The sequence below is a fragment of the Suncus etruscus genome, chromosome 5 (assembly GCF_024139225.1).
Source record: "Suncus etruscus isolate mSunEtr1 chromosome 5, mSunEtr1.pri.cur, whole genome shotgun sequence".
NCBI lineage: Eukaryota > Metazoa > Chordata > Mammalia > Eulipotyphla > Soricidae > Suncus > Suncus etruscus.
The window spans coordinates 96,948,753-97,020,841 of record NC_064852.1 but is presented as its reverse complement, the minus strand read 5'-3'; the positions used below and the strand labels follow the sequence as shown (position 1 = coordinate 97,020,841).

General features: G+C 41.5%; 2 protein-coding genes and 1 non-coding gene across 3 annotated transcripts in view; 1 reads left to right on the top strand and 2 right to left on the bottom strand.

Moving 5' to 3' along the window:
- Positions 1–2,492, bottom strand: part of FASTKD1 (FAST kinase domains 1) — a 45,025-nt gene extending 42,533 nt beyond the window's left edge. Inside the window, 1 exon segment of the mRNA XM_049773533.1 lies at positions 2,135–2,492. Coding sequence (XP_049629490.1) covers positions 2,135–2,463 — 329 coding nt within the window. The 5' untranslated portion in view covers positions 2,464–2,492.
- A 14,920-nt stretch (positions 2,493–17,412) lies between these two features.
- On the top strand, positions 17,413–64,625 carry PPIG (peptidylprolyl isomerase G). The gene is made up of 14 exons (XM_049773403.1): positions 17,413–17,462; positions 32,878–32,927; positions 33,797–33,875; positions 34,336–34,410; positions 35,161–35,268; positions 35,921–35,965; positions 40,031–40,118; positions 44,274–44,303; positions 44,393–44,532; positions 51,433–51,643; positions 58,999–59,163; positions 60,318–60,405; positions 62,599–62,735; positions 62,911–64,625. Exons 3-14 carry the CDS (start codon positions 33,815–33,817, stop codon positions 64,010–64,012), a joined length of 2,250 nt encoding a protein of 749 aa, XP_049629360.1. The 5' UTR covers positions 17,413–17,462; positions 32,878–32,927; positions 33,797–33,814; the 3' UTR covers positions 64,013–64,625.
- Positions 20,930–21,036, bottom strand: LOC126010488 (U6 spliceosomal RNA). The gene has a single exon (XR_007496515.1). It is a non-coding gene; the product is annotated as a U6 spliceosomal RNA (small nuclear RNA).
- Positions 64,626–72,089: the final 7,464 nt, after the last annotated feature.

Sequence of the window (72,089 nt, the reverse complement as noted above, 5' to 3'; positions counted from 1 at the left end):
ACAAAATAAAAATATATGTAAAACCAAGAGCTGAAGCCATAAAATTCTCAGAAGAAAACATAAGATAGAGGCTGGAGCAATAGTACAGCGAGTAGAACATTTGCCTTGATGCAGCTTACACAAGTTCAAGCCCCCAAATCCATTTTGGTCCCCTGAGCCTGCCAGGCACAATTTCTGAACACAAAGCCAGGTTACCCCTGGGTGCTGCCAGGTATGGCCCAAAAACAAAACAAATATAAATAGATAGATAGATAGATAGATAGATAGATAGATAGATAGATAGATAGATAGATAGATAGATAGATAGACAGACAGACAGACAGACAGACAGACAGACAGACAGACAGACAGACAGACAGATAGATAGATAGATAGATAGATAGATAGATAGATAGATGATAGATAGATAGATAGATAGATGATAGATAGATAGATGATCGATAGATAGATTAGATGATAGATAGATAGATAGATAGATAGATAGATAAAAAGATAGATAGATAGATAGATAGATAGATAGATAGATAGATAGATAGATAGATAGATAAAAAGATAGATAGATAGATAGATAGATAGATAGATAGATAGATAGATAGATAGATAGATAGATAGATAGATAGATAGATAGATAGATATAAAAATATAAATCTAGAGGCCAGAGCAGTGACACAAGCAGTAGGGCATTTGCCTTGCACACGACTAATCTAGGATGGACCACAGTTCGATCCCCAGCATCAGATATGGTCCTCCAAGCCAGGAGCAATTTCTGAGCACATAGCCAGGAGTAACCCCTGAGAGTCATCAGGTGTGGCCCAAAAATCAAATATATATATAAATATAGAAATAATTATTTTTGGGGCCGGAGAGATAGCATGGAGGTAAGGTGTTTGCCTTTCATGCAGGAGGTCATCAGTTCGAATCCCGGCGTCCCATATGGTCCCCTGTGCCTGCCAGGAGCAATTTCTGAGCGTGAAGCCAGGAATAACCCCTGAGCACTGCCGGGTGTGACCCAAAAACCACAAAAAAAAAAAAAAAAAAGAAATAATTATTTTTGAGGGACCGGAGCAATGGCACAAGCAGTAGGGCATTTGCCTTGCTACGCACTAACCTAGGACAAACTGTGGTTTGATCCCCCAGCATCCCATATGGTCCTCCAAGCCAGGAGTGATTTCTGAGTGTAACCAAGGAGTAACCTCTGAGTGTCATCAGGTGTAGCCCAAAAACCAAAAAAAAAAAAATTTGTTTTAAATCTGATACCAAACTCAACAGCTGTATGCAAGGCAAGTAAGTGCCTTACCCCCTATATTATCTCTCTGGCAATGCCTGGCATGTTAAAAAATGTTTTTTCAAGCCAGTCAAATTGAATCATGTTAAATTTTTAAGTGAGATACAAATGGCTAATTATTGATTATAATCTGAAGTCTAATTTTTTTTGTTTTTTTGTGCCTCACCCGTTTGATGCTCAGGGGTTACTCCTGGCTAAGTGCTCAGAAATGGCTTGGGGGGGACCATATGGGACGCCGAGGGATCAAACTGCAGTCCTTCCTTGGCTAGCCCTTGCAAGGCAGACACCTTACCTCTAGCGCCACCTCTCCAGCCCCTGAAGTCAAATTTTTAACTGATTAATCACATCCTCTGCATCTCTAGCCAATCACATGTCTACCAAATTCTATAATAATCTAGTTATATAAGCCAAAGTTAATCATTTCTACTTTCATAACTGATTGTATTCCAAGTTTTTAATAGCAATACAACTAAATTATCAAACATCTTACAAATATTTTACAAAAATATTAGATTAGCAGGAAATATTTATGGAAGGAAAACCACATTTATGCATTTAAAGAGAATTTTCTAAATCAATATATAAAAATGAAAGACAATCACTTCCATAGATTCTAAAAGTGCGTAAAAGTGCGGGCCCGGAGAGAAAGCACAGCAGCGTTTGCCTTACAAGCAGTCTATCCAGGACCAAAGGTGGTTGGTTCGAAGCCTGGTGTCCCATATGGTCCCCCGTGCCTACCAGGAGCTATTTCTGAGCAGACAGCTAGGAGTAACCCCTGAGCAACGCCGGGTGTGGCCCAAAATCCAAAAAAAAAAAAAAAAAAAAAGATTCTAAAAGTGCATTACTTACTGTTGCATGATGTATAACACATTCACGAGGGTATCATCATTCATGGATTCTATTTTCTTTGTGGTTATATCCTGAAGAGTGAGAAACTGAGGATGGTCTTTGATGAATTCAACATTTTTTAACAAGCCAGTCTTTTGAAATTCCCAAAGCATATTAAATGCACAACCTACGTGCTTTTCTGAAATTGTGGCTTTGTTTTTTCTAATAAAATCAAATATCTGTTCTTCATCTTCACATGTATTCATCTGGCTAATTAATGATTCACAACGAAAGGATCCAAATTGAAACACAGTCCTGGTGACTTGACGAATAGCCTTTAGGCGAAACATATTTGGATGCAGTGAGTTTTTAAAAAGGAATCTTTCCCTTACATCATAAATTTTCTTTGGTTTAAAAAATGTGAAATTTGCAAGTTGTAGCCAGGTGTAATATACTAATATAAAAAAACTTTTCTTCTTTCAGTTATTTTGCTCCCGTTATAATTCTAAATTCCATTTCAATATGCAGTTCTGTAAAAGAATTGGTTTAACAGTAATATTAGTAACATTAAATTAATTCCACATGTTAAGTAGAAGTAACAAGCTGCTGCTTTTTCTGCATTAATTACATACTTTGTTCTTAGTCTGAACCAGATAGTAGGTTTCAAATGTCAGGCTTTAAGTGTCATTGTGTACTCCACTGCAAAAATGCTTGTTAAGGGCTAGAAGATAACTCAGAAGTAATGGTGGTCACGCTCTAGCACATCACACACACATATATACACACACATAAAACACTCACATGGACTACATACTTATATCACAAATACACACACACCATTCACATATATACCACACACACCACTTTCCAAGTGGACCTGGGACAGTAGCTGCCAGATCTCCAGAACAATTTTGGGAGCTTCAGCCTCCCATAAATTTTTTGCTAAATCTACTCTCCAAATAATCTTATTAATTTGACTTTAAAGTATATGGGAAAAAGATCAAATAACTGAAATTCAAAATTCTCTAAGTAAAAGATGAATGCTAAAAAAAAAAAAAAAAAAAAAAGATGAATGCTGCTGTTTGCAACATATATGCTGCTAAAATTTCTACAAAGAATAGCCATTAAATCAGTGCCATATATTTTTTGTTTTGTTGGTTTTGTTTATGGGTCACACTGGGTGGCAGTCAGGAATCATTCCTTCTAGTGCTTGGGGAATGTATAGAATGCTGAGGATTGAAGCTAGGTCAGCTGCATGCAAGGCAAATGCCCTACCGCTGTGCTAGTGCTCCGGCCCACAGACCCAAATATTTGTTTTTTTGTGTGTTAATTTTGTAGCCTGCCACCTTGCTATGAGTCTATTGTTTCTAGAAGCTTTTTGGTAGAGTCTTTAGGGTTTTCTAAGTAGAGTATCATGTCATCTGCAAACAGCGAGAGCTTGACTTCTTCCTTTCCTATCTGGATTTCCTTGATATCTTTTTCCATATATTTGTTTAACTTCATTTATTGATTAATTTATTGACTGACTGATTTTTGGGCCACACCCAGTAGTGTTCAGGAGTTACTCCTGGTTCTGCACTCAGAAATCGTCCCTGGCAGTCTGGGGGACCATATGGGATGCCAGGAGTAGAACCAGATCCTTCTTGGGTTGGTCCCATGCAAGGCAAACGCCCTACCACTGTGCTATCTCTCTGGACCCAGAGCCATTATATTTTTTAAAAACTTTTTTAGGGTGGTCTCTGGTATATTTTCTTCCACCATAATTTGTTACTCCTTTTTCTTTGTATTATTTAGTTTGTTAGTGTTGTAGTGGACACACTTAAGGCGGAGAAGGGGAGGGTGTCACACTATGCTGGTGATCAAACCCAGGGCCTGGAATAGGCAAGACATGAACTACCAGGGCCGGGCGGTGGCGCTAAAGGTAAGGTGCCTGCCTTGCCTGCGCTAGCCTTGGACGGACCGCGGTTCGATCCCCCGGTGTCCCATATGGTCCCCCAAGCCAGGAGCAACTTCTGAGCACATAGCCAGGAGTAACCCCTGAGCGTTACTGGATGTGGCCCAAAAACCAAAAAAAAAAAAAAAAAGACATGAACTACCTCAGGATCTGCAATCTGAGTGGAGTCAGATAACTCAGGTTAGTCACTACTGACCTATAGATTTGAACCAGTAAGAGAAGTGATTAGCACTCAAATCAGTGCCAAGAGATGTGGCCCAGATGATCACTTTAGCCTTGCATGTATGAAATCCCAGCACTGGAAAAAAAAAAATCAAAATCAGAAAACATGTAAAACCAAGTAATGTATCAATTTTTTGACACAATTAAAGAATTAAAAATAATTTTTTGGGGCCGGGTGGTGGCGCTAAAGGTAAGGTGCCTGCCTTGCCTGCGCTAGCCTTGGACGGACCGCGGTTCGATCCCCCGGTGTCCCATATGGTCCCCCAAGCCAGGAGCAACTTCTGAGCGCATAGCCAGGAGTAACCCCTGAGCATTACCGGGTGTGGCCCAAAAACCAAATATAATAATAATAATAATAATAATTTTTTTAAAAATCACTTGAAATACACATACTTAAGAATTTTAATTGAGAAACATTGGTTATTAAAGTTGGGATGGGGCTCAGGAGAATGCCTGATGTGCAAGAGCCCCAAGTTGGATTCCTGATCAATGTGACCCAAAAAAAAAAAAGGAAAGAAAGAAAGAAAGAAAGAAAGAAAGACAGAGAGAGAGAGAGAGAGAAAGAAAGAGAAAGAAAGAAAGAAAGAAAGAAAGAAAGAAAGAAAGAAAGAAAGAAAGAAAGAAAGAAAGAAAGAAAGAAAGAAAGAAAGAAAGAAAGAAAGAAAGAAAGAAAAATAGAAAAAGAAACTGGAACTATATTACTTAATATTTCTGAAATACTCCGCTTAAGTCTTTGAAAATGTATTATCCCATTAAAGTCTTTCAATTAGCCTACGTAGCAGATTGTTGGGGAGGAATTCTGGTAGAGAATAAGGTGTTGGAACATAGTATGCATTAAACCTTATCATTAAAAGCATTGTAAATCACAGTGCTAAAATTTTTAAAGAAAAATTAATTTTAAAAAGTAAAGTCAGGTAGAGGAGGAGAGCTAGCACAGTAGATATGGGAGAGGAGAGATAGAATAGTGGGTAAGGCACTTCCCTTACATACCTAGCAGCCAAGTTTGATCCTTGGACCATCCTTCAAACAGAATATGGTCCCCCAACCTCAGCTAAGAGTGATCCCTGAGCACTAGAGCCGAGAGTTAAGTCCTGAGCACCACTGGGAGTGGCCCAGAGAAGGTATAAAGCAAAGAATTCTTAGAGGGCCAGAAACATGGTGAAGTGAGCAAGGCACTCATTTTGCATGTGACTAACCTGGATTGATCCTGGCATAGCTTAAGGAGTCCCCCAGGCACCCTGGAGGGTTAGTTCCTGCCCGAAAACGTACCAGTTGGGAAAAGAAAGCCTGCAACCCATACCCACGTCTGAATTGCGGGCATCATCTTCCCTCCACGCCTGGAAACTTTTCTGAAGGGCGCTGGAGAAGGTTGGTACGCACGCTCTGCAGTCCAGGCTATTCCTGGTGCCCAACACGGGACACAAGATTCACTCACCCCTACCTCACATCTCGTAGAGCTGTTTTGGTATTTTTTTTTGTTTTTAGCCTTTTCTTGGGCGTGATCACCTTCCCACGGAAATAAAGGTCCCCCAAAATCGGGAGAAAGAAACGCAAGTAGAGAGAGCACAACATGCGGGGCGGAAAGTACGCACTACACACCGGAGGGAATGGATGACGCTCACACACGAGGAGAGTTGTGGGTATTGTAGTTCCTCTTCTCAAGAAGGCTGGGCCGGTCACATTTTTGAAGTGACAGGTCCTCTGTTGTGTATTTTATTTTAGTGAATGATTTAAATCATGAATTTTACAAGATTGTAAACTTTAGGGCCCGGAGAAATAGCACAGCGGCGTTTGCCTTGCAAGCAGCCGATCCAGGACCAAAGGTGGTTGGTTCGAATCCCGGTGTCCCATATGGTCCCCCGTGCCTGCTAGGAGCTATTTCTGAGTAGACAGCCAGGAGGAACCCCAGAGCACCGCCGGGCGTGGCAAAAAAAAAAAAAAAAAAAGATTGTAAACTTTTACAAAGCCAATAAAAGGTTAATAGAGGATGAGTTATAATTACTTTGTAGCAAATGAATGCCAATGAACAAAAACCAGCAGTTGGAGTTTATTATTGATTGCAACTTGGGAAAAATAGCAGTTTTGAGTAGTAGCATAGTTGTAGATAAACCTGAGGGACACTCAGTAAACATATATTCTAATGACCTTATTGTGGATTCGACTTGTTAATTTTAGGAAGGAAGGAATCAAGAGGTTTTCTCTTTCTTAGGGTGTTGTCAGAAAAGTCAAAGAATTGTAAGATGGGTTACAGTAATAAATATAAATGATACAGAAAATATGATAATGGAAAGATAAAGCATAAAGAGTAATAGTCACTCCTTGAGTGAGGATGGAATCTGGTATTTAGTGTTGCACAATTTTATCTTAATATTTTTATAAAACTATGTTTAATAAACAATAGGCTTTAGGTGTGTCAGATGAGTTTGAAAAACAATGAAGGGATAAGGATGTATTTTCACAATAGAGTGAATGCCTCCCATCTGTGAGGTCTGGGTTCTATCACACTCAACATTTTTCAATAACATTGGAACTTGGGGCCAGAGTGATAGCACAGTGTTAGGGTAGGTCGTTTGCCTTGCACGCGGCCAACCTGAGACAACGCAGGTTCGATCCCTGGCATCCCATATCCCCTAACCCTGCCTGGAGTGATTCCTGGAGCCAGGAGTAACCCCTGAGCGATGCCGGGTGTGGCCCAAAACAAAGAAACAAAAAACCAAAAACAATAACATTGGAACTTAGCTAAAGCATTCATTTAGTTTTCCCAACATCAGGAAATCATTTTCTTCCTCTTTATTTTCCTATAAGTTAACATGGAACAATTCTTTTTTTTTTTTTTTTTTTGGTTTTTGGGCCACACCCGGCGGTGCTCAGGGGTCACTCCTGGCTGTCTGCTCAGAAATGGCTCCTGGCAGGCACGGGGGACCATATGGGACACCGGGATTCGAACCAACCACCTTTGGTACTGGATCGGCTGCTTGCAAGGCAAACGCCGCTGTGCTATCTCTCCGGGCCCGGAACAATTCTTTTTTTTTTTTAATTTTTTATTTTTAATTATGAGAACAAAGGTGCAACGAAAGAGGACAAGGTAAACTTACAGTAGAAGGACAATCACCCATAAACAGAATTCTCAGAAGAAATTCCCTTGCTGGTACATTAATTTTTAACTTTCAGCAAAAGGACATTAAGAAAAACAAAACAGAGCCCATGTACAATCACTTTGTCCCTCAAGACTGTAGTACATTAAAACATTAAAACATTTCCTAGCAGTACACAAAGCAATATAAGGCCATAAAACTTATGTAAGTCCTTAAACATTGAAAGCATAGTATTTTTTTACATTTAACATGGAACAATTCTATCAGAAAAATGTGTATTCTATATAAGTAAGATCAGGAGATGTCGCTAGCCTAGGACGGACCGCGGCGCTAGCCTAGGACGGACCGCGGTTCGATCCCCGGCGTCCCATATGGTCCCCCAAGAAGCCAGGAGCAACTTCTGAGCGCATAGCCAGGAGTAACCCCTGAGCGTCAAATGGGTGTGGCCCAAAAACCAAAAAAAAAAAAAAAAAAAAAAAAAAGATCAGGAGATGGTTTAGTGACTATAGAGTGACTATCAAGCCTGCCTTGAAAGTGTGAGTTATCCATTCCTGCTATTCACTAAGCATAGTTGGATAGTTTTTCTGTTTCTAATTCACAGCTCTAAAAACGACTTTCAACTGCTAATGGATATTCTCCAAGCCAGGAGCACTTTCTGAACACATAGCCAGGAGTAACCCTTAGTGTCAATGGATGTGGCCCAAAGAGAAAACTTGATGAAAGCACAGTGATACAGACAGCACTACAACTAGAAACTGGCTGAGCACCACTAGAAAGGACTATAACATCCAAGCAAGCATCATAGTTGAGTATGTAAGCACAACCCATCACTGCGATACCACTAGCAACAGAACTAAGAGGAGACCAGGATAAATCTATTAATTAAATTGTATAATATCAAAAAGAGGGTTAACTTTCATATGTCAATTAGACTAAGTTAAAGCCATCCAGTTCTAACATTAGCACTAAATGAATATTAAAATTACCATCAGGGCACCAGCGTCACTCAAGACCACATCTTCTAGTGCCAGAGGGACTCCTGAAAGTCCTTAAAGGGTTCTGTGAGGCCAAGATCAAGTGAGGTACTGTACAGGCAAAACCAGTGCCCCTGAACCTTGTTCTGTCTCAATCACCCCATACTTTGTGAATTTTTCTAAAGAAAGATAAAATCTAGAGAATCAGAATAGATCTATAAAATATTTGAATATGCAGAAACACCAAGTGCAATCAATCCCCAACACCCCAGAGTACTCAAATACTTAGTTGGAATTTCAAATAAATACTGAATTAGAATTTTTGCCAAGCACCACCAAGTGTGAATTAAAAATACCACCACCTTCAAAAATAACAAGACTAAGACCACATGAACTAGAAATTGCTCCTGGCAGGCTTAGGGGACCATATGGGATGGGATGCTGGGAATCTAACCCAGGTCCATCCCAGGTCAGCCATGTGCATGTACTGCTGAGCTATCTTTCAGGCCCTGGAAGAACATTCTTATTTGAAGAAATCTTTTTTTTTTTGAAGAAATAATTCTTTAAAGCTGTCGAGCTGATAAAGGCACTGGACATCCAGATTCAAAAAGCTTAAAAGAGCTGGGGAAAAAAACTGACAGGTAAACTTCAAGAAACTATAACTAAAATGACCAAGCCCCCGCCCTTAGATATAAAATCATAAAAGCAACAAAAACAAAAAAGGTGTCACATATTAAGTTATTCTGTTCCTCTGCCCAGAAGTCTATTAGATTTCACCAAAAAGACTGACAGACCCTGGGGCTGAAGCGGTAGCATAGTGGTAGTGCGTTTGCCTCGCATGCAGCTGACCCAGAGGACACAGGTTTAATCCCCAAAATCCCATTAGTCCCTCTAACCAGGAGCAATTTCTGAGTGCAAAGCCAGGTGTGGACCAAAAACAAAACAAAACAAAACAAACAAACAAACAAACAAAAAAACTCTGACAGACCACAGGGTGTGGCATGATATATAGAGTGCTAAATGGAAAAGTCCTCAGTCAAGAGTACTAGGTAGGAGGTCAGAGCGACAGCATAGCGGTAAGGCATTTGCCTTGCAGGAAGCCAACACAGGATGGACCCAGTTCAAATCCCGGTATCCCATATGGTTCTCTGAGCCTGCCAAGAACAACTTCTGAGTAACCCCTGACTTCTGAGTAAACCCTGAGCACTAATGGGTGTGACCCCAAAATAAAAACAAACAAACAAAAATAAAGAGTAGGTTATAGTTACAGTTGTAGGAAGAACTATTCAGACAAACAAGTTAAAAAATTAAACTGTTGGGGTCGGCAAGGTGGTGCTAGAGGTAAGGTGTCTGCCTTGCAAGCGCTAGCCAAGGAAGGACCACGGTTCAATCCCCTGGCGTCCCATATGGTCCCCCCAAGCCAGGGGCAATTTCTGAGCACTTAGCCAGGAGTAACCCCTGAGCATCAAACGGGTGTGGCCCGAAAAACCAAAAAAAAAAAATTAAACTGTCATTCCTCTGAAAATCAGTTAAGGAAGAAGTGTCTATAAAATGAAAAGAAGGGGTTGAAAAGGGGACTGGAGAGATAATATACAGAAATATAGAGAGTATGCCACTTGTCTTGAATACAGAGGGTATGTCTTGAATGCAAACAACTCAAAATCAATTTTTAAAACTTCAGATCATCCCACTTAGCTCAGTATTTCTGGGTATAACACACACACACACACACACACACACACACACACACACACACACACACACACAGGAGAGTATTGTGGAAAGAGTTTAAAGGCTGGATTACATATTACATACCCGGCATGAACAGAGGCCCTGTATTTGGTTTTCACGATTCAGACCCACCTGCACTGCTGGGCTGACCCTCGTAACTCTTAAACCAATTGATCTGATTTGCACTGAATCACTGAATTGACCCATGTAGTCCAATCAAGTATCATTAAGAGTGGCTCTTAAGGGGCCGGAGAGATAGCATGGAGGGTAAGGAGTTTGCCTTTCATGCAGAAGGTTATCGGTTCGAATCCCGGCGTCCCATATGGTCCCCCGAGCCTGCCAGGAGCGATTTCTGAGCGTAGAGCCAGGAGTAACCCCTGAGCGGTGCCGGGTGTGACCCAAAAACCAAAAACCTCAAAAAAAAAAAAAAAAAAAAAAAAAGAGTGGCTCTTAAACCCCTTGATACTGCTTGGGTATTCTCCATTGACACACATCAAAACAGGAAAAGAAACTTCACTTGTATATAGTAAGATACTTTAACAAACATGGGGAAAATAGTGTAAAGAGAGACCCAGCCAGGCTGCCAGTGCCTAGTACTTTCATTTGTAGGTAGTCAGTAGATACTTGGGCCTTGTGGGCATGCTTGAGATGCTAGCATCTGATGACCAAGTCATGGGTGTAAGACAGGGGTCCTCAAATATTTTAAATATAATCCAGTTCATTGTACCTCAGATCATTGGAGGGCCAGACTATAGTTTAAAAAAAAATGAACAAATTCCTATGCACACTGCACATATCTTTTGTTGTTGCTTTTGCTGTTATTGTTGTAGTTGTTTTGGGAGGGGGGGTCACACCCGGTGGTGTTCAGAGGTTATTCCTGGCTCTGCGCTCAGAAATCGCTCCTGGCAGGCATGGGGGACCATATGGAATGCCGGGATTCGAACCACCATCTGTCCTGGATCAGCTGTATGCAAGGCAAACGCCCTATAACTGTACTATCTCTCCAGCCCCAGCACATATCTTATTTTGAAGAAAAAACAAAAATATCAGTTCGAATCCCGGCATCCCATATGGTCCACCAAGCCTGCCATGAGTGACTTCTAAGTGCAAAGCCAGGAGTAACTCCTGAGCTCTGCCGGGTGTGACCAGCCCCTTACCCCCCGCCCCCCAAAAAAAGAGTTACTTTGGGGCCGGCGAGGTGGCGCTAGAGGTAAGGTGTCTGCCTTCCAAGCACTAGCCAAGGAAGGACCACAGTTCGATCCCCGGCGACCCATATGGTCCCCCCAAGCCAGGGGCAATTTCTGAGCACTTAGCCAGGAGTAACCCCTGAGCAACAATTGGGTGTGGCCCAAAAAAAATAAATAAAAATAAATAAAAACAAAACAGTTCTCTGTCCCTAAGACAGTTGGAGGGCCAGACTACATATATAAAAACAAAACAAAACAAAACAAAACAAAAAACAAAAACCTATGATCAAATTCCTATGCACATTGCTCATATCTTATTTATTTTTTTTTTTGTGGTTTTTGGGTCACACCCAGCAGTGCTCAGGGGTTATTCCTGGCTCCAGGCTCAGAAATTGCTCCTGGCAGGCACGGGGGACCATATGGGACGCTGGGATTTGAACCGATGACCTCCTGCATGAAAGGCAAACGTCTTACCTCCATGCTATCTCTCCAGCCCCCTCATATCTTATTTTGAAGAAAAAAACATGGTGGGGGCCCGGAGAGATAGCACAGTGGCATTTGCCTTGCGAGCAGCCGATCCAGGACCAAAGGTGGTTTGTTTGAATCCCGGTGTCCCATGTGGTCCCCCTGTGCCTGCCAGGAGCTATTTCTGAGCAGACAGCCAGGAGTAACCCCTGAGCACCACCGGGTGTGGACCAAAAACCAAAAACCAAAAAAAAAAGAAAAAGAAAATGGTGGGCTGGAAATATAGCACATTAGTGGGTGTTTGCCTTGCATGCAGCCAACCCAGGGAGGGATCTGGTTCAATTCTTGGCATTCCATATGGTTACCCAGCCTGCCATGGGCGATTTCTGAGTGCAGAGCCAGGAGTAACCCTTGAGCACCACTGGATATGGCCCAAAAATTAAAAAGAAAAGAAAGTGGAAAGCAAATACAATATTTAAAATGAAGAACAAGTTAAATCAGCAACCTTACCACTATTTCAATCAGAACTATGGGCCTGCTTTTGGTGGCTGTAGTTTGAGGACCCCTACCTGAGACTGAGAGGAGTCAAAGACAGAAAGAAGGAAGGAAGTTGAGAGTGCAGCACACAGTTGGCTGCTAAGCAGGATAGGCAGTGGCAGCAACAACACCTGATGGGTTGGATAAATGCCTTTGGTGGACTATATGTGGTCTGCAAGCCGAAGTTTGAGGACCCCTGGCATAAGAGATCATGTGTGTGACAGAGCAAGAGCTAGAAAAAGAGAGAGAGGAAGGGAGGAAGGAAAGAAGAGTGAGTAGTTTGGATCCTTTAAAATGGATTACAGGGGCCAGAACAGTGGCGCAAGCAGTAGGGCGTCTGCCTTGCATGTGCTAGCCTAGGATAAACTGCGGTTCGATCCCCTAGTGTCCTATATGGTCCCCCAAGCCAGGAGTGATTTCTGAGCTTGTAGCCAGGAGTAACCCCTGAGTGTCACTGGGTGTGGCCCAAAATCCAAAATATAAAATAAAACAAAATAAAATAAAGTAGGTTACAGTTTTTGCTATAGCCACAGTGCTGGAATATATCAGACACCTGAGCTGAAACTAATGGAGATTTTCAAACTTGAATCATTTCTCTCAACTCTATAGAATGGGAAAATGAATGAAGGTTTTGTTCTTCAGTTTTCTTACTCCTCTGCAGTCTGATAGATCTATCTTTTAAGAACAAGGCATCAAATCTAGACTCATATCATAACCTTGATCTAGACCCAAACCCAGACCAGGAAGTATTAAAAAAAACTGCTGTGGTGCCACCATCTAGGAACCCTCAGTTACTTCTCTCAAGGTCTGGGTTTCTCCACTCAAGAGTTCCTCTTGGAGGCTGGAGAGATAGCACAGCGGTAAGGTGTTTGCCTTGCATCCAGAAGGACAGTGGTGGGCCGGGCGGTGGCGCTGGAGGTAAGGTGCCTGCCTTGCCTGCGCTAGCCTAGGACGGACCGCGGTTCGATCCCCCGGCGTCCCATATAGTCCCCCAAGAAGCCAGGAGCAACTTCTGAGCGCATAGCCAGGAGTAACCCCTGAGCGTCACAGGGTGTGGCCCAAAAACCAAAAAAAAAAAAACAAAAACCAAAAAAAAAAACAGAAGGACAGTGGTTTGAATCCCAGCATTCCTATGGTCCCCCGAGCCTGCCAGGGGATGATTTCTGAGTGTAGAGCCAGGAGTAGCCCCTGAGCGCTGCTGGGTGTGACCCAAAAAAAAAAAAAAAAAAAAAAAAGAGTTCCTCTTGTCTTGGAGAAATAAACTCTTTCCTTTGCCCCAACCCTTTGGCCCTGTTGTGTTGGGAACTCATCACCACTGGGAAAGCATCCCTCCCCTTTTGGGGCTTGTGCACAAGAGAATTTATAGGAAGCCTGGCACATACAGTCCAGAGTGAAAATATAGGTAGATGAACCAGAGCAACATGAAGCAATTCAGAAGGGGGCCATGTATACCGATCTTCCTGTGAAGGGCACAGCACTCTCAGTACAACTTGAGGGGGCTGTGACTTGAGGGTCAGATCATTCACCATCTTTGGGGTATTCTCAGGTCCCTGTTCGAGCATCAGATGTGTAACCACCAGACATACCATATTTCCAACCCTGGATGAGCGGTTCTGAAGCAGGAACACCATATGAATTAATAAACCAAGACAGTGATGAAGAAGAAAAGCATGGAATTGGGTGGCTTCTAGCCTCATAGTCTCTAGGCTCATCAAACCAAAACCTTTCTTTATTGACCACCTCATATTCATGTGGGAAGGGTGAGAGACAAAAATATCTATCAAGCTAGTCTAGATGGACTTTTACATGTCAAAGAAATTGGTGAAAAGGAAAGAAGCAGTTGGGGAACACCTTTAGGTTTTGGGTAAAAACAGTGTTTCAACACTGTTGCGTGGTTCTTCTCATACCAATGGTTAAATCATAGGATTTCCTGCTAACAGAAAGTGAATAATAGGACCTATTTTCTCAAGTGTACTGATTCTTTCTTTGTTATATCTGATCTGTTATAGAATTAAAATTTAGATTGTTGTATTTTTCTAGTTCCTTTTTTTTTTTTTTTTTTTTTGGTTTTTGGGCCACACCCGGTAACGCTCAGGGGTTACTCCTGGCTATGCGCTCAGAAGTTGCTCCTGGCTTTGGGGACCATATGGGACGCCGGGGGATCGAACCACGGTCCGTCCAAGGCTAGCGCAGGCAAGGCAGGCACCTTACCTCTTGCGCCACCGCCCGGCCCCGTATTTTTCTAGTTCTATTACTTATTATATTTGGTTCTTTTGAATATATCATTTCTCTGCTGACATTTCATATAATATCTAGTTTTTATTAACATATTCCCATTCCATCATCAATAAATGTAGTTATAAAATAAGTTTGTTATTATTTTGTTAAACATTTGACTCAAAGTTAATCTTTTCTTTTGAAAATGAATTGTGTGGGGCCAGAGAGATAGCATGGAGGTAAGGTGTTTGCCTTTCATGCAGGAGGTCATCGGTTCAAATCCCGAGCAATTTCTGAGCCTGGAGCCAGGAATAACCCCTGAGCACTGCGGGTGTGACCCAAAAACCACAAAAAAAAAAAAAAAAAAAGAAAATGAATTGTGTAGGGCTGGATTGATAGCACAGTGGTAGGGCCTTTGCCTTGCATGCAGAAGACCTGTGATGGACCTGGGTTCAATCCTGAATCCCATATGGTTCCCTGAGACTGCCAGGAGTGATTTCTGAGCACAGTCAAGAGTAACCTGAGTGCAGCTGGGTGTGGCCCCAAAACTAAAAAACAAAAACAATAGTGTTTTTCATTTCCACTCTCCCACATCTGCATTTTTACTTATTTTTGTTTATTTGTTTTTGTTTGATTTTGGGGGGTCACACCCGGTTATATGCAGGACTTACTTTAGGCTCTGCTCTCATCGATTATTCCCGGCAGAGTTTGGGGATCATATGGGATGCCTGAGATTAAACCTGGGTCTGGCCATGTGCAATGCAAACACACTGTGCTTTGTGCGATTGCCTGGACCCATATCAGTTTTTTTCTGTTGTTTATTTTTATTTTTGGGTCACACCCAGTGACGCTCAGGGGTTACTCTGGCTATGTGCTCAGAAATCGCTCCTGGTTTGGGGGAACATATGGGACGCTAGGAGGTCGAACTGTGGTCTGTCCTAGACGCCTGCAAGACAAACGCCTTACCACTTATGCCACCACTCTGGCCCCATATCAGTATTTTAAAGTAATAAAGACTTTGTGAAGGCATAGAGTAATTCTTGGCATTCTGACTATACATGAAAACGATTTTTATCTAACTCTAGAAGTACTTTTCTCTGAGGCAGAAGCCATTTTAGGTATAGGAAATGGAAGTTAAGAGAGGAAAAAATGGTATGAAAAAACTTAGGTTTGCTTAAGTGGATATTTGGCTCTACTGGTACGGTGGTCTGTTCCCTAAGTTGTAATTGTAGCTGAGGCCATAATGTTAATGCCTTGGAAGATCACAGGCTTTTCATAATCTAAAAGGCAAGGCAAGGTATTTAAGTTTCCCATCTATGGAAAGGTAAAAAAAAAAAAAAATTCTGCCATTTTTTTCTCTATGCCCAACTTTAATCCACCACCTTTATCATAGGGTAGTAGTAGCAGCTGTAAGACTACTTGAAAAGACAACACTTCAGAACCTCAAAGTCCTTTCTAATCTTCTTTCCTAGATAGAAATTTATTCACACCTATGGGGGGGGCTGGGGAAGGAACTTGTGTCACACTGTGGTGAACTGAAAAGTCAGTTGGGAACTCCCAGAGGGGTTAATTAAGGGTTTCCTTCGTTCTTAGAATCCTGACAGAGTTTGAGTCCATGTTTATGAAATCGAAGCACTTAATGACTTGAAAGCTCCTGACGGTTCTAACCATTTCCCATCACTCACAGACACACAGACACACACACACCTACCCATTTCCCCATCTAGAGAGACACACACACACACACACACACACACACACACACACACACACACAATGAAGTGTACCGTCCCCCGTCCCCCCCCCCCAAAAAAAAAAAAACAAAAAAACCAACCTGCTGGGACCAAAGTAGTAATTTAGGGGAGCTGCCTTGTATAAGGCCAAACCGTATAAGCTGCCAAACTGGGTTCAATCCCTAGCGCAACATATAATCCCCTAGGCACCCAGGAATGATTCTTGAGTGCAGGGCCTGGAGTAAGTTCTGAACAATACTGGGTATGGCTCCAACACTCATCCCCCCACACACACAACAAAAAAGCAAGCTTGCCAGAAGAAGCTAGGTATAGATAGAAGAGGCAGCCAACTCCTTGATTTTTGTTGTTGTTGCTTTTGGTTTGGGGGCCACCCCGGTGACGCTCAGGGGTTCCTAGCCTATGCGCTCAGAAATCACTTCTGGCTTGGGGAGGGAGAAACCCTACGGAACGCTGGGTGTTGTGGGGAGGTAAGAGGAATCGAACCATAGTCCGTCCCAAGCTAGCACGCGCGCGGTAAGACGCCTTAGGCCCTGCGCCACCGCGCCACCTCCTCGAACTAACAGTAAGGAGGGGGCGGGCAATTAGTCAGCCAGCCCAGGAAGCGAGACCGGAAGTAACCGGCCCTCCGTCCATGACGCACTTCCGGCGCGACGCGTTTTCTGGCCCCTCCACGCCGGGGCTGGCTTGCGGGGGGCGGGAGGCGGTTAGTGGGGCTTGAGCGCCTTTTCTGGCGGCGGTAGATTTGAAGCGCTTCCAAGCCCGGACCCTGGGAAGAAGCGGGGGCCGGGCCGGCCCGGGGAGCAGGTAGGTGCGGGCGAGGTGCGTGTGCTGTGTCGCGGCGTCTCTTTTTGCAGCGGGCCCGGCTGGCGCTGGCGAGCGAGCGAGCGGGCGGGAAGGGCCGGGGCGGAGGGGCGGAGCCGGCGCGGGCGGCCTGGTCGAGCCGAGAGCCGCTTCCCCCGCGGGTCCCGCGAGCCGCTGCTGCCCCGTCCCCGGGGCCGCCGAGGATCGCGCCGCGCGGCTCTGCTCGCCGCGGGAGCCGCCGTCCGGATCGGGGCGGAACGGCTTCTCCCCCGGGCCGGCCACCCCGCCCTCCCTGACGCATTTTGCCGCACAGGCTGCTGTAAGTAACATGGCGGCAGCGTCGCGGCCTGGAGTCTAGGAAGGTGAATTTGGATGCAGCCGAACGGCGAGACTGAGCGTTCTTGAATGCAAGGTCAGGGAGCTCCGATCGGCGAAGGAGGAGTTGGCGTCACCTGGCGTCCCATCGGGTTAGGGGCAGGAGAGGCGGACGAGGCCCCTGGGTCACCCTGGTGCAGATTTTTTTGGGGGGGGGGGGTTCACACCCGGCAGCGCACAGGGGCTCTTCCTGGCTCTGCACTCAGACATCTTGCTCCTGGTAGGCTCGAGGGGGCCATATACGATGCCCGGGATTCGATCCACCGTCCTTCTGTATGCAAGGCAAAGTCCTACCTCCATGTTATCTCTCGGCCCCATAACTTTTTTTATGGCGACTAAATTTATTATTTTGGGGGGGTCACACCCGGCAGTGCTCATGGGTTCCTCCTAGCTCTGCACTCAGAAATCTTGCTCCTGACAGGCTCCGGGGACTATCCGGGATGTGCCCGGGATTCGAACCGCTGTCCTTCCGCATGCAAGGCAAACGCCCTACCTCCATGCTCTCTCTCCGGCCTTCCCGCTGCAGATCTTGACTTTTTCCCCTTAGCCCCTACCCTTGCGACAGACACTGGGCCGCCTCGCTTTACAGTGGCCTCAGGCCCCACTCACTCACTTCACGCTTTTCTCCGGAAACACCCCGGAGTTAATGGATGGTTCAGGCTCTTCTGGGACGCCCCCTGCCAAGCTGTCCCAAGTTTTCTCACGGCTGGGCCTTTGGGGAAGGAAAGGTTAATTCCTGGGTTTGAAAGGTAATGCCCGCCCCCTTCTCCACCCACATGTCGATGGGAAGGAAAGCGTGTGGGTCGGCTCTTTTCGTCCAGGTTGTGTGGATTCGTCCAGGTTGTGTGGAAATGGAGGCTCTCCAGTAGTGTGTGGAAACGCGATCAAAGAAAGCACCATTTTGTGCATTGATTTGGTCCTTTCTCCCCGCCTGCCTCTGTACTTTTTTGTGCAAGCCCCAAGTTTTTTGCGGTCGTGATCACAGATAAAGTGCAAGGCATAAGGATGTGTTCCTGCGGTGGAAGGGCTCGTCAACTTTTGGGTGGCAAAAACCGTGTGTGTATCTTCCTTTTTTCCCCTTTCGGTAGTTGTGGAACTGCCAGTAATTGACCTATTAGTAATGATGGCGGAAAAGGAAGGAACCGTTTTTGACATCATTCATAAACTCAGAAAAGGCTAGACACCGGAATGGCTGTTTCTCCCCATTCATAGTTTTTAATGCACCCGCAAATGTGCCCGTTTTTACCGTATCCCCCTTTATTTTAATTATTTGAAGTAAGGTAATTTCTGTGGTAAATTACATGTTTTAAACATAGTTCATTTTACATTGCTCGACGTTTTATGATTCAGAACTGTTGCTTTCAGATGTGGGGTGTGTGTGTGTCTTTTGACATGGTTGTCTTCACTTGTAGCACTCAGGTGGTGTGTGTGTGTGTGTGTGTGTCTTTTGACATGGTTGTCTTCACTTGTAGCACTAAGGTTTTTGGCCCCAGGCAGCTAACATTTAAAGCAGAGGACAGGAGTTCAGATGACCGAACTCAGTAGAAACTTTGTTTTTGGCCACCCCTGGCTGTTCTCAGGAATTATTAATCTTGTTCTCTGGGATCACTCCTGAGAGTGAGGGTAGGGTGACTATATATAGGGCGACATATATAGTACTCCCAGGTATTCAAGCCATGATGGAGCATAAGCAAGGCAAACACCCTGCCCTAACTTTACTGGTCCCGCAGTAGAAATTTTTTTTTGTTTTTGGGTTTTTGGGCCACACCCGGCAGTGCTCAGGGGTTACTCCTGACTGTCTGCACGGGGACCATATGGGACACCGGGATTCGAACCAACCACCTTTGGTCCTGGATCTGCTGCTTGCAAGGCAAACGCGCCCCGCAGTAGAAATATTTTTGAGGAAAGGAAGGGAAGGTCAAGGCAGTTGGAACATGGGTTTCCTTTAAATAGGTTGCACTTTGCCTTCAGTTTAAGATATGCAAGGTGGTAAAACAAAGGGATTAAGAAAGAGCAGGATGTTGAGTTATCTTCTGCACTTTCTAGTTTATTCATGGCCTGTCAACAGATCTTCTTTAGCTGGTGGGGTGGCCTTCAGTTTTTATAAAATATTACCGGTGAAGAGGTCAGTTGGATACTTCCTCCTGGAAGTGCTTGCAAACATAGATTATAGGTGGAACTCCCTCTATAATAAACTGTCCATGGATTCTGTAGAGATCAGAAGGAATGTTCATCCCGGATTGTACCAACACCTGTAACTTAAAAGATTTTGAATGAGACAAGTTTTATTAAACTGTGTTAAGAGGTCTATGTTAAATATTTGTGTCAGTAAGAAATGGAAAGACTTGAGATCTTGCTAAGAGAAATGAGAAAAATGAGAGAGAGACAGAGAGAGAGAAGTGATCCTTGTTTTTTAAAAGAGGGTCCATTTTAGTGAAGCAATTATAAATAAAAATTTGGACCAATTCTTTAGGTTTTATTGTTTTTTGTTTTTTGGCCACATCCCTTTGATGCTCAGGGGTTACTCCTGGCTAAGCACTCAGAAATTGCCCCTGTCTTGGAGGACCATATGGGACACCGGGGATCCATATGGGACACCGGGATCGAACTGCAGTCCTTCCTTGGCTAGTGCTTGCAAGGCAGACATCTTACCTCTAGCGCCACCTCGTCGGCCTCTGAACCAGTTCTTTTTTTTTGTTTTATTGTTTTTTTTTTGTGTGTTTTTTTTTTTGGGTCACACCCGGCAGTGCTCAGGAGTTATTCCTGGCTTCACGCTCAGAAATTGCTCCTGGCAGGCACGGGGGACCATATGGGACGCAGGGATTCGAACCGATGACCTCATGCATGAAAGGCAAACGCCTTACCTCAATGCTATTTCTCCGGCCCCTCTGGACCAATTCTTGACCAAACCCATTGCCTGTATCAAAAAGATACAGCTGACTTCTAATTTGGATTTTTACTAATATTCTGGAAACAGAATTTGTTTTCGTTTGTTTGGTTGGTTTTTGGGTCACACTCGGCTGCGCTCAGGGGTTACTCCTGGCTCTATGCTCAGAAATTGCTCCTGGCAGGCTTGGGGGGCCAGGATTTGAACCACTGTCCTTCTGCATGCAAGGCAAATGCTCTACCTACATGCTATCTCTCTGGCCCCAGAATTTGGTTTTTATAGAGAGTTGTGTTCCTGAAATGAAGTGTGGTTTTTCTCTCTGACCCTTACCATTACTGTAGATTAAGTTTGTTTCTAGTAAAATGGCAGTTATTTTGCAGTAAGAATTGAGGTAATAACTTGTAATTTTAGATAGGATTAAATTAAATTGAGCAAGATGGCTAATGTGGTTTAGTTTCCCTGCCACCAAGAGACTCCTTCTAGGTCTTAGGAAAGGCATTAGGGCCATTTTCTTCTGGGTAGAGACCTTTTTGAGCCATTGGTTGCCCTTTCACCATTTACCTATTGAATCCTCAAGCTCTCTCTCACTGTCAGAGCTGGAATGGCATTTTTTTTTTTTAAATATGGAATGCTTCACGAATTTGCGTGTCATCCTTGCGCAGGGGCCATGCTAATCTTCTCTGTATCGTTCCAATTTTAGTATATATGCTGCCGAAGTGAGCACTGGAGTGGCATTTTTGCCTGCCTCTTTTCGATATGTGTAAATAAGATACTGCCATGAACTATTATGAAAATGGGTATCAAAGAAAGACGAAATAGAAAATGCTGTGGGTCATAGTGGATAGATTATTAAAAATCTGTAAAAGTAAAAATACAGGGTTTTGTTGTTGGTTTTTTTTTTTTTTTTTTTTTTTTTTGGTTTTTGGGCCACACCCGGCGGTGCTCAGGGGTTACTCCTGGCTGTCTGCTCAGAAATAGCTCCTGGCAGGCACGGGGGACCATATGGGACACCGGGATTCGAACCAACTACCTTTGGTCCTGGATCGGCTGCTTGCAAGGCAAACGCCGCTGTGCCATCTCTCCGGGCCCTTGTTGTTGGTTTTTTTTGGTGACTGTACTCAGCAGTTCTCAGGGCTTACTCCTTGCTCTTTGCTAGAATCACTCATGTGGATTGAGGGGGGTCTTGCACCAGGGATCAAACCTCGCAAGTGTTGTACCCAGTGTACTATCACTATGTTCCCCAACACATACATACAGTTTAAGCTGTAGAAACAGTATCCTTGCAGGTGGAACAATACCTCATCACTTTATTCCTGGCTCCTCTTAGAGATGTTTCGTAGTCTATTGAGGAAAATTTGAGAAACAAAAACTGAAAAATTGCTTATAATTATACTTTTCTCAGAGGCTTTTACTATGCAAGTCAGCATTTGGGTAAGAAATACCCAAGTATAAGTATATTTTTGCAGAAATTCAAACCATACAACTGAAATTAAAGATCCTCCATTGACATCTACCCTAAATTCCGGGTACTCCTGGTAAGAGAATGTTAATATCTTTTCTTTTTACTTTTTGTTTTTACACCATCATAGCTGGTGATGCTCAGTGGTTGCTTTCAGTGGCACTTAGGGGACTTGGGGGGGTGTAACGCTCAGGGGCTGTGCAGTTCTTTTATTTGTTTTGTCTTGGTAGCAAGACATGCTACATGGTAGCATTTTGGGGCTTACTCGTGGCTGTGCTCATTGTATGCTTGGGGACCATATGGGTATAGGGGATTGAAACCAGGTCTGCAGTGTGCAAGGAAACCATCCTTTCTGCTGTACATCCTTCCTACTCTCCACAAGAGTATTTTTGTTGCTGTAAGAAAAATACTGTGGGGCCAGCGAGGTGGCGCTAGAGGTAAGGTGTCTGCCTTGCAAGAGCTAGCCAAGGAAGGACAGCGGTTAGATCCAGCGTCCCATATGGTCCCCCCAAGCCAGGGGCAATTTCTGAGCACTTAGCCAGGAGTAACACCTAAGCATCAAACGGGTGTGGCCTGAAAAACCAAAAAAAAAAAAAAAGAGAGAGAAAAAAAATACTGAGGTTAAAGTTGCAATTTTTTTCTTTTCAACTAGTTTTTTTGTTTGTTTTGTTTTTTTCTTTGTATTTTGGGCCACACCCGATGATACTCAGGGCTTACTTCTGGTTGTGCTCAGATAGCTCCTGGCTGGGGGACCATATAGAATGCCAGGGATTGAACCCAGATCCGTCCTGGGTCAGCCACGTGCAAGGCAAATGCCCTACCACTGTGCTATATATTGCTCTGGCCCTGAGTTAGTAGGTTTTTTGTTTGTTTTAAGAAGTTATGTTTAGTTTTGTTTTGTTTTAGTTTTTGGGTCACACCCGGCAGCGCTCAGGGGTTACTCCTGACTCTAGGCTCAGAAATCGATTGCTCCTGGCAGGCTTGGGGGAACCATATGAGTTGCCGGGATTCGAACCACTGTCCTTCTGCATGCAAGGCAAACGCCTTACCTCCATACTAGCTTTCCAGCCCCAAGTGTTTAGTTGTTTTATAGTATTACATAGCATAATTTTTTAGTTGTTCTTATTATGAGACATTTTCAAGATTACCTTTATATTGTATTATAGAAATTGTTCTTATGTTTATTTTTTCATATATATTCATTTATATATTAATTTTCTGCCATGCCAAATTGCTGTTTGAGACCCTATGAATTAAGAGGTGACAAATCTGAAAGGATTTATCATATCAGAGCTTATATTCTAGTAGAGGAATGAATTTTTAAAAATACATACCTCTGGGCCCGGAGAGATAGCACAGCGGCATTTGCCTTGCAAGCAGCCAATCCAGGACCAAAGGTGGTTGGTTGGAATCCCGGTGTCCCATATGGTCCCCCGTGCCTGCCAAGAGCTATTTCTGAGCAGACAGCCAGGAGTAACCCCTGAGCACCGCCCGGTGTGGCCCAACCCCCCCCCCCCCAAAAAAAATACCTCTGAGGGGCCAGCTAGTGTAGAAATTCAGATGTTTGCCTTCCCTGCTATCAACCCTGTTGAATTCCTGGTACCGCATGGATCCCAAGCATTGTTGGGTGCAGCCCTGTTAACCCTCAAACACTGCTGAAATGGCCTCAGTAATCTCTGGCACCACAGAGTCTGGGTAGCTGCACTTTATTCTCAGCTTTGGTATTCAACCACCTGACCAAGAATTTTTTTGTATTTAGCCCCTAGGCCACCCTTACCATGCTCACTTGGTTTTGTTGTTGTTTTAGGGAAGGTCACACATATCTAGTCTCAGGGTTTACTCCTGACTCTTATTCCTGCTTATATTGATATTTTGACCTTGTCTCATGGTCATACGTTTTCTGAATGGCAGTACTCAGGAATTAACCATATGGTTTGTGGGAATTGAACCTGGGTCGGCTGCTGCATGCTTGCTGCATGCAGTACTGCCTGCTGTACTTTCACTCTTTTCCTCAAAACAACTTTATTACCAAAAAATGCTATAATCTTGGGGCAGGAGAGGTAGCATGGAAATAGGGCATTTGCCTTGCATGCAGAAAGATGGTGGTTCAAATTCCGGCATCCCATATGGTCCCCCGCGCCTGCCAGGAGCAATTTCTGAGCATAGAGCCAAGAGTAACCCCTGAGTGCTGCCGGGTGTGACCCAAAAACCAAAACAAACAAACTAAAAAGTCATACTCTTTTTACTGATGTGGGTAGGCCTTGCTTGGATATTGATGAATACTGACTAATCAATTTGATAATTTGTTGAGTCACATTGAAATCACTCACAATTTGTTTTGTTTTGGGACCACTCCTGTCTATTACACAGTGCTGGATCTGTGCTCAGGAATCACTCCTGGCTTTGAAATCACTTGGGCTTGTTTATGAACTTGGCCATGTGCAGAGCAAGTAAGCACCCTACTTGTACCATTTCTCTGGCTCCATTTTAAAATTTCTTAAAATAAAAATAAAGTTTGCTACATCCTCTGACTTTCACAGAAGAACTCTGCATCATTTGATGCTACTTGGTAGACTTTGACCCACAATATAACTTCTTTCCACATTGTAGACAATCTTCTCAAACCCTGCTTTTATCAAGTACAGTTATGTCACATACTATATTCTTTTTTTTGGGGGGGGGCCACACCTGTTTGATGCTCAGGGGTTACTCCTGGCTAAGCGCTCAGAAATTGCCCCTGGCTTGGGGGAACATATGGAACACTGGGGGATCGAACCGCGGTCCTTCCTTGGCTAGTGCTTTCAAGGCAGACACCTTAACTCTAGCACCACCTCACCGGCCCCACATACTATATTCTTAGTTGTCATTTTAGCAGTGTTTATAGCATCTCACAAAAATATTCTATCTTGAAAAAAATTTACTTTGAGGGGTGATAGTATAGTGGGTAAGGTGCTTGCTTACCTTGTACTCATCAGGCCCCTCATTGGATCTCTTGAATAGTCTCACAAACATTGCCAAGAGGAATTCTTAAGTCCAAAGCCTGGAGGAAAAAAAAAAACTGAGCATCACCAGGTATGACATGCATCCCTCCCCCATTTACTTTGATTGGTTTTCCAAAATAAGTAGTTCCTCATCTTTTTTTTTTTTTTTTTTTTTGGTTTTTGGGTCACACCCAGCAGCGCTCAGGGGCTACTCCTGGCTCTACTCTCAGAAATCGCTTCTGGCTGGATCAGGGGACCATATGGGATGGCGGGATTTGAACCACCTTCTTCATCTAAGGCAAACGCCCTAGCCCTACCGTTGTGCTGTCTCTCCAGCTCCCTCCTCATCCTTTTTATTATGAGATTTTTTTTTGTTTTTTTTTTTGTTTTTCTTTCCGGCCACACCCATTTGATGCTCAGGGGTTACTCCTGGCTAAATGCTCAGAAATTGCCCCTGGCCTGGGGGGACCATATGGAACACTGGGAACTGCGGTCCTTCCTTGGCTAGCACTTGCAAGGCAGACAACCTTACCTCTAGCGCCACCTCACCAGCCCCACTATGAGATTTTTTTTTACTTCAGTCACTTCAGACCCCACTGTTCCTCACAGTTAATCATAATGGATAAAATCCTTTCTTTTCAAATTCCTGCTTATATTGATATTTTGACCTTGTCTCATGGTGATAAGTGTTCTGAATGGCATCCAAAATGGCGACTTTTTTCTACGATATTTCCCCCCTATTTTTTCTTTTTCTTTCCTGTCAACCTAGAACCTCACATGTAAGGCATTAACTTTATCATTGAACTATATCCTCAGGCCCCCAGGTTTTCAGTTAAGTTTGTCCAGATTTAAACTGTGAAGGTTATCTGTGGTAGCTATACATTTATGAAATGTAGGGTTCTCTCTTTTTTCTGTTTTTTTGTTTTTTTGGTTTTTGGGTCACACCTGGCAGCACTCGGGGGTTACTCCTGGCTCTATGCTCAGAAATCGCTCCTGGCAGGCTCAGGGACCATATGGGATGCCGGGATTCGAACCAATGGCCTTCTGCATGAAAGGCAAACAAATGCCTTACCTCCATGCTATCTCTCCGCCCCGAGATGTCGTTTTAAAGGCTAAGGCAGGGGTCTCAAACTCAATTTACCTGGGGGCCACAGGAGGCAAAGTCGGGGTGATTCTTGAGTGCAAATTCAGTAGTAAGCCTTGAACATTGGGGGGTGTGAACCAAACAACTAAAACAAAACAAAACAAAAAAGATTCCTCTAGCGCAGGGCCACAAAATGTTGTAGGGAGGGCCATTTGAGACCCCTGGGCTAAGGCTTTCAGAGTTGATACGATTCCTGAATCTCTGGGCAGCAGAATGGATGTTCCAATTAGCAGGCATAAAATTAGTATTCATGACTTTGTATATCTTTATCAGAACTTGTGAGTGAGTGAATCTCAGGTGCATTGTCAACAAGGGATTAATTTCTGAGTGGTAATCAGCAAAGCATGTTGAAAACTCAAGTACTGTTATCCAGATTTTGTGATTTCACTTGAAGAGTACAGAATAGATTTAGCATCTTTTTTTTTTTTGTTTTGTTTTGGTTTTGGTTTTTGGATCACACCAAGCTGTGCTCAGGGGTTACTCCTGCCTCTGCTCAGAAATGGCTCCTGGCAGGCACAGGATGCTGGGATTTGAAGTACCATCCATCCTGAACTGGCTGCGTGCAAGGCACACGCCTTACTGCTGTGCTATCTCTCTAGCTCCAGATTAACATATTTTTTTATTTTTATATTTTGGAATTTTGGGGCCACACCCAGTGACACTCCAGGGGTTACTCCTGGATATGTGCTCAGAAATTGCTCCTGGTGTGGGGGACCATAGGGGTCACTGGGGGTCGAACTACGCCTGGGTCAGCTTTGTGCAAGGCAGATGCCATACCGCCGTTCCGGCCTCTAACATCTTTTTTTAAAAAAAGTTATAACACCGTGTTTTACAAGTTGTTCATAATATAGTTGTTTCAGTCATACGTTCCAACACCATTCTCACTACCAGTGTGACTTTCCCTCATGCATCCCTAGTTCCCTACAGTACTTCCTCTGACTCTGCAGATACATTTACTTCATACTGTTTTTTTTTTTTACAAATTAACGGCAAATGTAATTATCAAAATGTAGATTTGATCATTTTAATAAGTTAATTTGTGATGATTATTATTCACTGGGCTGGTTAGTGCCAGATGAATCTTCTGTGTTGTTTTTGTTTGATTGAGCGGAGTGCTTATATATGTAACTTTTCCATCAGATTTGCTGTGATCTTACTGGAATGCCAGTTCTGTGTAATTTGGAGTTGTCCCACTGCTGCCTACTTCAGGTGTGGTGGATCTGGAGTGATTTGGTGGTTTGGCAACTTGATGAATAAACTGGGTTGTTTCTGTCTCAAGGTGTTGGGTATGGCTGTAGGCTGTTGTGTCTTCAGGCAGAAAGGGGAATCTGCCTGCTCACCAATTCCAAGAATGCCCAAAGCTGTCAGCCTGCACCCATTCTTTTTTTTTTTTTTTTTTTTTTTTTTTGGTTTTTGGGCCACACCCTGTGACGCTCAGGGGTTTCTCCTGGCTATGCGCTCAGAAGTTGCTCCTGGCTTGGGGGACCTTATGGGACACCGGGGGATCGAACCGCGGTCCGTCCTAGGCTAGCGCAGGCAAGGCAGGCACCTTACCTCCAGCGCCACCGCCCGGCCCCCTGCACCCATTCTTTTTTCTAGCTATTCTTTGAAGATTAGTTGTGTAGCTTGACTATTTCTGTGCCAGAAAGGTTTTGGGTGTGGACTGTTTTGTTTTTGTATGCTGTTGAAAAAGTGGAAAAATTTAGACTTGCTAAAACAATGTTGCCACACATTGTTACTTTGTAAAAAGTAAAATATGTGATGCCAGAGGCAGTACAGCAGGATGCATTTGCCTTTCATTCAGCCAACCTGGGTTCAATCCCCAGCTCCTATAATGAGCCATTTTTCAGCCTGTCAGGCATAATTACTGAGTGCAGAGCCAAGAGTAACCCGTAAGCAACTCCAGATATGTCCCAAAAAGCTGGAGGGAAATTATGAATAGTATAGCCAAAAAATAGTACAATAAAAAGCATATACCTGGGGTTGGAGCGATAGTGCAACTATAGTGTTTGCCTTGCATGCGGCTGATCCAGGATGGACCTCGGTTTGATCCCTGGTGTCCCATATGATCCCCCAGCCAGGAGCGATTTCTGAGTGCATAGCCAGGAATAACCTCCCGAGTGTCACCAGATGTGTCCCCTTCCCCCAAAAAAGGCATATACCTATATATTAAATAAGATTTTTGTCTTACATACTGCAGTTTTGCTAAATTTATAATTAAATTAGAATCTTATTGTGTACACAGTTTAGTGAAATGGTTCTAACTTTCATTCAGGATGTTTATTTTATCCTTGCTCTATTTCACTGGTTAGGAATTTTAGTACAGTGTTGAAGTAAATTGGTGAGGATGGGACTGGAGTGATAGCACAGCGATAAGGCGTTTGCCTTCCATGAAGAAGGATGGTGGTTTGAATCCTGGCATCCCATATGGTCCCCTGACCCTGTCAGTAGCAATTTCTGAGCGTAGAGCCAGGAGTAACCCCTGAGTGCTGCCGGGTGTGACCCCCCCCCCCAAAAAAAAAGAGAGAGAGAGAGAATGGTGAGGCTATTAAAGACTTAAAATTATCATAAACCTTCATTTTATTAAGAGAAATATCTTGTAGAACAACAAAATAATGACATGATGTGACAAACATGGCAGGGTTATAAAAATTGCTAGGGCTTTCTTATTTTAAGGAAACAAGCCCATATTCCGGAGGATTGATACTTTCCTTTTTTTCTTTCTTTTTTTTTTTGGTTTTTGGGTCACACCAGGCGGCGCTCAGGGGTTACTCCTGGCTCTATGCTCAGGCTCAGGGGACCATATGGGATGCCGAGATTAGAACTACCTTCCTTCTGCAAGCAAGGCAAATGCCTTATCTCCATGCTATCTCTCCGGCCCCAGTATTGATACTTTCTTTTATGGGAATATAGGTGTCTCATGGCCATCGCATTGTTTATATTGGTTAGAAATGTGAAATAGGGCCCGGAGAGATAGCACAGCGGCGTTTGCCTTGCAAGCAGCCGATCCAGGACCAAAGGTGGTTGGTTCAAATCCCGGTGTCCCATATGGTCCCCCATGCCTGCCAGGAGCTATTTCTGAGCAGACAGCCAGGAGTAACCCCTGAGCACCGCCGGGTGTGGCCCAAAAACCAAAAAAAAAAAAAAAAAAAAAAAAAAAAGTGAAATAGAGAAGTTATGAGAAAATTATGAGAGAAATTTGAAAAAAAACTGTCTCTCCTTATCCCCCTTCTCATGCAACTATACCAAAAGTGAGCAATAACAACATTTTGGGCTAAATTTGAAGGCAACAAAATATATATATATATATATATATATAATGTCGTTCTCAATTCACATTATGTATAGGCATTAAAGTTGATTGACATCAGATAGTGAAGGAATACATCAAATTATTGGCAATTTGGGCAAAGTTTTGTGTGTTCTGGCTTATGGTCTGTGGGGTATGTGAAAATCAATAAGGTATGGTAGACACATGAACTTATAGATGATACAACTGTAGATTTTAGAACTAAATAGACACAGATGAGTACATTTAAAACTGGGCATGTGAATAGGATAAGACTCTGGGGTCTTAAACTCGAGGCCCTCGGGTTGTTTCAGCCCTCCCTACGACATTTTGTGGCCCTGCCCTAGAGGAATCTTTTTTTGTTTTGTTTTGTTTTAGTTGTTTGGGTCACACCCCCCAATGTTCAAGGCTTACTACTGAATTTGCACTCAAGGATCACCCCGACTTTGCCTCCTGCGGACCCCAGGTAAATTGAATTTGAGACCCCTGGAAGTGAATTGCACCACCCTTGTTATACTTGTATGCACCAGGTGTGTTGTTAAACTATGGTTTGGGGGCTGGAGTGATAGCACAACAAGTAGGGCCTTTGCCATGCTCGTGGCCAAACTATGACTGATCTGGGTTTGATTCTTGCATCCCATTTGATCCCCTGAACCTGCCAGGAGCGATTCCTGAGCACAGCACCAGGAATAACCCCTGAGCACTGCAGGGTGTGGCCAAAAACAAACAAAAAAACCTACTGTTTTGTATAGAGTGTATTGGGTACTGGGCATGGGTACAGACTTATTTTTAGTATTATCTATAACTTTTCTAGTAAAAAATTGACAAGGGAAGGAATCTTTATGGTCCATATATGGCAAAGATCCTTTTTGTATTGTTTTCTTTTTTGGGGGGGGCCTCAACCGGCAGTGCTCAGGGGTTACTCCTGGCTGTCTGCTCAGAAATAGCTCCTGGCAGGCACGGGAGACCATATGGGACACCTGGATTCGAACGAACCACCTTTGGTCCTGGATTGGCTGCTTGCAAGGCAAACACCGCTGTGCTATCTCTCCAGGCCCGCAAAGATCTTTTTGAGTCTGGTACAGCCTAACACATGCACTTCTTGAACTATGAGATGTGACAATTTTTTTTTTTTTTGTGGTTTTTGGGTCACACCCAGCAGTGCTCAGGGGTTATTCCTGGCTCCGCACTCAGAAATTGCTCCTGGCATGCACGGGGGACCATATGGGACGCCGGGATTGGAACCAATGACCTTCTGCATGAAAGGTAAATGACTTACCTCCATGCTATCTCTCGGGCCCCGAGATGTGACAATTTAAGAAAAACATTTACATTTTAATCTCTGTTCTAAATAGACGGGACTTTCATTTTTTTTTTTTTTTTTTTGCTTTGGATGCTTTTTATATTGTGTCCTTCATACTCTATTTATTTGTTTTTAAAAACCACACTTGTCAATGGTTGTACATACACGCGTAGGGAACTAAACTCAGGGTACATGTAAGGTGTGTGCTGACCACCAGAGACACATTCTTAGCTCTGTATTTAGTCTTCTTTTTACTATTCCTTATTCTCTACTATTAAAATTTAGACATTCTAAAGCAGGGGTCCTCAAACTTTTTAAACAGGGGGCCAGTTCACTGTCCCTCAGACCATTGGAGGGTCTGACTATAGTAAAAACAAAACTTATGAACGAATTCTTATGCACACTGCATATATCTTATTTTGCAATGAAGAAACAAAACAGATGCAAATACAATATGTGGCCCGCGGGCCATAGTTTGAGGACCACTGTTCTAAAGTCTGCAAATGAATGCCTTATTAAAAGATTTAAATAAAAAAATAAAAGATTTAAATATTAGCTATCTGCTATGTAGATAAAATTGTTAACAGTATCTAAGAAATGATGTGTGTGTGTGTGTGTGTGTGTGTATCTACACAAACATATCAATTAAGTCATTTGGGAAACAGCCCAAAGAACTGGAGTTTTTGATTTTCAATCACCAACCTTCTGCATGCAAGGCAAACACCCTTCCTCCATGCCATCTCTCTGGCTCCTGGTTTTGAAGGATTTTAACCTTTGTGATTTAGCTTGATTACCTGTTAAGCTACAGTTTTTTGCACTTTAAAGTTTTATAGCTATTGTTGATAGAGTACAGTTTTTCTTTAGCATTAAATATTGAAAAACATTTAACCTACTGATTCCTCAGTTATTGTAATTGTTTTGGGTATATATATTTTTTGAGGGGGTCACATCCACTAGGATTATTCCTGTCTCTGTGCTCCTAGCAGGCATGGGGGATTATATGGGATGCCTGTCAAGCCACTGTCCATCCTGTATTGGCTGTGTGCAAGGCAAATGCCCTACTGCTGTGCTACTGCTCTGGTCCCAGATTGCTCTTACCATTTTTTTTTTTTTTTTGGTTTTTGGTTTTTGGGTCAGACTCGGCAGTGCTCAGGTGTTACTCCTGGCTCTGCTCAGAAATCGCTCCTGGCAGGCTTGGGGGACCATATGGGATGCCGGGTTTCAAACCACTGTCCTTCTACGCCCTACCTCCATGCTATCTCTCTGGCCCCTGGAGTTCATGTTTTGATGCAGGAGGTCCAGGTTTGACTCTTGGAAAAGCCTCATATGTAAAACTTAATGTGCTTTTTAATTTACCGTATATACTCGAGTATAACCCGAGTTTTTCCGACAAAAATTCTGTGCCAAAAACCCGAACTTGGCTTATACTCGGGTCATACAGGTTATTTGATTTGGTGCACACGCACTGAATCAAATGCACTCAGTCTCGTCTTCAGCCTTCTGCTGGAGGGGGCAATGCTTCAGCTCAGTCCACAAGTTGCGGCTGAACTGAGGAGGTAGGCGGCTGAACTGACCTGGATTCCACTGAACTATTTAACCCATAATATTCTACACTTTGTATGAGACCGATAGCAGTGATAGTGATATATACGAACTCAGTGATGATGACAATGTCAATGCTGATACCCTCACATCAGATACAGCTGAAGCTGTTTGGACATACAGAGGAAGAGGAGGAATCCAGTTTTGAAGGATTTTTTTTTTTTTTTTTTGGTTTTGGTTTTTGGGTCACACCTGGCAATGCTCAGGGGTTACTCCTGGCTCTACGCTCAGAAATCGCTCCTGGCAAGCTCAGGGGATCATATGGGATGCCGGGATTCGATCCACCGTCCTTCTGAATGAAAGGCAAACACCCTACCTCCATGCCATATCTCCGGCTCCTGGTTTTGAAAGATTTTAACCTTTGTGATTTAGCTTGATTACCTGTTAAGCTACAGTTTTTTGCACTTTAAAATTTTATAATTATTGTTGCTAGTTTACAGTTTTTCTTTAGCAATAAATATTGAAAAACATTTAACCTAATGATTCCTCAGTTATTGTAATTGTTTTGGGTATATATTTTTATTTTTGAAGTTTACCAGTGGTGGCTGCATTTTCCACCTCAGCTTATACTCGAGTCACTAAGTTTTCCAGTTTTTAGGGTAAAATCGGGGGGGGGGGATTGGCTTATATTCGGGTCGACTTATACTTGAGTGTATATATGGTAAATGTAATTCTACTATATTGCTGTTAGTTAAATAGTCCCACTTTTATTGATTGATACTTTTAGAAATGTGAATCTTTTTGTTTTGAAACTTTATTTTAATTAAATTTAATTTTTATTTTCTAGGAAGGAGACAATTGGATCTGTTTGCCTAGATTTTTTTTCTCTATTGAAAGGTAATCTGCCTGTTGATTTCACTAATCATAAAGTTTCATATATTTCATCTGTTTGGTATGGTAATCTAAATTTGATTTGCAAATTTTTGGGGTTTTTATTTCTCCCCCAGTACCATATGGGTGTTAACCATCTTAAGATGCACAAAGGTTGCTGTAAGTGCTGTTCAAGGGGACCATTAGAAAGAAAGCGGGGTGGGCCAGAGAGATAGGACAGCAGTAAGGTGTTTGCCTTAGACGCAGAAGGATGGTGGTTCGAATCCCGGCATCCCATATGGTCCTCCGAGCCTGCCAGGAGCGATTTCTGAGCATAGAGCCAGGAGTGACCCCTGAGCGCTGCCGGGTGTGACCCCAAAACCAAAAAAAGAGAAAAAGCAGGGAAACATTTGGTGCTAGGGATTGAAACCCAGGCTTCCCTGATGCAAACCATGTATATGAGCCATCTCCCTGGCCTTAAGTCCTTTTGTATTTTGTATTTTACTCAAAAAATATAAAGTGATCTCTAAAAAGAATAGACTGGAAATAAAGCTCAATTTTTAGCACATAATGCCTTACATATATTAGCCCCTGGCTCCACCTGTGACATCGCAGTAAAACAAGTGAAAGCTCTATGTGATTTATGTCCTGAATGATTATATAAGCATAAGCGCAAACTAAATTTCTAGTTTGTGCTTTACAGAAATGTGTAAAACATTGGGGCCAGAGTAATAGTAATAGTACAAATAGCATGCTCCTGAGTTTGGTCTATCATCCCCTATGGTCCCCAAAGCTCACCAGGAGTGACCCCTGAGCACCAGAGTGTGGCCAAAAAAAATTTATAACACATCTTTGCTATTTTACTCTGTTTACCTGAGACTGTATTTTACTCATAGACTGGAAATTCTGGAGTCATGGGAATAAAGGTGCAGCGTCCTCGCTGTTTTTTTGACATCGCCATTAATAATCAACCAGGTAAGAAAATTAGTGTTCCTACTTAACATTTATTTTTAAAATATTTAATATTGACTCCAGAGTATAGCAGGAGAAGGAAAAAAACTTGATTGGAGGAGGAGAAACACAAATATTAAAGGATGGGGTCCAGGGGCCAAGTGGACTCAGGTGCATCAGTGGAGATAAAAGTAAAGGACAGAACTAAATATCCAAGCCAAAGTCAACAACAATGGAATCAGGAGACCCAAACTTTTAACAATCTAAATTTTAAATGAGGCTGGGGAGCAAAGGATGGTAGTTGAGATACACTCTGGGAAAATGGTGGAGGGAGGTTGACACTGGTGGTGGGATTGGTCCTGACTCATGGTGTATCTGAAACCCAACTATAAAGGACTTTGTAAATCACAATGGTTTTAATAAAATTAAAATTATTTAATATTTTAAATTAGTAAAGAAGTTTAATCCAACTTATCTTTTTCAGCTGGAAGAGTTGTCTTTGAATTATTTTCTGATGTGTGTCCCAAAACATGCGAGAACTTTCGTTGTCTTTGTACAGGTTTGTTGACATTTTCAATTGCTCATTTGACTATGGATTGCTCTTTTTGAGGCGGTGGTCACATCAGCTAGGATTATTCCTGTTTTTGTGCTCAGAAATTGCTCCTAGCAGGCATGGGGGATCATATGGGATGCCTGTTGAGCCACTGTCCATCCTGTATTGGCCGCGTGCAAGGCAAACGCCCTACTGCTGTGCTACTGCTCTGGTCCCAGATTGTTCTTACCTTTTTTTTTTTTTTTTTTGGTTTTTGGATCAGACCTGGCAGCGCTCAGGGGTTACTCCTGGCTCTGCTCATAAATCGCTCCTGGCAGGCTCGAGGGACCATATGAGATGCTGGAATTCAAACCACCGTCCTTCTGCATGCAAGGCAAACACCCTATCCCCATGCTATCTCTCCAGCCCTGCTGTTAATTTTGTTATAACATTTGTTAGATTTCTTCATGCATACTACTTCCTTCTCTTAACATGCAGCTTATGCAGCATTAGCTACCATACGAAAAATAATTCTTAAAAGTGTAAATTGTGATGGGATTTTTATTATTGACTTATACATTCTCAGGAAAACATGGGTGATTTTTAAAATGAATTAAAGACAAAAATTTGACAATGAAAATTCTTAGTTTAAAGTGTGTGTGTGTATTTTAAGAGAAGTATATTTTACAAGGCAGTAGCTCTCACTATTTATTTTGCTTAATCTACTACCTTAATTTCCTTTCTGATAAATGGCCTACTAATTTTTCTTCTATATAGGTGAAAAAGGGACAGGAAAATCAACTCAGAAGCCATTACATTATAAAAGTTGTCTCTTTCACAGAGTTGTTAAGGATTTTATGGTTCAAGGTGGTGACTTCAGTGAAGGTAAGACTGAGAAAACTATATTATTAAATACCTTAGATGACAGAAGTCTCTGAATGTGTACCTATTCAGTTTTCTTCTCATCTTGTTTAATCTTTGGGCAAACTCTAGAATATCATAGTTGTTCATAATCTTTCAATATATGTGCTTGATTTGATCGTATCTGTTAATCCTTAATACTATGATAGTGTTTACTTATGATTGTTGTAAAAATCCTTAAAGTATTAAAAACACCTTGTTTGTTTGTTTCTGGGTCACACCTGGTGGTGCTCAGGATTTACTCCTGACTGCACTCAGGACTCCCAGCAGTGCACTGGGTACCATATGTGATGCTGGGAATTGAACCCAGGTTTGTTGCATACAAGGCAAGCACTTTATCCACCATACTACCACTCCAACCTCTTAAAACACCTTAACTATATTCTAATAGGCTTTGAAACTTACTTATGACCCTAGCATACAGGAAAGTAAGTTATTGGGATCTTATCAGTATTGCCTTTAATATCTCTTTGATTTAATATCTCTTGTGATTTCCTGTGAACCTTTGAATACTGTTTCTTTAGTTATTTGTGTACCTACTTTTTTTAGAATAATTTTGTGTAGATGTCATTTTCTAGGAAATTACTATGTTAACAGTCCACATGTTTCACTTTAGGAAATGGACGAGGAGGGGAATCTATTTACGGAGGCTTTTTTGAAGGTAAGATGTTTACATTTAAATTGTTTTTAATGTCTTATTAATTAGACTTTTCTTTATTGATTCTGTAGAATTATTTATGGAACAGTATACTAATACCCAATTACATACAATGAATCTAGAGGTTAAGTTTTTTTTTTTTTTTTTTTTTTTTGGTTTTTGGTTTTTGGGCCACACCCGGTGGTGCTCAGGGGTTACTCCTGGCTGTCTGCTCAGAAATAGCTCCTGGCAGGCACGGGGGACCATATGGGACACCGGGATTTGAACCAACCACCTTTTGGTCCTGGATCGGCTGCTCGCAAGGCAAACGCCACTGTGCTATCTCTCCGGGCCTGAGGTTAATTTTCTTGTGAAATATTTATGGAGGTAGGATTTTTCTGCCTTTAGGGCATTTGTATGTGTTATTTGAAAGGTTTCAGTTATATTTAGCTGTGATTTTTCAAGCTAATGTATAGAAATTTTTTTGCAGTTTAATTATTTGGTACATTTGGATCATGTAGCAGAGTAGAGCAAGACAGCTCTACCCAGCAGGAAGTATAAGAATTGGTGTATATACATATACCATTTAGTACATATATGTCAGTTCACTTGTAGACATGTCTTTTTTTTTTTTTTTTGGTTTTTGGGCCACACCCGTTTGACGCTCAGGGGATACTCCTGGCTAAGCGCTCAGAAATTGCCCCTGGCTTGGGGGAACCATATGGGACACCGGGGGATCGAACCGCGGTCCGTTCCTTGGCTAGAGCTTACAAGGCAGACACCTTATCTCTAGCTCCACCTTCCCGGCCCCTTGTAGACATGTCTTAACTGGCATTTTAGGTATCCTGCTGACCTAGAAAGCTGTTAAACTCGGGCCCGAGTGCAGCGTCGTTCGCCTTGCAAGCAGCCAATCCAGGACCAAAGGTGGTTGGTTTGAATCCCGGTGTCCCATATGGTCCCCCGTGCCTGCCAGGAGCTATTTCTGAGCAGACAGCCAGGAGTAACCCCTGAGCACTGCTGGGTGTGGCCCAAAAACCAAAAAAAAAAAAGTAAGCTGTTAAACTCATTGCACCTGTGCATATTGTTTGGCCTATTGGGAAGTAAATTATTCTGTCACTATACTATAAAAATTTAAACCTTACCAATGTGCACCCTCCCCCCACCTAGGGTGGAGTCAAATTGTAGAACCTTTTAACCTTTATTTTTGTTGTTTTTTGTTGTTGTTGTTTTTGGGTCACACCTGGCTGCACTTAGGGATTACTCCTGACTCTGTGCTCAGAAATCGCTCCTGGCAAGCAGGGGGGACCATATGGGATGCCAGGATTCAAACCACCATTTGTCCTGGAACAGCTGCGTGCAAGGCAAACGCCCTACCACTGTGCTATCTCTCTGGTCCCACCCTTTAACCTTTAAAAGTAAAAACAAGGACTGGAGGGCCAGAGTGAGTACAAAGGCAGGTTGATTGCCTTGCATGTAGCCAACCCAGGATCAATCCCTGGCAGCCATTTTGGTCCCCCAAGCAGAGCTAGGAGTATTTCCCGAGTGCAGAGCTAAGAGTAAACTGTGAGCATTGCCAGGTATGCATGTCCACCCACCTAAAGGAAAAAAAAAAATTAAAGAAAAGTGGAGATGACACTGAGAGTAAGGTGCATACAGTGCTTCAAGTTTTCAAGACAAAAAAATAAAAGAAATATATTGATAGTTGAGAATATATACATGACAGAAACAGAAAAATTGGGGGCAGGGGGACAGACTTTGTTAGGCACTAACAGTGAGTACCATAAACTTGGTTTCATTGTAACTGTAGTGAATGGTGCCATTTCCTGTGTGTAATATCTCCAGAAATTCTATTAAGTGATATTTTGAAGCCTTCCAAATTTGATTTATTGTTTGTGTTCAAAGCATAATGATCTAATTAATAGGCCACTCAATTTGGGGGAATATGTAACCAGAAGTCAGGAAAGTCTAAGATATAACAATTAGTAGTAAGTCACTGCTTCAAGTGTCTTATTTAGTTACTTTTTGAATATCTAAAATAAAAACTAATAGTTAATTATTGATGAAGAATAAAGGCCTTGCATCTTAAATGTACTCAGGAACACACACCTCTCCAGACTTAAATGTGAAGTGTGGCCCTGGCAACTGAGTTTTATTATGAGTTGCTCCTGGGCCCCCTGATAATACCTTGGGAAACCCGCTTGAGGTAAGGTTTCTGCCTTGCAAGCGCTAGCCAAGGAAGGACACGGGTTGGATCCCCCAGCATCCCATATAGTTCTCCCAAGCCAGGGGCAATTTCTGAGTGCTTAGCCAGGAGTAACCCCCTGAGCATCAAACGGGTGTGGCCCAAAAAAACAACCAAAAAAAAAACCCCACCACATTTATTATTATTAATATTTTGTTTACCTTAGTTCATGAAATAATCTTATTTTCACTGGTTCACAGGTATGAAAAGATTGAAAACCACAGATCTTAAATAAACTCTTAGCATGTGTACTAGAGTAAAAACATATAGCCTTATATTTATTATAGGAATTTGAGATTTTTTTAGTAAATTCACATTTTTAATAGGATCTTTATTTTCTATGAGGATTGTTTTGGATGAGTAGGGTGGCAGGGATTAAGTTTAGGACCTCATACATAAGTGGAAGAGATGTACCACTGACTTTCCTCTAAATATTTAAATTTTTCTTTGATATTCGAAAAGGGGCTGTTTCTATGATTAAGATTTTTCTCAAGGAACAGAGTGATAGTCCAGTGGCTAGGGGCTTGCCTGTGCATCCAGGTTCAATCCTCAGCATCCCATCCCTCAAGACTACCTGGAGTAATTTCTGAGTACCACTGGGTGTGGTCCCCAAACAAAAAAGATTATCTCTCAGGACTGGAGAGATAATATAAAGGCTAAGGTGCTTGTCTTAGCTGTCCTAGTCCAAACACTTATGGTCCCTCTGAGCAGTGAACCAGAAATAGTTTCTTCACACTTCCAAATTTGGCCCTAATATTCCTCCTCCCATTTTTTTCTCTAGAAATTTTTTGGTTGTCATTTGAAAGATAAACAATGTCAAAATAATAGCTTTCATCTTTCACTTTTGAGATATGCTAAAGTTTTGTTTCCCATTCCATTTGCTTAAGTTTTCTTTTTTCTTTTTTGTTTTTGTTTTTGTTTTTTTTGGGCCATACCCGTTTGATGCTCAGGGGTTACTCCTGGCTAAGCACTCAGAAATCACCCCTGGCTTGGGGGGACCATATGGGATGCTGGGGGATCGAACCGCAGTCCTTCCTTGGCTAGCGTTTGCAAGGCAGACACCTTACCTCTAGCGCCACCTCACCGGCCCCATTAAGTTTTCATTCTAGAAAAAAAGTGGTTGGTAAGTTGCTCTCTTTGTAGTAAATGACACTGTGGCACAGGGTAAGTTAATGACTGTCTATTTTCAGGATAATGTATGAACCTTTTGTGCTCAGAGACAAAGTGTATAATATTTAAAACAATCCTATTTGGATATTTTTCTGTTTTTTTTTTTTTTTTCATTTGGATCATTCTAGATGGTATTTGGAGACTTGGGGGCCACTTGGTGGTTCTTGGAGATGGAGCAGCAATACCTGGAACCAAACCCAGGACCTGGCACATACAGGACATGATTTACCACTTGAGTCACATTCTGGCTTTGCTCTTTTTTAAATTTATTTATATTTTATATATATATCCATGTTAATTAGTATAACTTTCCCAGCACCAATGCCACCCATCTCCCTTCTTCCCCATAGAATGCCTGCCTTGACTGCTTGTCTGTTTGTTTTTTATAAAGGAAAATTTGATTTTTTGGTTAAATAAGTAAAATTGTGTGAGGTTTTTTTCTCTTCCAAAACCTGTAAGGAGAAACCAGGGGAGTGTTAAAGTATTAGGGCTTCATATAAAGGAAGCTAAAATGATAGAGTATATTGGTTAATATTTGATTTTTATCATCACCTGATTTTTATCTAAATTTTGTCTGGCACTAAACAGAATATGAACACAAGATATGAAGAGGAATGAAAATGGCATATTTTTCGGGCGTGATAGCTAATGTAGCTTAAAACTTTGCTTCTCTGTAGATGAGAGTTTTGCTGTTAAACACAACAAAGAATTTCTCTTGTCAATGGCCAACAGAGGGAAGGATACAAATGGCTCACAGTTCTTCATGTAAGTATTTATGATACGATGATTTAGAATGTTTTTCTGTATGTTTTTTCTCAAATTAATGCCCACCATTAATAATTAACAACTAGATGAATATATAAAAATATTTGAAGAAGGGAAAGCAGAATTGTGGAAGTAGGGTAATTCGTTAAAGGGGTACTGGACTGCACTGCTAATAAAGCTTTTAGACATAGGTAATTCGGGGTTTCAGACTATAAAGCAGGATATCTTGTGCATCAAAATAAATATAGTAATAAATTATCAAAACCAACATCAGGGGCTAGCAAGTTAGCTCAAAGGTTTGAGATCGTGCTTTGCATGCGAGAGGCCCAGGTTCAATCCCTGACATTATACAGTCTTCCAAGTACAGAGCCAATAATAGCCTAAAGCACCACTTGGTGTGACCCCCCCCAAAAAAAATCACCAGAGGGGGAAACAAGGGAAAAAAAAGTTATTTTTGATGTTTTTGTTTTTGGGATGGGGCATACCTGGCAGTATTAAGAGGTTACTGCTGGGGCCAGGAAGGTGGCGCTAGCCAAGGAAGGACCGTGGTTTGATCCCCCAGTGTCCCATATGGTCCCCCCAAGCCAGGAGCGATTTCTGAGCGCATAGCCAGGAGTAACTCCTGAGCATCAAATGTGTGTGGCACAAAAAACAAAAAAACAAAAAAAAAAAAAGAGGTTACTGCTGACTCTGCACTCAGGAATTTCTTTTTTTTGTTTTTTTTTGTTTTTTTTTTGGTTTTTGGGTCACACCCGGTGGTGCTCAGAGGTTACTCCTGGCTGTCTGCTCAGAAATAGCTCCTGGCAGGCACGGGGGACCATATGGGACACCGGGATTCCAACCAACCACCTTTGCTCCTGGATCGACTGCTTGCAAGGCAAACACCGCTGTGCTATCTCTCTGGGCCCTCAGGAATTTCTTGTGGTGATGTTTTGGGGACCAAGTAGGCTGCCAGGAATCAAACCCAAATCAGCCAAACCCATGCAATAGGTAAAAACTCTACTCCAGTTCTGAAAAACTTTATTTTTTTTTAAAGAAATTGATTCATATAGAAATAATTGAATGGATAAGTACCAAGAAGTAAAGCTATTCTTATTAGAATGCCAACTAATCTACATGAAATTAGAGTCACCATTTTGTAGTCATTACAGTAATCATCGATTCAGGGAGACATAATCTGTGGGTATATCTTCGGGGTCACATTCTAGCTTGCTCAGAAACTACTGGCTCTGCTCTGGAGTAATTTTCAGTGATGTTCAGGATACCATATGTGGTGCTAGGGATTAAATCAAGGTTAGCTGCATGCAAGCATTTTCCTTAACCCCTTTGCTATCTCTCCAATTCTGTAGGACAAGTTTATTAAGGTACCAGGATTTTTTACTTAGATCATCTCCAAAAATATTTAAATAGAGTACAGTGAAATTCACAGACTGAATTGATAAATTTACTTATTCACTAAAATTTAGTTGAAACACCCAAGTTAAACAATGTCAGTATTTTCTTTTCTTTTTTTTTCTTTTTCTTTTTTTTTTTTGTTTGTGGTTTTTGGGTCATACCCGGCAGTGCTCAGGGGAAACTCCTGGCTCCATGCTCAGAAATTGTTCCTGGCAGGCACGGGGGACCATATGGGAAGCCGGATTCGAACTGATGACCTTCTGCATGAAAGGCAAACGCCTTACCTCCATGCTATCTCTCCGGCCCCAATGTCAGTATTTTCTAATTCTGATTATAAAAGATGCTGTTCTTGACTCTACACTCAGGGATCACTTATGGGGATCTCTGGCTTAGGGGAGCGTATGCTGGGGATTGAACCTGGTCCATCTGTACATAAGCAAACACCCTACTTGTTGTACTTCAATCCTAGGACTTTTTTTTTAAAATAGCGACATGATTTCTCAAGAAAAGAAAAAAGATTGCACTGTACTCTTGAAGTGTCACTGCCATCTGACTCTTGATTCCATTCTTGTACTTGTTTCACCCATACCTATCCATCCATATAAGTAACTTATTTCATGGTTTGTCTTCTTGTGTTTGGTTTTACAAACATAATCACAAACTACTTTCATTTTGAATAGCATTTAAATCATGTTCTTTTTAGTTACCATTACATCCTGGAAATTATACCATGTTGGTTCTTCCTTGCAGCTGTATAGTTCTCTATTGTACGCACAATTGCACATGTACGCACACATATTTACTCCACCAATGGCCATTAAATGGGTCTTTGTAAGTTTTGTGTTTTATTGTAGAAAAACTAGAATACAGAAATTCTGCCCGATTTTTCTGTGCAATAGAAATATAATTAGAATGTTGTATATATTTCATAGTCATCTTTGCATGCCACTAAATCTCATCATTAATAACTACCCATGCATCCATTGTCTGAATATACCGTGCTTCAGCGCCAACTATCTACATGCAAGTGAAAAAGGTTTTGTGTGTGTGTGCATGTGCTCACGCATGATTTTACAAAGTTCTCATGAGTATGACTAAGGCAGCAGTATTAGGATGATTAAAGTTAGGTGAGCTTTTAAAAACATGCAGATGTGAAAAAATAGACTTAAATAGAAAAAGTGTTCCACTTTTTTCATATTGTGTGTTCTTTAACTTAAATGAACTTTCTGTTATCTAAAGTTTAGTACAGATCTTTTTCTTTGATATAAGGTTTATTTTAGCTACACAAACTCAAAAAATCATCACCACCTCGTAAGCAAATAAGCCTGCTAAGACAAAATAAAGAAGATAGAGATAATTAACCTGATCTTTCATTGACATGTACCACATCTTTCTAAAACAGTTAACACAATTTAAGTGTTGGCAATCTTAAAAATTTACAAACACTAGGGTGCAGAAACATCGTGTAGCAGGTAGGGCATTTGCCTTGCCTGTGGCTGACCCAGATTGATGTCTTATATCCCATATGGTCCCACAGGCACTGCCAAGAATATTTTCTGAGGGCAGAGTTAGGAGCAACCAGAGCACCACAGTGTTGCCCCAAAACAAACAAAAAACAACAAATTTTAAATACTATATAGAATATTTCTGTTCAGGTTCTAGAAAATACATTTCAGGGTCATCAGAAAACATACTTAAGCTGTTAAAATTGATTAATTGAAAATCCCTATTGTTGGGGCCAAAGTGATGTACAGTGGATAGGGCACTTGCCATGCACGATGCCAATCCAGGTTCGACCACATCATTCTTTATGATCCCCAGTGCACCAGCAGGAATGATCCCTGTGCAGAGATAGGAGTAAGCTTTGAGTACCACCACTGGTTGTACATCATCACCCCCTTTACATACTCCCAATTAAAGTCCTGTTTTTCCGTTTAACTGGTGGGTTGGTCAGATAAGTTAAAATTTGTCCATGTAGCTTATATTGCAACCATTAACAGAATAAGTACAGATGAATAGAAATAACACCAAAATGTCACCTTTCATTTTATGCAAGTCTTCAGTTACAAGTTGGTGTTATATTTATAATTAGAGCAGGCTTCTTTCTTTAGGGAGACGGGAAAGTTGTGTTTTTGTGCCACATGAGATTATATTCTGGGTTTACTCTTGCTTCTCTGCTAAGGGATAATTTATGGCAGTGGGACCATACAAAATGTCAGGGCTTGATTGAATCCTGGTTAACCAAGTTCAACCTTGTTGTATCTCCCCAACTCTAAAATTGGTATTTCAAAACATATTATACGAGGAAAAAATTTTAATTCTGTTCTATTTAAAATTAATACATGGGGCCAAGAGATAACACAGTGAGCAGAGTGGTTTGCCTTGCACAGCACAGCCAATTGGGTTCAATCCCAGCATCCCAAAACAAAAACAAACCAAAACACCAAATCAAGAGGCTGGAGAGATAGCATGGAGGTAGGGCGTTTGCTTGCATGCAGAAGGACGGTGGTTCGAATCCCTGCATCCCATATGGTCCCCCGAGGCTGGAGTGATTTTTGAGGGCAGAGCCAAGAGTAACTCCTGCGCACTGCTGGGTGTGGCCCCAAATAAACAACAACAAAATTAAGATATGTTAAGATAGCCTATGATTTGTTTACAACTTTGTTTCTCCAATACAGTTATTTTTTTTTCTTTTTAGAGATGCTAACTTTGTTTTTCTCTGACTTTGTTTTTATTCTTCTATCTGATGACTTTTGAAAGAACAACGAAACCAACTCCTCATTTAGATGGGTAAAGATTATTTTCTTTATTTTATTCCCCACTTTAAATTAATGTTTATACAAGAAGCTTGTGTCTAATCTTTTTCACTTGATTTCTAGGCATCATGTTGTTTTTGGACAAGTGATTTCTGGTCAAGAAGTTGTAAGAGAGATTGAAAACCAGAAAACAGATGCAGCTAGCAAACCATTTGCTGAAGTGCGGATACTCAGTTGTGGAGAGCTAATTCCCAAATCTAAAGGTAAGGACAAGTATATATTTCTGTAAATTCTTATCTTTAGAAGACAAGCAGACATGGGGCCGGAGAGATAGCATGGAGGTAAGGTGTTTGCCTTTCATGCAGGAGGTCATCAGTTCGAATCTCGGCGTCCCATATGGTCCCCCGTGCCTGCCAGGAGCAATTTCTGAGCGTGAAGCCAGGAATAACCCCTGAGCACTGCCGGGTGTGACCCATAAAACCACAAAAAAAAGAAGACAAGCAGACACATAATAGTTGATAATGAAATTTACAGAAATGAAAATCTAGATAATTTGTTTGGCAGGGGACTTCTTTTTGGGAGTTTTGTTTGTTTTTTGTTTTGTTTTTTTTTGGGTCACACCCGGCAGTGCCCAGGGGTTACTTTTGACTCTACACTCAGAAATTGCTCCTAGCAGGCTCGGGGGACCATATGGGATGCTGGGATTTGAACCACTGTCCCTCTGCACGCAAGGCAAACATCCTACCTACATGCTATCTCTCTGGCCTCTTGATTTAGCTTTTGGTTTGTTTTTGTTTTGGGGATACACAAGTTGGCGCTTGGGTTACTCCTGATATTGCACTTAGAAATTACTCCGGGCAGGCTCGGGGGACCATATAGGTTGCCTGAGATCAAATTGGTCCTTCCTGAGTTGGCTGCTTGCAAGGCAAATGCCCTACAGTTGTGCTACAGCCCTCACTTTGTAGTCTTCATGGCTGTTCCTGATTTCTCACAAGTGACCCCTGGCAGTGCTTGGGAACCATATATTGTACCAGGGATAGAACAGGTTGATCCCATGCAAGGCAGTTGATTTACCTCCTACACTATCTCCTTTAACCTGTATAACTAGTGGCGTTTATTGCATATTGGACCTGATAATTTAAAAGTAATGGGTAAGATTATCTTTAAACCTGATTTAAAAAACAGTAAAAAACTTTTTTCGGGCCCGGAGAGATAGCACAGCGGCATTTGCCTTGCAAGCAGCCGATCCAGGACCAAAGGTGGTTGGTTCGAATCCCGGTGTCCCATATGGTCCCCTGTGCCTGCCAGGAGCTATTTCTGAGCAGACAGCCAGGAGTAACTCCTGAGCACCGCTGGGTGTGACCCAAAAACCAAAAAAACAAAACAAAACAAAAAAAAAACAACAAAAAAACTTTTTTCTATTTTTATTATTTTGAGGGTGGAGACTAGGCCACCACCTACTAGTGCCCATGGCTTAGTTCTGGCTCTGAGCTCAGGGTTCACTCCTAGTGGTTTTTGGGGGATCATATGAAATACCTGGGACCAGACCGGGTTGGATTGTGTGCAAGACAATCACCATATGTTTTCATTTCTATTTTTATTAATCTTGAGGTAATAAACTTAAAGCTTAGTTTATAAGTTATATGTGAGATATCTGTAATTTTTGGTATTCAGAATAGTCATAGAGAAGAATCGTTTTTAATTTTCTGTGTTCTACTTGAGCTTGTTGAGTTCACTTTCTCTGTCATATCAGATACATGTTTGTAAACCTTTTCAGGATTATGCTATAGCTCTAATAGAGTTAAGAGTTATTTTATAACAGTGGTCCTCAAACTATGGCCCACGGGCCACATATTGTATCTGTATCTGTTTTGTTTCTTCATTGCAAAATAAGATATATGCAGTGTGCATAAGAATTCGTTCATAAGTTTTGTTTTTACTATAGTCTTTTTTTTTTGGCCCACAACCAACAGCTCTGGGGGTTATTCCAAGCTCTATGCTCAGAAATTACTCCTGGCCCCTAGGGGTTACTTCTGACTCTGCAATGAGAATTACTCCTATAAGACTCAGAGGACCATATGGGATACAAGGAATTGAACCTGGGTCATTTGGTTTTTCGGGCCACACCCATTTGATGCTCAGAGGTTACTCCTGGCTAAGCGCTCAGAAATTGCCCCAGGCTTGGGGGGACCATATGGGACGCCGGGGGATTGAACCGAGGTCTCGATCTTTCCTTGGCTAGCTCTTGCAAGGCAGACACCTTACCTCTAGCGCCACTTCACCAGCCTCGAACCTGGGTCATTTGAACTTGGGTCAGCTGCATGCAAGGCAAATGCCCTAGTTGCTGTGCTATCGTTCCATCCAAAGTTAAAATTTTTTTTTTAAACTTAATGATTGATTGTTTGGTTTATGAGCCACACCAAGCAGTGCTTAGGGTTTACTCCTGGCTCTGCACTCAGAAATTGCCCTGGCAGGCTGGGGGACCGACTTTATGGGATGCTGGGAATTGAACCGGTTCCCTCCCAGGTTGGCCAAATGCAAGGCAAATGCCCTACTGCTTTGCTATCTCTCTGGCCCCAAAGTTAAAGGGACCATATGGGATGCCAGGATTCGAACCACTGACCTACTGCATGCAAGGCAAACATTTTACCTTCATGCTATCTCTTTGGCCCTTTGTAGTCTCTTAAATATGGATCACTTTTTCCCTTTCTCGACAGTTCTAAATTTCTTTCACTAACAGCTATTTTGCTTCACTAAAAGAATGAAATTCTTTTTTTTTTTTTCTTTTTGGTTTTTGGGTCACACCCATCGGTGCTCAGGGGTTACTCCTAGCTGTCTGCTCAGAAATAGCTCCAGGCAGGCACGGGGGACCATATGGGACACCGGGATTCAAACCAACCACCTTTGGTCCTGGATCGGCTGCTTTCAAGGCAAAAGCCGCTGTGCTATCTCTCCAGGCCCAGAATGAAATTCTTGTTCAGAATCATTGTATTTTTCAAGCTTTACTTCCCTCTTTTTTTTTTTTTTTTTTTTTTTTGAGTGGGAGAGTGTGGGACGCTTCCAGGTGATACTCAGAAGACTCAGGGCTCCCCCAGATTTCTGGCCAACTGAGCTGAGTGTTTCAGTGAGAAGATCTGAGGATGCTTTGCTGCTACAGTCCTGTCTTACCAATGTGGCTAGGGATTACCTGTACAGAGATCAAGCAAGGCATGGCGGGGGGATACAGGGACTACCTGCATTGCTAGGGAATGAACCAGATTTGATATCATGCTAGGCTAGTCTTTTTACCCATATTGTCTCTCTGGTCTTTAAAGATAGCAGATACAATCATGTGTACACAGAAATATACTCATGTATTCCTAAATATTAGAAAGTATTAATAACTATGTTCAATTTTTGATTCTCAGCATTTTTTCTGTTTGTTTTTGCTTTGGGGCCATATCTGCTCAGGAGTCATTTTTGCTTCTGCACTCAGAAATTATTCATGAAAGTTCTCAGTGGGGGTGCCGGGGATCAAACCTGGCTCTGCTACTTGCAAGGCAAATGCTCTATCTGCTGTACTATCACTCCAGCTCCATTTTATTTTTAAAGCTGTTTCCCTTCATTATTGTATTGACTGGAGTGAGCTAACTTGTGCAAACATGCTGAGCTATGTACTCTTTTATTTATGGTTCATTCACTTGAGAAGGGAAGGAGTTAGCTGTATCTGGTGGGACTGTGGTGCAGACATTAGGTGCTGGAGACCATATTTAAGGTCTTGTTTTAACATGTTGAAAGCATGTGTTCTATAACTCAAGCTACCTTCCTGCCCTAGAAAATCCTTAGATAGTATTTTTCTAGTTGTCATATTTTCTCCCACTTCTTACTTCATTGTACCTAATGAACTTATTTTAGTTAATGTTCCCTGAGATCCCTGTTATTTTATTTGAATTTTTAAAAATTTAAACACCATGGTTTCAAGGTTGTTGATACTAGTCCCCCCCACACACACAGGTAAAGTTGTTCATGACTGACTTACAGTCACACAGTTTACAACAGCCTTCACCAGTGTGCATTTCCTGTCAATGGTGTCAGCTTTTCCCTCTTCCCTCCCACTCATCTTCCCCATCCCCTTTTAAATACTTTATTTATTTGTTTGTTTGTTTGTTTGTTTATGGTTTTTGGGTCACACCTGGCATCGCTCAGGGGTTACTCCTGGCTCTATGCTCAGAAATCGTTCCTGGCAGGCTGGGGGACCATATGGGATGCCGGTATTTGAATCACCATCCTTCTGCATGCAAGGCAAATGCCCTACCTCCATGTTATCTCTCTGGCCCCTGAAATTTTTTTTGTTTTTTGTTTTTGGTTTTTGGGTCACACCCGACAGTGCTCAGGGGTTACTCCTGGCTGTCTGCTCAGAAATAGCTCCTGGCAGGCACGGGGGACCATATGGGACACCGGGATTCGAACCAACCACCTTTGGTCCAGGATCGGCTGCTTGCAAGGGATTAGTTATGGTTTGGACCATATACAGCAGTGCTCAGGGTCTACTCTTAACTCTGTGTTTCAGGAGTTCATCCTGGTGGTGCTCAAGGTACCATGTGGTGTTGAATCACCCCAGGGTTGATTGTGTGCATGGTGAGCACCTCAACTCCTATATATCTGGCTTCCTCAATTTGAAATTACTTTTTCAGAGAAACCTTAAATCATAGTCAGTCATTGTTCTCTGATTGCCTTCTGTTATAAGTATACTTTTTAGTTAAGCCAGGGGCTTAACATACACAGCAAGTGTTCTAGCCCTTTGTGCTAATTTTTTTTAGCTAACTTTGTTTCTGGAACTCTGGACTGTGTTCAGGGATCATGCCTAGTATGATTAGGGGACTATATGCGATTAGGGGACTAGAATTGAATTCAAATTGGCTATGTATAAGTCAAGTTCCCTACCAATTGTACTTATCTCTCCAACTTCACAAACTAAATTTTTTGCTTCTTTTTTTTTTTAATTTTTTTATTTTTTGGCTCTTAGGGGTTACTCCTGGCTCTGTGCTTAGCAATTACTCCTGGCAGGCTCGGGGGACCATATGGAATGCCATATGGGTTGGCTGTGTGCAAAGCAAATGTCCTACGTGCTGTTTTATCGCTCTGGCCCCTATATTGTTCTTTAATTTTTTACATCTAGTTGTCATACAGAAGAAAAAAGTAGAAAACTGTAAAATTAGAATCTGGAACTCATAAATGTTATTACTAAAAGTATTTTTACAAATTATGGCAGCCAGATGTTTTTTTTTTTGTTTGTTTTTTGTTTTTTTTTTTTGGTTTTTGGGCCACACCCAGTAACGCTCAGGGGTTACTCCTGGCTATGTGCTCAGAAGTTGCTCCTGGCTTGGGGGACCATATGGGACACCGGGGGATCGAACCGCGGTCCGTCCAAGGTTAGCGCAGGCAAGGCAGGCACCTTACCTTTAGCGCCACCGCCCGGCCCCAGCCAGATGTTTTTTTAATGAGCTTAGTATTGTTTAGACTTAGCTATTACTTACTTAACTTTTATTTGTATTTGTGATATACCTCTGACCTACATATCCAGGGATCTGGCAATTATTTTTTTATTTTTTATTTTTTGTCATATCTGGCAGTGCTCAGGGATTATTCCTGGCTCTGCACTTAGAAATCACTCCTGGCAGGCTGGGATGCCAGGATCAAGACTCATGTCTCCTTTTTTGTATCTTTCAGTTGAAATAGCTGAATGAATTGTTAAATATTAGGTTTAATGAGCATCTACAGAAATTCTAAATGTCTACTTAGAAATTTGTTTTGTTGGGGCCGGAGAGGTGGCACTAGAGGTAAGGTGTCTGCCTTGCAAGCGCTAGCCAAGGAAGGACCGCGGTTCGATCCCCCAGCATCCCATATGGTCCCCTGGCATCCCATATGGTCCCCCAAGCCAGGGACAGTTTCTGAGCGCTTAGCCAAGAGTAAACCCTGAGCATCAAACGGGTGTGGCCCAAAAAACCAAAAAGAAAAAAAAAATTTGTTCTGTTTTTGCTTTTTGAGCCCTACCCCGAGACACTCAGGGATTGCTCCTGGCTTTGCATTTACTCGCTCCTGGCAAGAGGACCATAAGGGACGCAGGGGACCAAACCGAGGTCCATTCTAGGTCAGCCGCATGCATGGCAAGCATCCTATCGCTGTGCTATTGCTGCAGCCCCAAGAAAGTTTTTCTAAAAGTATTAATCAAATCAGAATCTAGAGTAGTGGCTGTAATGGTGGCACAAGCTGCCTAGGATGAACCCCAGTTCGATTCCCCACCGCCACCCCCGCGCATCCCCGATTGTTCCCCAAGCCAGGAGTGATTTCTGAGCATAGAGCCAGGTGTAACTAACCCCTGGGCATCATGGGTATGGCTCCCCCTCAAAACAAACAAACAAACAAACAAAGAATATAGAGTATTAGGAAAGGACTTAAAATATGCTTAATTAACCTCAAGTGTGGAAGGAAAAGATAATGGTGGTAGAACTGATGTTGGAATATGGTATGCCTAAAACCCAATCATGATTAATTTTGTAAATTATGATGCTTTAATAAAGTTAAAAACAGTAAAAGTTGGGGCCGGAGAGATAGGATGGAGGTAGGGCATTTGCCTGGCATGCAGAAGGGCAGTGGTTCAAATCCCAGCATCGCATATGGTCCCCCGAGCCCGCCAAGAGCGATTTCTGAGCGTAGAGCCAGGAGTAACCTCTGAGCACTGCCCAGTGTGACCCAAAAAAACAAAAACAAAAGGGGGGACCTGGAGAGATAGCTTGGAGGTAAGCGTCTTCCTTGCATGCAGAAGGACGGTGGTTCAAATCCCGGCATCCTATATGGTCTCCCGAGCCTGCCAGGAGCAATTTCTGAGCATAGAGCCAGGAGGAACCCCTGAGTGCTGCCGGGTGTGACCAAAAACCAAAACAGACAGACAAAATAAACAGTAAAAGTTCAAAAATTTTTGTTTGTTTTTTTTGGGGGGGCCACACCCTTTCTATGCTCAGGGATTACTCCTGGCTAAGCGCTCAGAAATTGCCCCTGGCTTGTGGGGGACCATATGGGACGCCGGGGGTATCGAACCGCTATCCTTCCTTGGCTAGCACTTGCAAGGCAGACACCTTACCTCTAGTGCCACCTCACCGGCCCCAATTTTTTTTTTATTAAAGCAAAGAAAGAGGAAAAGAAAAGGCACAAGTCCTCCTCTTCATCCTCATCATCATCCAGTGACTCAGATAGTTCAAGCGATTCTCAGTCTTCAGATTCGTCTGATTCTGAAAGTGCTTCCGAAGAAAAATCAAAAAAGAGGAAAAAGAAACACAGGAAAAATTCCCGAAAACACAAGAAAGAAAAGAAGAAGCGAAAGAAAAGCAAGAAAAGGTATTTTTCTTACTTATACAATACAAACCTTATGTTCTGTTTATAAATCTATTGAGTGTTTTAATTAGGTATATGAAAATATTAAGATAATGAAAATACGGGCCGGGCGGTGGCGCTAAAGGTAAGGCGCCTGCCTTGCCTGTGCTAGCCTTGGACGGACCTTGGTTCGATCCCCCCGTGTCCCATATGGTCCCCCAAGCCAGGAGCAACTTCTGAGCACATAGCCAGGAGTAACCCCTGAGCATTACCAGGTGTGGTCCAAAAACCAAAAAAAAAAAGATAATGAAAATACAGGGCCGGTGAGGTGGCACTAGAGGTAAGGTGTCTGCCTTGCAAGCTCTAGCCAAGGAAGGACCGCGGTTCGATCCCCCAGCGTCCCATATGGCCCCCCTAAGCCAGAGGCAATTTCTGATCACTTAACCAGGAGTAACCCCTGAGCATCAAATGGGTGTGGCCCAATAAAAAAAAAGATAATGAAAATACTTCATAGCATATAACCCCATTATTAATAGTCTACAGTTTATAGGTGAAGTTTCAGTACTTCCATTTTTTTTTCTTCTTCTTTTCTTACTATTTTTTTCTTCAGTACTTCCATTTTTGACAAAACCATTTTATTTTGCTTATACTCAAAAGCGGAATAGATATTTTCTATAGTTATGCCAGGTTTTCTCTTTTTATGTATTTATTTTTTACTTTTTGGTTTTTGAGTCACCCCAATGTTACTCAGGGCTTATTCCTGGCTCATTACTAAGGAACTATTCCTGGCAGTGCTTGAGGGCTCAGATAGGATTCTGGGAGTCAAATCCAAGTTGGCTATATGCCAGGCAAATCTCCCCCCCCCCACTGTACTATTAATTTGACCCTATAATGTTACAGATTTGACACCTATTTTTGTTTCTTGGGCCACCCCTTGCTCAGGGTAAGTTGTGCTCAGGGCTTACTCCTGGCAGTGCTTGAGAAACCAGTGCGATGTTTGGGATTAAACTCAGATTAGCCACTTGTAAGGTAAACTGCCTACCCACTGTACTATTGCTCCCATCTTTTAAATTTTTTTTCTAAGATCTATGTTTGTCCTAAAAAAACTTTGTCTGCTTATTACCTGTAAAAAAAATTGTTTACCTGTATTTTTCTTTTTTCTTTTTTTTTTTTTTTTTTTTTGCTTTTTTTCGGGCCACACCTGTTTGATACTCAGGGATTACTCCTGACAAAAAGCTCAGAAATTGACCCTGGCTTGGGGAGACCATATGGAACGTGGGATTGAACTGCGGTCCTTCCTTGGCTAGCCCTTGCAAGGCAGGCACCTTACCTCTAGAGCCACCTCGCCGGCCCTTACCTGTATCTTTCGTATTAGAAAATTTCTAGTTTATTGCCATAGTTTCAAGTTTACAGTCCCTCTTTCTTCACTTTTTCTGCTTCCCTTTCTTCTTTTTTTTTTTAATTATCTTTATTTAAACACCGTGATTACAAATATAATTGTACTTGTATGATTACAGTCATGTAAAGAACACCCCCCTTCACCAGTGCAGGATTCCCACCACCAATTTCCCAGATCTACCTACTCTCCACCCCACCCACACCTGTACTCGAGATAGGCTTTCTTTTTCCCTCATTCATTCACATTGTTATGATAGTTTTCGGTGTAGTTATTTCTCTAACTGCACTTATCATTCTATGTGGTGAGCTTCATGTCATGAGCTGCACCTACATGGGAGGATGGGGGGGAAGTAAGGGTTGGGACTGAGGCAGTTTAATATTAGAAATGAGCTTTGTAGGGCAGTATCAAGGTCCCAATACAAGATGGATATTATGGATATATAGAATATATGCACACAATAATATCAATATGAAAAAAAGAGAAAAAATTTCCACTGACTGTCCCAATATAAACCAGTGCTAGAACAGCCTGCCCTCCTCCCAGAGTGCATTCCCATTAGTGTAGGGAGAGATAGGGGGAAAGCCTGTTGACCCCTATGGAGTCCACCTAGACCTGTGCCCAGGGAAAGACTGAAGTCTAGGGGAGAAAAACCCTATACCTGGCAAGAGCTGGTCTCCAGAATCAAGGACGAAATCGGAAGCCAGATGTCTGCCCGCCCTCCTCCCCATGGACCTCCCCCCTGGAGTACGGAGGGAGGGGGGAACCTGAGGACCACTTCTGGCCATCTGAGCTGTCACTCAGGGAAGGCCTGGAGTCAGGGGAAAAAGACAAGGACGGCTAGGGGCCTGCCACGCCTCCCAGCACTCCCCAGGCTAGGGAGAAAAGCTTTGGTATGGGGCTTCCCCAAACCCTATACCTGGCAAGAGCTGGTCTCCAGAATTAAAGAGGAAACTGGAAGCCAGATGTCTGCCTGCCATCCTCCCCATGCACCTCCCCCCCTGGAGTATGGAGGGAGGGGGAAACCTGAGGACCACTAAGAGTCCACCTGAACCCACTTCTGGCCATCTGGGCTGGCACCCAGGGAAGGCCTGGAGTCAGGGGAAAAAGACAAGGACGGCTAGGGGCCTGCCAAGCCTCCCAGCACTCCCCAGGCTAGGGAGAAAGGTTCTGATATGGGGTCTCCCCCAGTCCCATACCTGGCAAGAGCTGGTCTCCAGAATCAAAGAGGAAACCGGAAGCCAGATGTCTGCCTGCCCTCCTCCCCATGCACCTCCCCCCTGGAGTATGGAGGGAGGGGGGAACCTGAGGACCACTTAAGAGTCCACCTGAACCCACTTCTGGCCATCTGAGCTGGCACCCAGGGTTGGCCTGGAGTCAGGGGAAAAAGACAAGGACGGCTGGGGGCCTCCCAGCACTCCCCAGGCTAGGAAGAAAAGCTCTGGTATGGGGCCTCCCCAAACCCCATACCTGGCAAGAGCTGAAATCCAGAATCAAAGAGGAAACCGGAAGCCAGATGTCTGCCTGCCCTCCTCCCCATGCACCTCACCCCTGGATTACGGAGGGAGGGGGAACCTGAGGACCACTAAGAGTCCACCTGAACCCACTTCTGGCCATCTGAGCTGGCACCCAGGGAAGGCCTGGAGTCAGGGAAAAAAGACAAGGATGGCTGGGGGCCTGCCAAGCCTCCCAGCACTCCTCAGGCTAGGAATAAGGGTCCCGGTAAACTCAGTTTTTCTGATCTGTTAGTTCAGTGTGAAAATTTCTAATTTCAGTTGATAAAACTTCTTGATGCTTAATTTTGCTCAAGTTTATCAATGCTTTTTTTTTTTTTCCTTTGAGCTCCCTGAACATTTTCCATAATTCTACTCTAAACTTCTTGAGAGGATACCTATTTGTTTCCTACTTTTTAGATTATTAGAGGAGTCATCTTGATTTCTGTAAATATGGGGGTGTACTGCAGAATTACTCCATTGGCAAGGCTGTAGATTGCTTCTTAAAATGTACAGAAAAGGAATTCAGGGGTTACAAGATAGGCCGCGTTTCTGGTGTGGGTCCTGAAGAGGCTATAGTTCTTGGATGTAGGCAGGCTCAGCAGAGAAAAGGTAAGAGAGCAAGGCCGCTGTGGTTTATAAGTCTCTGGGTACCCAATCACGGCAGGAATTGACCCCACGTGCGTTGGGTGGGGACATCTTACTGGGATGGGTCCTGAAGAGGCTATAGTCCTTGGATGTAGGCAGGCTCAGCAGAGAAAAGTCCCTTTCTTCTTCTACACATGTTTATATTAAGAACTTATTTCTGACTTGTTTGTTTGTTTGTTTGTTTGTTTTTTGCTTGCTTTGTTTTGTTTTGGAGTCACACCCTGTGGTGCTCAGGGGTTACTCCTGGTTCTCGCTCAGAAGTCACTCCTGGCAGGCTTGGGGGACAATATGGAATGCCGGGATTTGAACCAGGGTCTATCCTGTATTATTAGCCTTGTGCAAGGCAAACCTCTTAAGGTGTGCTATTGCTCTAGCCCCTCCTGACTCGTTCTGGCCTTCCCCAGCAGTGCTAGGGATGAACATGAGCTCCAGCCTAGATGAGCATGGATTCTAGCTTCATAACAGAAAATACCTCGCACTCATGTAGCAAATGTTGGGTCAGCACAGAATAATCAGGCGTTTGCTTATAAACCTAGAGAAATTTATGGACAGAAATGTGATATAAGTGGAAGATTGCAACATAACACTTTCACTACTGGGTAGATCCACTAGGCAGAACATCAGGAAGCGCATAAAAGTCTTGAAACTAAATGAGAAACTAGAAGAGCTGGGACTAATGGATTTATGCAGGGCCTTCTAATCTTCAAAAAGCTAAATATACATTCTTCTAAAGTACACATGAAACATTATCTAGGATAGATCATATTTTAGGACATAAAAAGTTAACTTACAAAAATTCACAAACATAAGAATCATATCTAACATTCCTATCAGACCACAATACCACAGAGATAGACATTGATTGTAAGAAAAGAGGTTGTAGAGAAACTTAATACCTGGAGGCTGCTATGCCATGCAGATTTTAACAGCTGGATCAAAGAGAAAAATCAATGAAGAAATAAAGAGATTGCTTGAGACTAATGGTAATGAAAAACAAGTACCAAAATTTAAGGGACACCACAAAAGCAGTTATTAGGGGGAACTAATAGTAGTACAGGTCTACATAAGGAAAGAAGAAAAGGATAAAATCAAAAACCTAAAGAGACACCTTAAATATATGGAAAACCAACAACAAAAGAGCCCAAATTCAAAGAAAAAAAAAAGAAATAATAACAGAGCAGAAACCAGGAAAGCAGTACAAGGAATTAATGAAAACAAGATGTGCTTTCTTTTTTTTCTTTTCTTTTTTTTTTTTTTTTTTTTGTGGTTTTTTGGGTCACACCCGGCAGTGCTCAGGGGTTATTCCTGGCTTCACGCTCAGAAATTGCTCCTGGCAGGCACGGGGGGACCATATGGGACGCCGGGATTCAAACTGATGACCTCCTGCATGAAAGGCAAACGCCTTACCTCCATGCCATCTCTCCGGCCCCAAGATGTGCTTTCTTATGTTATTGTTTGTTTTGTTGTTTTTTGGTTTTGGGGCCACCTGTTAGTGCTCAGGGACTACTCCTAGATCTGTACTTAGAAATCACTCCTGGCAGGCTTGAAGGACCATATGGGATACCAGGGGTCAAACCCTGGTTCATCCTGGGTTGGCCACTTCCAAGGCAAACATCCTAGTGCTGTGCTGTTATTATCACTCCAGCCCCAAGATCTAATTTTTTGAAAGAATAAATAAGATAGATAATCCATTGGCAAGACTTACAACGAAAAGAGAGTGATTAAATCAGATCAGAAATGAAAGGGGAGAAATTACAACAGAACCTCCAGAAATCCAAGATATCATCAGAGGTTGCTATGGACAATTGTATTATGTTAAGCTAGAAAACAGAAGATATGGACAGATTTCTGGAAACAAAATATTTCCCAAAACTAAATGAAGAGGAAGTTGCTAGCCTAAAGAGAGACAATCACAGCAAGGAAATTGAAGCAGTAAGAATCTCCCAAGAGTGGGCCGGAGGGATAGCATGGAGGTAAGGCGTTTGCCTTTCATGCAGATCATTGGTTCGAATCCCGGCATCCCAGATGATCCCCTGAGCCCGCCAGGAGTAATTTCTGAGCATAGAGCCAGGAGTAACCCCTGAGCACTGCCAGATGTGACCGGAAAAAAAAACAAAAAAAAAAAAACAGAATCTCCCTAGAAGGGCCAGAGCGGTGGTGCAAGCGCTAAGGTGTCTGCCTTGCATGCTCTAGCCTAGGATAGACCATGGTTCAATCCTCCGGCGTCCCATATGGTCCCCCAAGCCAGGAGCGATTTCTGAGCACGTAGCCAGGAGTAATCCGTGAGCATCACTGGGTATGGCCCAAAAACAAAAACCAGAAACTATTGGAACAGTTTGTGTTGGTGGGATGTGGTGAAACAGGAACTCTCATCCACTGTGGGAATGCTGTCTGGTCTCGTACCCTGTGGGAAATAGTATGCAGGGTTTTCAGTAAATTTCGAATTTAGTTGCCACATGACCCAGCAATAGATACCCAGTGGGATAGTTACTCAAAAGCAGTATCTATTCCCAGAACAAAAAAAAAAAAACCCTACTCATTCAAAAGGGTGTGTGTACACCATACTTCATAAATCAAACTAGATGTTCCACAATATAATTTTGTGTTTTGGTTTGTTAATCATTTAGTCAAAGGAAAGAATGATTTTTTTTTTGTTTGTTTAGTTTTGTTTTTGGGCCACCCCCGGTGACACTCAGGGGTTACTCCTGGCTATGTGCTCAGAAATCTCTCCTGGCTTGGTGAACCATATGGGATGCCAGGAGATCAAACTGAGGCCTGTCCTAGGTTAGTGCATGCAAGGCAAGCGCCCTACTGCCTGCGCCACTGTTCTGGCCCCAGGAAATAATGTTTCATGTAAACATCTTTAAGAGGGACAGAATGATATATATGGGTTTGGGGGGGGGGTTCACACTCGGCAGCACTCAGAATTACTCCTGGCTCTATGCTCAGAAATCGCTCCTGGCAGGCTCGGGGGACCATATGGGATGCCGGGATTCGAACCACCATCCTTTTGCATGTAAGGCAAAAGCCTTTCCTCCATGCTATCTCTCCGGCCCAGGATGATATATATGTTCCGGCATTTTTTAAAAATTTATTTTAAAAACATGCACGACATAGTTGACTGTAATAATTTGTTTCCAGAGAAGTGAGAGCAAAGTTATGAAAGAAAACAATTAAGAAGGGAAGAGAAAAAAGAACATTTAAAATAATAAATTGTTTTTTTACAGTGACAAGAAAATTTGTGAAAATTATTTTTTCTCCAGGGAGGTCATTAAGACATTGGCAGTAGGTTTAGGTAGCTCTTTTTGCTAGCTATCTATTCTCTTATTTCATTTGTTTCCATACATTAAGTGATCTCAGTTACACATCAGCATCTAAGTTGATATGTACTTATGGGAATGACAGCATTAAACAAATAAAGTTGTCCAAAATTTAATGCACTGTTACTCATACTTTTGTGAGATGTGTTCTCCACTTCCAGGTCTCCCAGAAGTAGTAGGATGTGGGGGTGGGTTGGCAGGTAAGGGTGCCTGCACTCCAAAAAAAGCCCTAATGATATTAGCCCAAATACCAGCATCCCTGGAGTTTGGTCAGATTGAATTTTCTTTAGAGCATCATAGAGGAGTGGTGTAGCAGAGCCATAGGCAAAGCAGCAATTATGGGTGATGGATGCAGCAGGTGTGGCTTCAGCAAGGCTAGGATTTGCCCCACCCTCTCCCAAGATTGCTGGCTTTCAGCTACATGATTATTTATAGCTTGGTTTACATCTGTTTTGAGATCAGAATGGGGAAATTTGGTGTAGATACATAAAAACTACATGAATTTTGTTTTACTTTTATTAGTGCATCTAGTGAAAGTGAGGCTGAAAATCTTGAAGCACAGCCCCAGTCTACTGTTCGTCCAGAAGAGATTCCCCCTATACCTGAAAATAGATTCCTAATGAGAAAAAGTCCTAAAGCTGATGAAAAAGAAAGAAAAAACAGAGAGAGAGAGAGAGACAGAGAGTGGTAAGTGAATATGCATATCTTGTAGACACCCAACACTTCACTATAAGGACCATCTTTAAAAGGTTTTTGGGTGAGAGCAATTACTATAGCAGATTAGGATCCTTGCCTTGCATGCGTATGACCCAGGTTCAGTATTTCGCACTACCTATAGTTCCTTAGGCCTGCTAGGACTGATCCCTGTGTGCAAAGCCTGGAGTGTGCCCTGAGTACAGCTTGCTGTGACCCAAAAGCCAAAAACAGTTTTATTTTAAACAAAGCTTAACTGGCAACTTTGTCCCAATATTAAAACTTTATTATATAGGCTTGTAAGTTAACAAAGCTAACATTTTTTCTGTTAACTTTTTGTTAGAAGAAAGTGCTTTCCCATCTGCTGGACAGCAGATCTGCAGGAACAAGCTGTGATAAGTGTCACAGCACTGAGGATCAAGCTCTTACCTTCATATCTGTACAACAAGCACTTAATACTACTACTGAATCATGCATAGTTCCTTGTGTGCTTTTCAACAGGATCCAATGACATGATGGTGTAGTAAATAGTTTTTCATTCTCACACATTTCAAGATTATAGCGTTCTTTTTTTTTTTTTTTTTTTTTTTTTTGGTTTTTGGGCCACACCCTGTGACGCTCAGGGGTTACTCCTGGCTATGCGCTCAGAAGTTGCTCCTGGCTTCTTGGGGGACCATATGGGACGCCGGGGGATCGAACCGTGGTCCGTCCTAGGCTAGCGAAGGCAAGGCAGGCACCTTACCTCCAGCACCACCGCCCGGCCCCCCGCGTTCTTTTTTTTAAATAGGGTTGCTTTTGTTTGGTTGGTCTTTTTTTTTTTTTTTTTGGCCACACCCAGTGACACTCGAGTTACTCCTGGCAATGCGCTCAGAAATTGCTCCTGGTTTCGGGGACCAAAAGGGATGCCGGGGACCGGCTGTGTCAGCTGAATGCAAGGCAAATGCCCTACCGCTTTGCTCTCTCTTTGGCCCCTATTGTAGCATTCTTGACTGGTGAGTTGTAAATACCAGAAGCCCATCTAGTCAGTGAAAGTTTAACAATGATTTTGTATACTTGGAAAATGAATTAGGCAAGATCAGTAAAACTAGAATTTTCAGATGTATTTTACTAAAATAATTTGTTTTGATTTAACCTTTGCTTCCTTCTAGTAATCCACCTAACTCCCAGCCTGCTTTATACCAGAGGCGACTTTTAGTTACAAGGTCTGGCAGGAAAATTAAAGGAAGAGGACCAAGGGTAGGTGTTTTTTTTCTCAGAGTATCTTAAGAAATTTGTATTTATGTGAAATAATTTTTTAATACTTTTTAGTTATAACTCAACTTAGCTATAAAATAAAACTCAATTTTAGGATAAATATGGACATTGAATTACATGTTCTTTATGGTATCTTTTCTATTGGTACTTTGAAATGTATAGTTTATTAATTGATTTTAATTGAATGTAATATAAAATGAGAGTAAGATCTTTTGTGTGTGTTAAAATTTATGGTTCATAGGTTTTAAGTGAACATCATGTAAAATGAGATCAAGGGGCATGTGTGTGATTGAGATCTTTTGTGTTTGTTAAAAATCTATGGTTTGGGGCAGGAGAGATAGCACAGTGGTACGGTGTTTGTGTTAGACGCAGAAGGATGGTGGTTCGAATCCCAGTATCCCATATGGTCCCCCAAGCTTGCCAGGATCAATTTCTGAGCGTAGAGCCAGGAGTAGCCCCTGAGCGCTGCCGAGTGTGACCCCCAAAAAGTGTGTGTGTGTGTGTGATTTTAAGTGAACATCATGTAAAATGAGATCAAGAGTGTATGTGTGTGTGTGTGTGTGTGTGTGTGTGTGTGTGTGTGTGTGTCTTTTCAGTCACATCCTGTAGTGCTCAGCTCAGTGGCTCCTACTTTGCTCCTGGTGCTGTTTAGAGGAACATAGAGTGCTGGAAATGATCCTACTACATGCAAAGTATAGCCCAAGGGGCTACTAACATTTAACCATATCCTGATATTTTATAAAGATGTGAGCAGAGGGGCGGGAGAGATAGAGATTGAGGTAGGGCGTGCGTTTGCCATTCATGCAGAAGGTCGTTGGTTCAAATCCTGGCATCCCATATGGTCCCCTGAGCCTGCCAGGAGTGATTTCTGAGCATAGAGCCAGGAGTAACCCGAGCGCTGCCAGGTGTGACCCAAAAAACAAAAACAAAAACAAAAAATTATGTGAGCAGAGAGAAGTTCATGTTCGAGAGAGAATACAAGCTTTTCAAGTAGAAATAAGCAAGCAAACACATAGAAACAAGCAAGAGATACATATTCAAGGGAGATACAGGCTTATTATATTCTCCACAGCAGATTTTAAATATGTTTTTAAACCTAAAACAGTATATTTGGCCATACTCTGCATATATTAATTCTTCTCTTCTTACTCATTCTCTGTCTAATGTGGCTATTATGTGAAATTTTTGTTGTGTGTGCAGAGATTACAATGTGTAAACTACAGTGTTTGCCAGTTATTTAATTGCCTAATAGGCAGTTCAAAGTCTTCATATAGTTTTGATCAAGAGTTGCCTTGTCAGACCTGATTCTCCTTCAGATTTCTGGTCTCAGTGACAGATGACACCTGAAGTCCAAGAATCATCTTGTTTTCCCCCTTTTAACTTACTTTATTCATTACCATATTACCCTTATTCTTTTTTTTTTTTTTTTTTTTTTTTTTTTTTTTTTTTTTTTGGTTTTTGGGCCACACCCGGCAGTGCTCAGGGGTTACTCCTGGCTGTCTGCTCAGAAATAGCTCCTGGCAGGCACGGGGGACCATATGGGACACTGGGATTCAAACCAACCACCTTTGTCCTGGATCGGCTACTTGCAAGGCAAACGCCGCTGTGCTATCTCTCCGTTACCCTTATTCTTTTCCTTTCTCTTCCACACCATTCATAGGTAGTTCATAGACATTCTTTGTTTTCTTTTATTTCTTTTATATTAGATCTGTTTTATAGTCTCTGAACATCTTTTACTTCTCATTCTGATTATAGACACACTTACATTTAATCTCTGTAATTATATGTCCATCTCTCTGTTCTCTTAGCCCTGTGGATATAAATCCAAAGAGAAAAATTAGGTAGGTTTTAGCTTCCTAATGTTTCTTCAGTATATTGTAAATTTTTGTTTGTTTTTTGTTTTGGGGCCTCACCTGACAGTGCTCAGGCTCTAATTCTGACTCTACACTAAGGAATCACTTGGTGGAGTAGGAGGACCATATAGGATTCTGGGGGTCGAACCTGGGTCCTCTGAGTGCAAGGCAAGCACTTTGCCTGTATACTATCTCTGGCTCCTTATAGGGGTTACTACATTGCTATGTTAGAGGACATAAATATTTTATTTGAACCTATATATTTTTTCTAGCTATTATAATAGTTTTATATGTTAATTTTTTCCTTTTATATTTTCTCAAGCGTTATCGAACTCCTTCCAGATCCAGGTCAAGGGATCGTTTCAGACGTAGTGAAACTCCTCCACATTGGAGGCAAGAAATGCAAAGAGCTCAAAGGATGAGGGTATCAAGTGGTGAAAGATGGATCAAAGGGGATAAGTAAGATTTAATTCTATTATTCCAGATTAGTGAAAAGTATTTTGCTTGAAACATTTTTCTATATTTATTTAAATTGTTTTTATTATGTAAATAAAAGTAAAATATTATTTTTTTTTATGAGTGAATATTTTCCCAAGTAAATTTTTCAAAACTTTTTCTAACCTTCTCTTTTTAGGAGTGAGTTAAATGAAATAAAAGAAAATCAAAGAAGCCCAATTCGGGTTAAAGACAAAAAAATAACTGATCACAGGCATGTGTCTGAGAGTCCAAACCGAAAAAGTGAAAAGGAAAAGAAAGTCAAAGACCATAAGTCTGATAGCAAAGAGAGAGACATCAGAAGAAATTCAGAAAAAGATGATAAATATAAAAACAAGGTGAAAAAAAGAGCCAAATCTAAGAGTAGAAGTAAGAGCAAAGAGAAATCAAAGAGTAATGAAAAAGATACAAAGCATAATAGACATGAAGAAAAGAGGATGAGGTCAAGGAGTAAGGAAAGGGATCATGAGAACATTAAAGAAAAAGAAAAATCTGATTCTAAAGGAAAAGAACAGGAGAGGAGTAGAAGTAAAGAGAAGTCTAAACAGTTAGAATCAAAGGGTAACGAGCATGATCATAACAAAAGTAAAGAAAAGGATAGACGTGCCCATTCTAGGAGTAGAGAACGTGATACAACTAAAAGCAAACACAGTTATAATAGTAGAACAAGGGAACGAAGCCGAAGTAGGGACAGGAGCAGAAGAGTGCGATCTAGAAGCCATGACCGAGATCGCAGCAGGAGCAAGGAGTACCATAGATACAGAGAGCAGGAGTACAGGCGAAGAGGAAGGTCTAGGAGCCGGGAAAGGAGAGCAACATCAGGAAGATCTAGAAGTAAAGATAGGAGGAGGAGGAGGAGAGATTCGCGAAGTTCAGAGAGAGAAGAGAGTCAAAGCAGAAATAAAGAAAGATACAGAAACCAAGAAAGTAAGAGTTCACACAGAAGAGAAAATTCTGATGGTGAGAAAAGAACATACTCAAAAAGTCGTGATCATATTAGCTCAAATAATAACAGGGGGCAAAAGGCTGATAGAGATCAAAGTCCATTCTCAAAAGTCAAACAAAGTCAGGACAATGAATTAAAGAGCTCCACATTGAAAAATGAGGATGAGAAGACCAGATCCTCAGTGGAAAAAGAAAACCAAAAATCAAAGAGTCAAGAAAATGACCAAGTACATGATAAAAATAAAAAATTTGATCATGAATCAAGCCCTGGAACAGATGAAGACAAAAGTGGATGAGTGAGTTGTGTAAACTTATTTCATTCTGTCTCAAATGTTAAGTTTTAGAGACTTGCTAATGTATCTCCTTTATGTTGTTTTCCTTTCATTGTTTTTGGGTTGTTTTGTGTTTGTCTTTTTTTTTTTAATGTGGACTTTATTGAGTTGATCTTTTGATAATCTGCAACCTGGATAATTTGTACTGCTAAAGTTTTAATAAACTTGAAATGAGAAAAAAACTTTGGTGTAATAATTGTGTGCTGTTTTAACTATTTCATGTAGGCATTTTTGTGTTGCAACAGTCAGCAGGTGACAAACATGCTCTCATACACCCTAGTTTCTGTGACCAGCCAGTTTGAAACAAGCATATCTGATTGTTGGAATACTTTGTTATAGAAGTTTGTGTTTCTCATATTAAGTAACTTTAAAAGCAAACAGGTAGAAGTCTTGCACTGAATTTTGATTGCATTTATGACAGAAGCTTGCAGCAGCACCTTTTAATTATACAAAAATGGGATCCTGATAACTTGATCTTAAATGGTTAATTATTATAGTAATCTGTGCTTTTAAAGATTCAGTTACTTATACTTCATATCTTATTTATCTTACACTCATAGCTTGCTTTATATTAATACCTTTTTTTGTCCATATATTTCCCTTAGCTGCTGAGTTTTGTTGCCTTTTTTTTTTTCAAGGTTATTGTTTTTTGGTTTTGTTTTTTTTTTTCATTTGATGTACTGGTTGAACTTGACTTGCTGTTATACAGCACTGATCTTAATACATTATACAGCATTGACAAGTACTCTGCCTTGGGAGATCAGATTGTAATTCTTAATTCTTTGTTATTGATCAGAAGAAGCAATGTTTTTGCTTGGGGGAACATTGTTGTACTGTTGTCATTGACTTTCTCTAAAAATTTTATTTTGGCCTTACTATAACATAACACTTGTGCTGGTCTTTAAGTTAGGCAAATTCTAAAAATAGTTACTTTCATTCACTTTTGGGATTTCGTTTTTGGGGGAAGGGAGTAGTAATTACTGACCTTTGGAGAATTGAATGTTAAGTGCATGGCTTTGGGGTTTTTTGTTTGTTTGTTTGTTTTTTAACTTGAACTGTCTTCTCTCACTTATAGCTGTGTTTCAAATGACAAGTAAATGCATATTTTCTATACACATATCAAGATACTGATAGCATGTTTATGGCGATTTTGTTTCCAGGTGGCTTCATATCATAACTGTTACTATTGTTTCAACTTGGTCTGTATTAACTTTGCTACAGAGTAGAAAGTTGCAAAATTTGATAGCTTACAGAATTAAACACTAAGGATATGGACTTATTTAGAATTTTGTATTCTGTATTTTGTGATGTGGCTTTTTCTGTAATTTCTCTTCCCCAATAAAGTTGCACATCCAGCAAACACAATACCTGCCTCATTTGAAAAGAAATTTTAGAATTACAGTTAATAGTACATACACTCTAGAATGTTTTATATTTACTGTTTGTCATTGTAGCCTCAACTCTGTTACCAAGGTAACTAAGTAAACTCAGCAGCTTCTTAATGCTACTTGCTGAACAAAGCAGTGCTTAACATAATATTTTCTATTATTGGCTAGTACAATAATGATTTGGCATTATGGTAGTTTAGAATGAGCAGGATAGATTATAAAATTGGAGTCTCTTAAAACAATATCCACAGTGGAGTCTTTGCAAATATTTTCCTGCTTACAAACCAGTGTCACTGATTGTAGATTAACCACAGACCTACCTTTTGAGCTTTGAATTCCCAAACTATTGTATACTTTATATACTTTAAGCTATTTATTCTAAATTTAGTTGCATATTTAAAATCCTTAATATGAAAACCTATTGTTTCAAGAAAGGTGCTATTCATGAAAGGATTTGTAAAAATTATTTTAAAAATCTAAAAACCATTCTAAGTAAAATGCTTTATCTATTAAGGATTATAGATAAACAATCACAGCCTTTTCTTGGTGGGGGAGGCATTGGAGTGTTTTAATTTCTGTATTTTTCTGACTGCGCTATCAAAACAGCAAGTCCATTTAACTATTAACTATAGGTCTTTTAAATAAAGCTTTTTTTTAGCTGTTTTTACAGTAGAACAGATGTGAAGAAGTTGAGGTAATAGATGACAATCAACTAGGTTTTATTTTCAGAATATAAAGACATTTAGAAAATGATTAAGCATCATTTAATCATACCTCAGAACTTCTTTTACAGATACCTAAATAGCAACATGACTCAAAAAATTCTTTTACATTTTAAGAAGTTGTGCCAGCTTTATTTTGTTTAGACGTTACTATTTTCCTAAAAGCCAGCTGTTTCTTTCATGTAAAAATAGTATTATTATATACATATATAATATGTCTAAGCTTAACCAACAACCTTTCAGAACTATTTAAATAATTGGTTAATTTTTATTGTGCTTGATATTAGTCTAAGAATATTTTGATGATGATTTCTAAACCATCTTCCATTGAAATGCACACTACTGGGCCAGAGAGATAGCATGGACGTAGGATGTTTGCATGTAGAAGGACGGTGGTTCGAATCTTGCCATCCCATATGGTCCCCGTGCCTGCCAGGAGCGATTTCTGAGCGTAGAGCCACGCCGAGTGTGACCCCCACCCCCCAAAAAAAGAAATGCACACTACAGAGAGATTGGATAGTACTGTGAGTGAAGCACTAGTCTTGTACATGTCTGATTTTTTTTTTGGGGGGGGGGCCACACCCGGTGACGCTCAGGGTACACTCCTGGCTTGGGGAACCATATGTGACGCCAGGGGATCAAACCGCGGCCCATCGTAGGCTAGCGCTGGCAAGGCAGATACCTTACCTCTAGCGCCACCGCACTTTCCCCACATGTCTGATCTTGGTTAGATTCCTCTGCCCTGAGCACTGCTGGTATGACCCAACCAAAAAGAAATAATGAAAGGAGAGACGTTAATGTCAATAGTATTACAGGGTTGCATGAAACACTTTTTACTCTATAGTTACTGAGTTCTTAGAATATTGCTATTTGTAAGTTTTTAAATCGAAGTTTAAAATAATTTTTCTGTTAATCCTATTTTTGCACAAGTATGAATCTGATTCTTACTGTCTGATTCTTGTGCCCATTGGAACTGAAATTTTTAAAGATTATAGACAGAAACATTGGGTTTCGGGCATTTTGAATACGGTATTAACCCATAATATTTTATTTTTGACACACCCAGCAGTGCTTAGGGAATCACTCCTGGCAGTTTGGAGAGCCATATCGGATGCTGGAGGTCAAACCTGTGTTGGCCACACGCATGGCAAGCGTCTTAGCTGCTGTACTATTTCTCTGGCCCCTTAATTCACAATTGTAATTTGCTTTTATGTTAGTTTCTTAAAGAAATAATTGTTTTTTATTTTAGTTGCTCTCATTTCATTCTGGTAGTTTTGTTCCACTTTCACCTTTTATAGTAAATTTCTATAAAAACATTCCCTTTACCCTCACAAAAGTAAATTGTTTCACATAGTTTATTATTATAAAAAATAAATCTGATATTTTTCTGTCTCCTTTTGATCATATGTATGTAGTTGTTCATTTTTAGGAGTCATACATTTGCAGTTGAATATGCTGTAAGGATTGTAGGCTTATAGTCTGTTTATTGTGAGAAGATGTGTTTTGTTAGAAAATTGGTTTAAAAGATAAACTCAAGGAAACACAACATTAACAAAATCTAGCTCATAGCAGGGCTTTTTCTACTACCTGTAAAAGGTTCTGGCAGATGCAAACTGGCCTGTGGAGTGACACAAGGTATAAGTAATAAAGGAAAAAAGAAAAATCATATAAAAATTCATCAACAACGTTGGAGAGTTGATTGGGGTTGGTTTGTTTAGGTACACTAGTGGCTTTGCTTTGTGTTTTTGCATTTCTTTCAAGGTAAATTCTTAGGTTACTAAAAGCACAGCTGTTTATTTTGTTCCCCTCTTGAAGAATTGATAAATGGATTGGATACTTGTGTGTGGAAACTTTAAAGGTGGCTGCTCTCTTTCTGGAAAGGAAAAACAAATGAAGTTAATGCACTTCTTTTCCTAGATCAGAAGTCACTGTGATGTATATTTTTTTAATGAAATTTAGGAACAAAGCTGTTGTAATTGTATATTAGTTTTAAAATGCTGCTTCTCTTACCATTAGTCTAGTAACTGTTAAACTTTTCTGCAAATTGCTTTTACAGAAAATAAGCCTAAAATCTGTATTGACTTTTATATAGTTAAACATTGTATTAAATAAACTACACTATAATAAACAATTTGTTTTGTATTTTTTAAATATTGTCTTATTTAACCTTTATTTTTACTAAAGGCCAAATTATGAATATAAATTAAAACAGACTTTTGTCTGTGAAGAAAGAATTTGTATTAGTAGAAAACTAAAGGGGTTTAACAATACTGGACTTCTTTAAGAATCTAGTTAGCAGTAATATGATTTCTAGAATGTTTGGGAATAAATTCTAGAGTAAATGTTTAGACATAGTGTTTCAGATTAAAATGACTTTCCTGAGCAAACAAGGTTACACTGGTATTTGTATTAACATATATTGGAATGCTCCTGTTTGCTTTTGGTTTGGGAATACTTAAATATGGTGACTGCCAATTTTAATTAACACATCATTGTAAAGCCATATACGTTGACAGTTGACTTTGTAAAACTGTTTACTTTTGGGGAATCCTGTTTGTTTTTGAATTAAATTTGCTTTTATTTAAATTAGACATATTTAGGAAAATGTACCTACTTGAGAATCACAATAAACCATTCTAGTTTATTCAGTGGTTCATATGTGTTAAAGGTAACTTAATATCTGGAGTGTTCTTAAATGTCAGGAGAATGTAAAATATGAGTGCATCATATGAACTGTGCAAATTGTGTATTAAAATACTTAAGTATCAATTTGCTTTTCCTATTTTTCATTGCTTTCTAGGTTTCTTTCCTAAGCATTTCTTCTTGAATTTTAAGTGCTGGTTCATAGTTTGTCTTTTCCCTAAGGCTTCCCTGATAATCAAAAAAAACATGATCACATTTTGACATCTTTGCTATAATGTTAGCAGTGAATTTCTTTAAAATATTACAGTTGTATTTCCACTACTTTGTGCTTTCTGCTGTTCTTTTCACTATTTTTTATTTATTTTGGTTTTTGAGTAAAACCGGCAGCGCTCAGGGGTTACTCCTGGCTTCACGCTCAGAAATGGCCCCCGGCAGGCTCAGGGACATTATGGTGTGCCGGGATTTAAATCACCATCCTTCTCCATGCAAGGCAAACACCTTACCGCTGTGTTATCTCTCCGGCCCCTTAATTTTACTTTTATATTTTTACTACGCTTATTAACTTTAGGAGGAAAGCCCAACTCAAAAGAGTAAAATAGATACGTAAGAGAAAAACATTTGGGCTCGAGAGATAGCATGGAGTTAGGGTGTTTGCCTTCCATGCAGAAGGATGGTGGTTCGAATCCTGGCATTCCATATGGTCCCCCAAGCCTGCCAGGGTTGATTTCTGAGCGCAGAGCAAGGAGTAACCCCTGAGCACTGCTGGGTGTGATCCAAAAATAAAAAAAGGGAAACATTTGTAATGTCATGGGATGATTTTGAGTTAAGTTGGTTTTAAAATACGTAATTAGCCTTTTTGTAGAAACTTACTCCCTTTTCATAATGTAAAGATAACAAGCTCAGACCAGTAATTATCCAATGACTCCACTAGTTAAGCATATGTTATATAACCAAGAGACTCGGGTTTGAATCCCATATCTCCCCTAGGACCCCTGGGAGTAAACCACACACACAACCAGGAGTGCTTCTGAGTGGGGCACCAAAAATTCCCCCCCATAAAACCCTAAATGGCAGGAGCTTCCAGATTTTACCACTGTACCTTTGCATTCAATAATTTTAACATACACTGTAGGCTGTCAAAATACTTTTTTAAAACACTATTGTTTGAGATAACAGAAAGTTAAGCAGCTGTTTGCCTTTAATGCAAGTTCTAGAATTACGCCTCATTAACTCCTTTTGAAGTATTGTTAGAGAGTATGGTGTGTGTGTGTGTGTGTGTGTGTGTGTGAGAGAGAGAGAGAGAGAGAGAGAGAGAGAGAGAGAGAGAGAGAGAGAGAGAGAGAGAAAATAATGAATTAGGTGTTGAAAGTACATCCCTAGGCCTTGAGGGATTTTGTTTTAGGCCATACCTTACCCAGATGTACTCAGGTATCATTGCTCTGGGAGCTGTGTGGACCAGATGTTTGCAAGACAAATATCCTATCCTGTAGTGTCTCTTGCTTGAGACCATCCTATTTTGATCCCTGGTACTGTCCTCCACACCCAAACAACACTGGGTATATTCCTTGTGTTCCCCAAGCAAGAAACCACGTGGTCCACACAAGTGGGTCAGTCATCACTGGATGTAGTCATTCCATAGATAAAAGTATAAAGTGTCTCTCAGCCTTTTCTCTTTTTAGGCCACACCAAACAGTGCTCAGGTTTTCCTGGCTGAGCTCAAATTACTCCTAGCAGGGCACAGGTATCCATATAGGGTCTCAGATCAAACCCTGGTTGGCTGCATGCAAGGCAAATACCCTACCCTCTGTACACTCTAGCCCCATCTCAGATAATCTTTTTTTTTGTTTTTGGACCACACATACTGCACTCTGGTTATTCCAGTTCTTACTCAGGAATTACTCCTGGCATGTTTGGTAGGCCATTATGGGATCTTCCCAGGTCAGCCTTGTGCAAGGCAAATGTCCTACTTGCTGTGCTAATGCTTGGGTCCCAGATATTCTTGTATTATTATTATTATTATTATTATTATTATTATTATTATTATTATTAGTCACACCAGGCAGCACTCAGGGATTACTCCTGGCTCTACACTCAGAAATCGCTCCCAGCAGGCTTGGGGGACCATATGGGATGCCTGGGTTCAAACCACTGTCCTGCATGCAAGGCGTTTAAGCGCCTTACTGCTGTGCTATCTCTCAGGCCCCAGATACTTTTTTATTTTTTTAAGCCTACAACACCGTCTGGGTATTCCCAGGCAGTCTCCCATTCAAGTACTAACCAGGCCCAAATATTCTTAATTACTCTTTTGTATGGGTGAGAGTGTTGTGTGCCACTTTCAAAAGCTGTTACAGAAGTCCTGAAGTTAAGCACAAAATAGTGTGTGCTTGCACATCTTACTACAAAGGAAATTCATGTGATTCCAAGAAGATCTGAGATCCAAACTATTCAAATTCTTGTAAAAATCTGTCATGTAATCCAGCTATTCCATTCTGGTTATATATAGAACTGAGTTTGGTCCCTGGTGTTCACAACCTCCCTCCTACCTCCAGATAGGGGTTGTGGCATGTAACAAGTCATTTGTCACATTTACTTTTTTTTCGGGGGGGCGGGTTTGAGGGGGTCACCCAGCAGCGCTAAGGGGTTACTCCTGACTCTGCTCAGAAATTACCCCTGGCAGGCTTGGGGGACCATATGGGATGCCAGGATTCAAACCACTGTCCGTCTGCATGCGAGGCAAACGCCCTATCACTGTGCTGTCTCTGGCATTGCCACATTTTCATCAATGGCAGTAGATATAATGGTCATGATACTTTATACCATGTAGAATAAGTGTGTAGTAGGCTATACCATTAACATTTATGTAATTATACTCTGAAGGAAGAAATTTGCTTGGTGGTCTGTTCTGTGTGACAAGTGACACAAAGTGGGCAACTATTCTGTCATTAGAAAATCAGGCTGAGGGTGCCAGTGTGATAACAGTGTGGTAGGGCATCTGCCTTGCACGAGTTTGACCCAAGATGGACCTGGGTTCAATCCCCAGTGTCCCATATGGTCCCCCAAGCCAGGAGTGATAGTATTGTGAGTCGGGCACTTGCCTCTCATGTGGCCAACCCAGATTCAATTCCCAGCATCCCATTTAGTTTCCCAAGCACTGCTATAAGTAATTCCTGAGCAGAGTCAAGAGTAACACCTCAGCTTGACAGGGTGACCCAAAAACCAAACCAGTACTGGAAATAAATCTTTTTTTTAAATAAATCTTAATATTTGAAAAATAAGGTAACATACATT

Excerpts from the sequence above, each read along its gene's own strand:
- PPIG (XM_049773403.1), top strand. The coding sequence starts at position 33,815 with ATGGGAATAAAGGTGCAGCGTCCTCGCTGTTTTTTTGACATCGCCATT. Across the intron at positions 35,966-40,030 it reads TTACGGAGGCTTTTTTGAAG|ATGAGAGTTTTGCTGTTAAA; the intron begins GTAAGATGTTTA and ends GCTTCTCTGTAG. Across the intron at positions 51,644-58,998 it reads CGAAAGAAAAGCAAGAAAAG|TGCATCTAGTGAAAGTGAGG; the intron begins GTATTTTTCTTA and ends TACTTTTATTAG.